This window comes from Lygodium microphyllum, chromosome 2 (assembly GCF_053477565.2).
Source record: "Lygodium microphyllum isolate KBCC chromosome 2, Lygodium_microphyllum_v1.1.10, whole genome shotgun sequence".
In the NCBI taxonomy this organism is placed as follows: Eukaryota; Viridiplantae; Streptophyta; class Polypodiopsida; order Schizaeales; family Lygodiaceae; genus Lygodium; species Lygodium microphyllum.
In genome coordinates this window covers 163,840,218-163,912,306 of record NC_141136.1, presented here as the reverse complement: position 1 = coordinate 163,912,306, position 72,089 = coordinate 163,840,218, and positions in this window count along the sequence as shown.

Genomic DNA, 72,089 nt, shown 5'->3' with positions numbered 1-72,089 from the left:
TCCTCATCTCCCAAAGAGTGGTTAATTGCAAACCGTATGGTTGGAAACTCAATTTCAAGGGGTAACACACACTCTTCCCCATAAACTAATTTAAATGGAGTATGGCCGGTAGCTCACTTGAACGTTGTATTATACGCCCATATTGCCACATACAACTTCCTGTCCCAGTCTCGTTTCTTCTCAGAGACTATTTTAGACAAGATCCCCACAAGCTGCTTATTAGTACTTTCGACTTGCCCATTTTCTTGTGGATTATAAGGGGTCATTTTATTGTGCTTGATTTGCCAAGCTTCAGTCAAGATTTTGATAACTTTATTCAAAAAATGGGTTCCACGGTCCGACACTAATTCTTTCGGTGGACCGAAACGGCAGATAATCTGCTCTAAAAGAAAACTTGCAATCTCTTTTGCATTGTCCTGCTTCTTCACCCGCGCTTTTGACCATTTTGTAAAATAATCAGTTGCTACTATAATGTATCTCTTTTGGGTAGTAGACAACAGGGTGATAGGACCCACAAAATCAATGCCCCACTTCTCAAATGGAAGGATAGCCATGATAGGCGTAAGTGGACGTTTCCTATTCTCTCTACTATCATGTCTTTGACAAGTATCACATTTCTTCGCATACTCAAAAGAATCTTGGAAGATGGATGGCCACCAACATCCAGCTCTTAAAGCTTTCTGTGCCGTCAATCATCCCGCGAAGTGCCCTCCACATGCAGAGTCATGACACTCTTCCAAGATAAAAGGGACCTCGTTAGGCATCACACATCGACAGTAGATATCATCAACACCCTGCCGATATAGTGTTCCTGTGATCAAGGAAAACTTCAAAGCCAGGTGTTTGATTTTCCTCTTTTCAGACTTTGATAAACTAGCTCCAGTCTCTCCTGTTGATAGATAGTGCGTAATAGCAGCATACCAAGATGGAATGGAAGCTGTATCAATTTTAAACATTTCTTCAATATCACTTCCTTCAGCCAAAATCTCTTTCGGCTCCCCCAAATCCACAAGGCATTCCACAATACCCTGCAACCTCGGTGGCTTGCTCTTAATCTTATAATCAAACTCTTGCAAAGTGATTAACCACTTTGCCAAACGATTAGGCGGTTAGCGTGTTCATAAGCAATCTAAGCCCTGCTGCCTTCATATAAAAAACTACCTTCTCATAGAGGATGTAGTGCCTGAATTTCTTAGTCCCAAAGACCATCGCAAGACATAACTTCTCCATGTAGGTGTAGTTAATTTTTTATATGCCCAATTTTCGACTAGCAAAAGCTATCGGATGATACCACTTTTCCTCCCAAATTTGGGCTAAATAGTAGCTGATACTATGCATGGTGGCGCTGAAAATATATAGAATACTTCACCTCTTTTAGGTGCTTTTAAAACGGGTGCTTTTACTAGCTCCTATTTCACATCCTCGAAAGCTACCTTACAAGGGTCGCTCCATACAAATGAACAGCTAAAGGATAATAAATGCGTTAATGGCAACGTCCTTTTTGCTAAGGCATTTATAAACCTCTGATAATACCCTATCGATGACAGAAAGCTATGTACCTCTTTCGGAGTGCGTGGTGGACTCATAGTGACTATAACCTTGATCTTTTCAGGGTCAGTTGCGATCCCTACTGAACTGACCTCATGGCCTAGCAATGCCCATAAGGCACTCCAAAGACACACTTCCGTGGGTTAAGAGCGATACAAAATTGTTTGCGGCGCTCAAAGCACTTTCTTAAAATAATCAACATCCTTTCCCTTACAGTGGCTGCCCCTAGGTCATCGATAAACACTTTCAACTCATTTGGGGAGATGTCACCAAAGGTCTTGTATGCTGTTCGTTGCCATGATCCAGGTGCATTGCACAAACCAAAGGCCATCACATGGTATGCAAAAGTACCAAAGACAGTAATAAAAGTTATTTTCAACTTGTCCTCTTCTGCAATTGCCATCTGGTTGTATCCCATAAAGCAATCCATAAACGAATATATTTCCCTACCCGCTAATTGATCCAAAATCTGGTCAATAAATGGCAGCGGGTAGTAATCCTTGACCGTCTGCTTATTCAGCTCTCTAAAATCTACACATAATCAGATCTGGTTGTTTTTCTTCTTCCTGATGACAACTGGTGAATAGCATTCTGTGTGGTGGACAAGGAAGATTAAACCAACTTTCCGTAACTTTTGTAACTCCTCAAACAACCCGTCCCTCAATTCAAAAGGCATATGCCTTACCTTCTGACGCACATGATGACTGCCTTCTTTTACAAGAATAGTATGAACTGTTGAGATATCGAGCTCCACTCATGATACGCCAGGGTGACCGTTGTGTATTTATGTCACCGACTTGTCAGTTGCAGACGCGGTTGGTACACCGCCCATGAATAATAGCTACATGATAGCTATCCTTATCTACTCTAGTTCGTGGCTCAGTTAGTATGCCACCTTAGTTAGTTGAGTTTGGTTTGAGACCCATATAGAGGGTTCTTCTATTTCTTTGTACAAGAGTTATTTTGGCTTCCACAACTAAGAAGAGGAAAACTGTTTTCAGCCTCCACCCTTGTGTGTCTTCCCCCATTGTGCAAGCAAGAAAGCTTCAAGCGAGACTCCTTCCTTCTCTCCCACAATCTTGACATGGTATCAGAGCCTTGTTCGTGGTAAGGAGCTCAAGAAAGCAAGCCAAGCTTGCGGTGTTCTGGTAAGAGGAGCAGTGTTGCTTTCATTTTCTATTTTGGGAGCAGATCTCTGCAGGTAGCACAGCCGGAAAGTGTAGGAGTGCATTGTCTCAGGTTGAGACGCCCTTCGCGGTGAAGCAAGAGGGCAATATATGCTGCGGGTGAGGGCTTTAGCCCCTGACGACCTTGTTTTTTTGATCTGAGGCCATTTCGGGGCCTGTTTTGGAGGCGAAAGTTTTCTGCACGCACTCAGGAAAAGGCCCAGTTTTATGCTGCGCAGCCACTGTTCTACAGGTCGGTGAATAGTTACTGTAAAAATTGCATTGTATGCTTGTGCGCAGAGACATTGGGAGTTACAGAATCATCCCTGTTGCCTGTTGATGCAAAATTGTCACTAGGAAGTGACTGTGTGGTCAAATACCACTTTCGTCAATTTTGCAGATTTTCCCTTGTGAGGGTGAAGCTGTGGTTTTTGCAGTGACAGAATTTTTTGCAGTCTTCTGTAATGGCATCTGATTCTCTTTCACAGATTGTCACTGAAAAGCTTGACAAGAACAACTTCCAAGCATGGAAGTTTAGAATGACGAATTTCCTTATGGGAAAAGGATATTGGGAATTTGTTGCAGGAAATGAAGAAGAACCAGTTCTTCCTGATGTTCCCAATCAACAGCAAATGCAGGCATTTAAAGCATGGCATGAGAGAGCCAGGAAAGTTATGTATTGGCTGTCTATCAGCATTTCAGACTCTATGATTGTGCATATTCAGGATGCAAGTATGCCAAAGGAGGCATGGGATACTTTGTCAAAAATGTATAGCACAAATACGCAAGCCAGGAAAATGCAGCTCAAGCAAGAGTTGCAAAATGTTCAAAGAGAAAATATGAGCATCAACGACTACCACATGAAGGTGAAGAAGATTGCAGATGCACTTGCTTCCATTGGGTCGCCAGTGGAAGATGATGATTTAGTTTCTGTGACCTTGAATGGTCTAGGAAAGGATTATGCACAGTTCCGAACATCCATTTCCGTTCGTGAAAGATTTCCTGATTTTGAGGAGTTGATTGCTCTTCTAATTTCTGAGGAGCAGAGAAATGGTGGTGCATCTTCTTCAGGAGGAACTTCAAAAGAAGCTGTCTTCTACTCAAATGCTGGAAGAGGTAGAGGCAGAGGTAGAGGAGGCCGATTTGGAGGCCGTGGCAGAAATCAGAATATGCAGCAAACTCAAGAAAACCAGTCCTATGGAGGAGGACGTGGTAACTGTAGAGGCAGGGGGAGCCAAAGAGGTCGTGGTGGATGGCAAAGAGGTCAAAATGCAAACAGTAATGTTGAATGCTACTACTGTGGTAAAATGGGTCATATGGCTAAAGACTGCTATAAAAAGCAGAATGACATCATGAATGGAAAACTGCAACAAGGGAATTATGCATCTTCTAGCAGACAGGGTGATGACAGAAATGAGCATTTGTTCATGGTGCAGCACATGAACAATTCTGTGACAAGTGCAGAAGAAAGCAATGATGTATGGTATGTTGACTCAGGTGCATCAAACCACATGACAGGTCATGCAGAATGGATGGAGGATGCAAGGAAAATGAAAAAACCAGGATTTGTGGAGACTGGTGATGATACTGCACATCCTATTGTGCAGATTGGAAAAATTCCCTTGTCTATGCAGGATGGGAAAAAGAAATACATGTCCGATGTATTTCATGTCCCGAATATCACCAAGAATCTGGTTTCTATCGGTCAAATGGTTGAGCAGGGCTTGCAGGTCAGATTTAATCCTCATGGATGCTTTGTTGAGGATATGAAAAATAAAGGTCGCTTGATAGCAAAAGGAAAGAAGAAGGGCAGAATGTTTACGTTGGATGCAGACATGCCTGAATTGAGTGCAGCAATGTTTGCACATGGGACCAGTGTAGTTGCAGATATTGATATCTAGCATAAACGCATTGGTCATGTTAATGTACAGCGACTTAAATCAATGTAGGCCCAAAATATTGTTGCAGGTTTGCCGAAATTCAAGGTTGCAGAAATGCATAAGGTATGTGAAGCCTGTCAATTTGGAAAACAGGCAAGGAAACCATTTCCTAGACATGTTCAAGAGAGTAAGAAGCCATTGGAATTAATCCACTCTGATGTGTGGACAACTAAAGCTGCATCTCTTGGAGGCTGTCATTATTTTGTCAGTTTTACTGATGACTATAGCAGAAAAGTTTGGGTGTATTTTATGAAAAAGAAAAGTGAAGTTTTTGGGCATTTCAAAACTCTTAAAGCGATGGTTGAAAAACAAACAGGCCTGCAGATAAAATGCCTAAGGTCAGATGGAGGGGGAGAGTACCTCTCAAATGAGTTTGCAAGGTTCCTGCAGGAGCATGGCATAAAGCAGCAATATTCATGTAGTCATACCCCACAACAAAATGGAATTGCAGAAAGGAAAAACAGGCATATTGGAGAGGTATCTCGTGCCATGCTCAATGAAAAAGACTTGCTAGATTTTTATTGGGCTGAAGCAGTTGCTACAGCAGTCTACATAATGAACAGGACTCCCACTACAGCAATAGATGGAATGACTCCAGAGGAGAGGTATACTGGTAGGAAACCAGATATTTCTCATTTGAAAATTTTTGGTTGCATTGCCTATGTACATGTGCCAGATGAATTGAGATCCAAGTTGGATCCAAAAGCTGAGAAGTGCATCTTTATTGGTTACTCTCTGCAGCAAAAAGGGTATAGATGCTATAACCCTTCTACTCGTAAGTTTACAGTGAGCAGAGATGTTGTTTTTGATGAGATGAGTAGCTGGTATAAACCAGTAAATGTGATTGATGATGTAGATGCACAAAATGGTAATGCTGCACAGAATTCACAGCAGCAATCACAAAATATTAGTGGACCTGGAGCGTCCTCTAGCAGTGGTTCACATTCTTCGCCATGGACAGGCAGATTGAGATCAGGAGAATCTTCTCAAAGTAATGCAGATAGGTATGCATGTATCACGAAAAGGAAAAGAGAAGGTTGATCAGCCCATGTTTGATGTGAATGTAGGTCACTCTTATGTGGATGGTGAATCCAGTGGCTCAGAACAGAGCATTGATGATGAGTTGGGTATTCCTTCTATTGTTACACCTGGAGTAAGGAAGACCAAGGATGTTTTGAGAGCACCTGGGAGTGAACCTACTTTGCGCAGGTCTACGAGAGCTAGGTATCCTGTGGATAGGCTGAAATATGATGGATTTACAGCCATTCACTATGCATATATGGTCAAAGTGATACAGGAACCAGAACCCACTTCTTTTGAGGAAGCCATGGGAAAAGAAAAATGGGAGAAAGCCATGGATGAAGAAATGGATGCCTTGGAAGCTAATGCTACATGGGAATTGGTACCTTTGCCTAAAGGTAAAAATGCAATTGGCTGTAAGTGGGTTTATAAGGTGAAGCACAATGTAGATGGTTCAGTGAACAGATACAAGGCAAGATTAGTAGTCAAGGGGTATGCACAAACATATGGTATTGACTATGAAGAAACATTCAGTCCGGTTGCAAGGATGGCAACCGTAAGAGCGGTCATTGCTATGGCTGCATCAAAGGGATGGTCTTTACATCAGATGGATGTAAAGAATGCCTTCTTGCATGGTGATTTGCAAGAAGAGGTCTATATGGAGCAGCCACCAGGTTATGTGCATGTTGTTCATCCTGAGTTTGTTTGCAGGTTGAAGAAAGCCTTGTATGGCTTGAAGCAAGCACCTAGAGCATGGTCTGACAAGATAGGACAGTATCTTGTCACTATTGGCTTTCAGATTTCCAAGGCAGATTTCTCACTTTATGTGAGAAAAACAGAGAAAGGTATTATGCTACTTGTCATTTATGTTGATGATTTGATTATGACAGGTGACAGTGATGAAGATATCCTTCATGTGAAAATGCTATTGAAGTAGAAGTTTGAGATGAAGGATTTGGGAGAGCTGCGTTATTTCTTGGGCATTGAGGTGATTAGATCACCAAGTGGGATACAGCTCTTGTAGAGGCAGTATGGATTTGACATGCTGTCCAAATATGGGATGACAGGCTGTAAGCCTATTTCAGTTCCTTTGGAGCAGAATGTGAAGCTGAGCACAGATGCAAGTGAGCTTCTAGAAGACCCTACTATGTACAGACGCATAGTAGGACGTTTGATTTATATGACTATTACCAGGCCAGATTTGAGCTATGCTGTTGGATTGGTAAGTCAGTTTATGCAGGCTCCAAGGAAACCACATTTGGATGCGGCTAGACGCATACTCAGGTATGTGAAGTCCACATTGCAGTATGGACTATTTTATGAGACTGGGGTTCAGATACAGTTGCATGGATACACTGATGCTGATTGGGCTGGTAGTATTTCTGATAGACGATCTACCAGTGGATATGTGTTCTCTTTTGGGAGTGCTGCAGTCACTTGGAGCAGCAAGAAACAGCCTACAGTTGCCTTGTCGAGCACAGAGGCTGAGTACAGGGGTGCAGCAATGGCTGCATGTGAGGTAGCTTGGTTGCATAAGCTACTTTATGATATGCATTAGTCTACAGATGGACCAGTTGTCATTTATTGTGACAACATGAGTAGTATATACTTGGCAAATAACCCAGTCTCTCATACTAGAACAAAGCACATTGAGGTGCATTATCACTATGTGCGAGAGAGGGTTTTACTAGGTCTTATTGATCTAGTTTATGTCAGCACAGAGGATCAGGTAGCTGACATATTCACGAAGGCATTGGGCGCAGAGAAACTGTGCAAGTTCAGAGACCTGCTTGGTGTGCAGGAATTGGGATTGAGCTCGAGGGGGAGTGTTGAGATATCGAGCTCCACTCGTGATACGCCAGGGTGACTGTTATGTATTTATGTCACCGACTTGTCAGTTGCAGACGCGGTTGGTACACCGCCCATGAATAATAGCTACATGATAGCTATCCTTATCTACTCTAGTTCATGGCTCAATTAGTATGCCACCTTAGTTAGTTGAGTTTGGTTTGAGATCCATATAGAGGGTTCTTCTATTTCTTTGTACAAGAGTTCTTTTGGCTTTCACAACTAAGAAGAGGAAAACTGTTTTCAGCCTCCACCCTTGTGTGTCTTCCCCCATTGTGCAAGCAAGAAAGCTTCAAGCGAGACTTCTTCCTTCTCTCCCACAATCTTGACATGAACAGCTAGGCTGGGAGGAATGCCTCTCAGCTCATCATAACTCCAAGCAAAGATGTCGCGGAATTCTTGAATCAAGGATACATAGTCCTCCCTTTTTGTTGAACTGAGCATGGAACCTAATTTAATTGGCCATGAATCATTCGGCGTGCCAAGGTCTAACTCAATCACATCCGCATCTCTTATCCTATCTTGAGGCTCTATCGGCTCATTTAGAGTTATTTGATAAATATCCTCTGTAGTGGACCCTTCTTTAGATTCATCACTGGATGATGTCTCACTACCAAATGGATCATCTGGTATCTCTAATTCAGTAGAGGATAAAGGAGCTCTCTCACTCTGAGGAGACTCAGGGTAAGCATCAACTATTACCGATTAGCACCTCTACCTAGAACCACTCGATCGGCGGGTATATCGACTTGACAGTCTGTTCGTAAGATCCAAGGCCTACCTAGCAAGACTCGATAGCTAGGACGTCCTGCAAATCTGATCACCCTAAAGTCCAAGAAGCATTCTACACTTGCAATTGTAACATGGACTTTAGTAACGCAACTCTCTAGTTGTCTCAGACTATCATCAGCCATTCTAAGAAGGGTGAAGCTATCTTTTTGGATGCCTAGACCCAATCTCTCCATCAACTCTGAACTCATGATATTAACGGAGGATCCCCTGTCTACAATAGCATGCTCCACCAATATTCCATCCACATAAGCTGGAACCCTCGGACAATTCTTTTCAGCATGATCAAACCAATCTTCCCCTACCCGTGCTATGCCCAAAGGTTCTACAATATACCCGATATGCAGGATCTTCTTGAATTCCTTGCGTACTCCTGGAGATAATTTAATCAATTGCAAGAGGTTCACATCTTGTTTGACTTCGCAAAGAGAACTTGCTAAATCAAAGTCATGATAAGTAGCCAAAGCTCTCTTTTCTCGCCAAACCATTATTTCTTTTGGTCTTTGGACTGGTTTTGGTGCTTCTTTCTTAGCTCTTTCCTTCTTTCTTGGCACTTCCTCATCCTTCTTAGGATCGACTTTCTTGTCAATGGGCCTTAGAGGTCCACCTTCCATGCTAGGATTCTGGACTTGCATCCCCTTATCCCCTTGCTTAGGGTTTCCCTCAACCAGTTTTCCCTTATCTTTGTCAACCTCTTTAGCCTTTTGGCCTCTTGTCACAGCTCTTAGGTTAGAGGTTTCAGCATCATTGACTCGTACAGCCTCAATAAGGCTGACTCCATTGCCTTGTGGCAACTCTTCCATAGTGGTCTTTCCCCTTTGCAATATTTGTCTTGGTACATCATTTTGCTGCAAGTTATTTCCTTACGCTCTATGATTAACACGGCCTGGCTATTTACTCCCTTGTTGGAGGGAACTAATCTTACTCCAACAGGTACCAGCTAAGTGGCCCGACTTCCCACAAATATCACATTTAACATTTGGACAGTTTCTAGGTAAATGTTGTCCACCACACCACTTACAGCTGAATCTTGAGGGTCCACCCTCTTCAGGGCGTCGACTCCCTATCAGATTCTGCTGCTTCTTCAAGAAATTGACGTCAACAGCTATTTGTCGATATTGTTCAGAAATCATGTCAGTGTAGTGCTTCATCATATCCTTAACTTCGCCAAGGACATTAGATGCACTCGACTCATAGCCTCGATCATCTACCCGTCGTTCCATTGGCCTAACAATTTGATTGGGCATTGGTTGTTGACTCACAGGGACAACATTATAATTCGAAACTTGGGCTCCAACATTTGGTGGAGCCAACTGACTTGCCATAGGCATAGTCACACTGAGAGGAGCTGGCAGCAAAGGTACATTCTGAACCATGCTTCCTCTCCCATTAGGGTTAGTCATAGGCATCCCTTGGCTTCCATTCGTCAATGGTAGATTGCCTCCAGGTACTAAACCCGCATTAACATTTATTCGAGAGGAGTAGGCCATTTGTAATCGTGCTTCTACTCCCTTTGCCCGTGTAATAGCAGTGTCTATATCAGCCAAAGCCACACTGCTCAATTGCACTTGAATATTGAAATCCAATCCATGCAAGAAGTATTGCAATTGGGCAGCTGGCGGAATAGGAATGTAAGTTTGTAACTTACGAAACACTTCCTTAAGCATCTTGGCATATACTTTCACATTCTCATGGGGGTCTTGGCGTGCTACATTCAAGACACACAACCAATATTAGCCACCTCTTTTAGGGGAATATTCTCCTCGAAAAGCTGTATAAAATTGATCAATTGCGGTTATGTTTCCAGACTCTATGCTGTGATACCATACCACAGCCCTTCCTTTTAACGTTATATTAAAGAACATCATGAGATGTCCCTCGTCTTGGATGCGGTAATTGAACATTAATCTTTGGAATTCACAAATGTGAAATTCCGCATCCTCTTCAGCTAACCCATGAAAAATTAGCAAAGGAACTCCTAATGCTGGCAAATTCGGCGTCCCTGCAGGAATTGCAATGGGTTGTGCCATGGTGACAATTGGATTAGCAATGGGAGTTTGAATTGACGGAATCACACCCCCACTTCAAGTGGGTAGACTTGGTGGAAGAGAGGAAGAACATGCGCTTCCTCCTGCACCTGACGGACTATGTGGAGCAGTTGGGTTACTAAAACCATTGCCTCTTATGTGTATCGGGCTACTCCTTTGAGGAGAATAATGACTTACGATCTCTAACCGCCGTCTAGCCCTCTCAGCACGTTCTGCTTTTTGTATTTCGGTTTGACGGTCCTTGTCAGAGGACATAAACCAACTTTCTTTTGGTCCCTAGAAACCCTAGATTTGAGAACCACCACTTATAGGCAGCTCCCGACAGACGCACCACTGATGGGACCTAAAATGGGTCGGCACTGACTATGGCACTAGCCGGACCTCATGCTCATGACACACAAACACCCTCACGGCCTCGCAGACCAGGAGCATCAATCTAATGCTAAATGACAAACTACCCTAAAGCTTAATTCATGTGTTTATAGTTTATAGTCCAACATTTCCCTTAAACTCCTCAAAGGGAGAACCCATACTTATTGGCAGTGCCACGATCACACACATATGGAGGCAACCTCTCGATAGAAACACTGCAGCCCCACTGTAGCTCTCCTACATTGCAGGGATTGGCCCTTTGATGCGCTGCTCAACATATAACACAAACGAACACAAACTCCTCTCTTTTATATTTCTCGTGTTTCCAGGAGATATACCATGTGTCCTCACTTAACAGTCCCTTAGGAAACCGACCCTCTACCCTACGGCAAGGGATAACCTCACACTCTCAATCGTGGGTCAAATTCCTAAGAAAACAATTGCTATGCAGTCCAGGAGCTTTTCCTTTGATACCATGAATCATGCATAGTGCATAATGTGAATGGTTTAGTGCACAAACAAAAGAAAATCAGCATTGTGCATCGTGCAAAACCAATCTTTTCATGATTTCCATACTAGCGTTTATGTAATGAGGAGAGACACTGAGTCTTACGCTCATGCTGCCTTTTTCTTTATTTTAAAACAACGTCCTATAGGCATGATGTAACACATAAATCAGATTTAAGATTATACTCTGACGCTCAGACTCCCCTCTCACCCTACCATTTAATGTTTTGCATTCATTGATAGGTGAAAGAGTTATTTTATGTGTATTTCTTTATAAAGAAAGCAATAAACACGGACAGAAACATAGAAACGAGGGTAAACCGAGGCCAACCTCGTGCTCTACCTTCATTATACATTGCACAAACACACATGTAATTTTTTGAAATTTTTCATTTATCGTTTCCTAATTTTCTCCCTTTTAAAACCCATTTTTCACCATTTTTTGGTATTTTCCCTCTATTTTCTTCAATTAAAAATGACTAAAAATGAAGATTGATTGCGGGTTGTGGCCCTTAGGTTCCTTGACAGCAAAATTTTAGGTTTTGTAGATGCTATGTCTCATATTTTTCCTTTATTTTGTAAAAATTCCCATTTTACCCCTTAAACGCGTGTTTTACAGGTTTTATACCATTAATTTCAGCCATATCACTTATGATTTTCTAATTTTCAGAGCATAAACTGATAAAACTCATAGAAAACAACATCATAATGCATAATCAGCCTGTGGAAACAATATTTCATCAACCAAATAGCATAAAAACTAATTTTTTCTTCATAAAAATTGAATTACCGCTTAGACTTTGTGTCTTGGGATCTCGGTTTTGGTACGGGACCGTAGGTCAGCCCTCATTCAATATCCAGCATCTTAAAAATCAGCAATCTTCATGTCTACACCGATCCGGAAGCAATCCGGTCTCATCCGGACAAGCTTTCCTTCACCATTCTTCATTTTCCTCTTGCACACAAGAACAACCCCTTAAGGGAGAGAGAGGGAGGAGAGAGAAAGACTAGAATCAGAATTCTCCATCCAGGCCACCATTGGACGGGCAAAGGGCGGTGATAAGATCAGTAGACAGAGGGAAATCAAGGGCCAATGTCAATTGCAGTGGTTGCTTTGAGGCTGACATCATGATCTCCACCCATGTTGGCGCAATTTTTGGCGCCTGTCTGGCCATGCTCCCTCCATGCTTCTCTCTCCACGATTTCTCCCAAAGTTTCATGTTACATCAAATTTTTATGGCTCCCAAAGGTCACTAGCCACTTGGTCCAAATTTTGTCCACCTCTTCGCATCTTGACTGGTTTCTTGGCCATTTCCCCGTCCGGGCTCTGATTTGAGTGCTGTAAATTTCCGCACGTCCAGCTTGACATCCCGCATTGGCTGGCAACTCCTGACAACCCACATGGTAGTCTGAAAAATTATCAAAAATCAACAAGTGTCACTCGGGCGCCTTTTAAAAGTCGTATTTCACTTGGTGCTTAAAATCGTCCTAGCTGGAGCCACCGCCTTCGATGTTGAATATTTTTCCCCTAAATTTTGGATTTTTTGGCAAATTTTAGGCACATCCCGAGCTCAAAACTCCGCTCTCACCCATTGCCAATTTTTAAGGGATAGTACAACGAAGACCTTGATCTTCATGTAGGAGAGTTTATGGTAGCATGTGTGGCTAACAATGCCAGAACCCCTCAGCATTGGTTAGCGATATTCCCCGCCACTTTCAAAGGCACGGCGTTTCAGTGGTATGAGAGACAAGTAGCATGAACTTTTGGTAGTTGGGATAGTCTGAAGTTGGTCTTTCTCACTAAATTCAGGCGTGAAGGTTTTGAAGAGCGGATGTAAGAGGAGTTCATGAACCTAAGTCAGTCCTCAAGAGAAAGAGTAGAAGCTTATGTTTTGCGAATGGAATCCATCCTAAAGAGATGGACTAACCATCATTTGGACGAAGGTATCCACAAAGGAGTGTTTCTTAGAGGCCTACAAACAGAAGTTCGCAAGTTTGTGGAATTGAGAAGACCAGTAAATCTGCAAGCTGCAATGGAAGGTGCAAGATTGTATGACGAAGTTAAAGCAAGGTTGTCAATGACTCCAGGAAGAGGAGTCTTACCTCCTCCCATGCCAGGAATGGTACGCCCACCAAATGCAGTCCAAGGGACAGTTCCCTACCCTATTCCCAGATGCAAATAGTGCTGCAATATAATGCATCTAATCCACTGTGGTCACCACAGACGACAGTGCCTCAAATGATGGTTCAACCACAACAACATTGGCCTCAAACATTTCCTCCAATGGCGACTCAACAACAGTGGAACCCTACCAATTGGAATCAACAACCCCAAGTCTCAGCAGGAGCTCTGAATCAGAACCAGAACAGAGGACCCTCTAGATCGACCCAACCAGTGTATGTAGTAATTACAGAAGCTTCACAAAACCCTACTACAAGCACTTCAGGAGGTGAAATTCTGAAGGACTACTTATCCAACTCAGTTTTGCAAGTATCAAGAAAGAGCTTATGGATGTGATTACAGAGCAGCTACAGACGCTGAAGGTGAATACTGCCAATATATCCACCCCTATGGGAGCTGGAAGAGATGTGATGCACTCTAATACATGGTGCGGAAAGCGTCATCAAGCGGGACATTTAGCCACTGAATGTACTCGAAAACCAACCATTCTTGGAGCCTTCAATTCCTACTGTTTGCGGAAGAACCATACAGAGGATATTTTCTCTTTAAAAGAGATGCATGAACAAAGACAGAAGGATGAAAATGCAAGATTCAACTTGCTGGAATCCAAAATGACGACACAAGATATTGGACCAAAGCCTAGGGAATTTGGTCCTAATTTTGGTCCAAGGAGATTTCCCTCTCAAAGTTACAGGGGACACAGTCTGGCGGTGGTCAAAGATCAGAGGTGGAATGTTATAGGTGTGGAAAAAAGGGTCATATCTCCCCGAATTGTCCAAATCCTAGACGATCTGTGGATTACAAGCCCTTATGCAGCCAATGCAAAGGAGAAGGCCACACTGCAAAGGACTCTCCAAGTCCAGCCCCTGTCAAGGCCAATGGCACTGATAGCCAACAGAAGGTACAAGAGCCTGCCTCCAATTTGGTAGAGTTGGAAGTTGCTGCTGTCACGCGCGCCAAGAAGAAGGAACCAGTTGTTCAGAACGAAAACAACTCTCCTGCCAAGACTATGAAGTTCAACCTACTAACAGAGGGGCAGAGCAGTACAGAACAGAACAGTGCAGTACAGAGCACTGTAGTGCCACAGAGTGTCACAGAGATACTCCTAGAAACAAGACCAGAGGTCCAGGAGATAGATGATATAGAAGCACCTCCAGAAACAGAGGAAGTGCCGATGCTGAAATTGCTAGAAGAAAAAGGAAAGATAAAAATGGGTGTAGCTCCATTCCCCATCCGGTTGGAGAAGCCTGTGGATCATATTACAGATTATGACTTGGTAAAAAACCTAGATACTTTTAAACCAAACTTAACATTCCGACAGTATCTGATGCTGTCTCCCAGCTACCAAAAGAAATTCAAAAGCATCTTGACAAGAAGACGTGGACTAAGGATAGCTCCTTCAACAACGAGTGACCAAGTCCAATAAGGCCCCAAAGCCTGTAAAGGAAGTAGATGTGGCTAATGCCTTCCTAGATCTTGGAACCCCAAAGATTAGTGTATGGATTGAAGAATGCTTTATTTCAGATGCATTGATTGATGGAGGTTCATCAGTAAACATAATGACAGATGTGACAATGAAGGACTTAGGGTTGCAAGGAATTCAACCTACACAATGGCTTATCAGATTGGTAGATCAATGCGGAATTAAACCGTTGGGCATCCTCCCATACGTAAAAACAACCCTTGCAAGAAGAGACTATTGGCTGACATATCTAGTAGTCAAACCAAATTCTTATGGGACCTCATACCCTCTGCTATGTTGGGAAGACCTTGGCTTTTTGAAGCGAGGGCCAAGATGGACTGGTTCAAAGGAACCCTAACCCTAGGCAGAGGACCCAACAAAGTGGTGTTGAAGTTATATGGATCGCAAAAAGGCAATGGATCCACATCCATCGAAGTCATAACTGACTCCTCCAATGAGGTAATAGATGGTACATTAGGAGATGAACATGCTGTTAAACAAATCTTTCCCAAGAAAATAGAGGCACACTAACAGTGGGCACTGTAAGCCAACTACCAAGGGAAGCAAAGTCCTTGTCCATGGGAGAATACCTCTTGCCTCAACTAGAATTAACTTCTGACATTACCTCTGACATCAAGATAGAAGCATGGATACATTGTTCTCCCTGTTACATGACAGTTGCAAAGACAAAACAGATACAGAGCAAAGACAGAGCCAGAGACAGTCACAAAAGTAGTAATAGAGGCAAAAGTAGAGACAGAGGCAGTAACAGAGACAGAAGCAAAAGCAGAAGCAGAAGCAGATGTAGAGACAAAAGATCTGTTCTTCTCCAGAGCCTCTACAGAAGTAGAGACAGAGCCTCCAGAGGAAGAGGATGAAAATGATGAGGAAAAAAATGAAGCAGGTTATGAAAGTGCAGATGAAGAATTTTCTCTGATAGTGGATGATCTTGTTGATGTCTCTACAAATACCTCAGAGACCAAAGATCTCAGGGTGTTGGATGGAATGACCATGGTTCCATTTGGGTTGGCCAATGGACCACAAAGTATGCAGAATCTACGTAAGAAATGGATTAAAGGCATAAAAATTAAGTTCACCAATGGCTCCTGTCGCCCTGACCGTTCAGTCCAGAGAAAAGTTGATGATGATGTCCCTTGTCAAACAGAAGCCAGAGCTATCAGAGCCACGGCTTCTAGAAGATCCGTGCTATGTGACATTCCTGGACACATCCTCTGAAGATGAATCCCTAAGTCTAGAAGAAATCACCACTCACATAAAGCAAACAAAGCTCTGATACCCTTCCAGCAACCTCAATAGACAAACGAGTCATCCGTCCAGAAGGAGGACACTGGTTCTAGTGGAATATCAGATGATGACACTACTCCCTTGAAAGAGTTAGACCTCTATCCAGAAGCAATCCGTGGGACATGTATCCGCGAAGTGGAAGGTGAAAGGAAAGTGATGTTCCTGGATATTGACGGTACTGAACGTCACCTAAAAGTGGATCTCAATCTTCCCGAGGAAGAACTAGTGGTCCTGCGAGACTTACTAAACGAGAACTTAGATGTGTTTGCTTCGTCATACAAAGATTTAAAGGGGATTGATCCCATAGTATGCCAATATCACATTGACCTGGAGCCTGATGCCAAACCTATAAGGCAAAGACAAAGCCATATGAATCCTAATTATTCTACTCTGGTGAAGGCTGAATTATTGAAACTTCTTGAAGCCGAGTTCATTTATCCCGTGGCTAACAGTGAATGGGTTTCACCCATTGTGGTAGTACCCAAGAAGAACGGGAAACTTCGAATATGTGTTGACTTTCAAAAGCTCAATTCAAAGACAAAGAAGGATCATTTCTCTATCCCTTTTACAGACCAACTATTGGACACAATGGCAGGTCATGAGCTGTATTTCCTCTTGGATGGATTCAGCGGATATAACCAAGTCCAAATCGTAGAAGAGGACCAATCCAAAACAACCTTCACCACAGAATGGGGGACTTATGTCTATAGAGTGATGCCATTTGGGCTCTATAATGCTCCTGCCACCTTCCAATGAGTAATGATGGGAGCCTTCCAAAATCATTTGCATGATTTCATTAAGGTGTATCTTGATGACTTTTGTGTTTATAGCTTAATCCACGAGCATTGGGGATACCTAGAGCAATGTTTTGACAGATGCCGAGAGTATGAGATTTCTCTCAACCCTGACAAATGTGTCTTTTGCGTCTCCTCGGGAGTTCTTTTGGGCCATATTGTCTCTGCACAAGGGATTACAACAGACCCTATGAAGATTGAGAAGATTGCCGCCTTAACAGCACCAACAAACCTCAAGCAATTGAGAGGATTTCTTGGCCATATGGGCTACTACACAAGATTTATTGCACATTTTGCAACCAAGGCGGGCCTACTGCACAAGCTCCTAAGGAAAAACTGATGACTGTGAAGAAGCCTTTAATACCCTAAAACAGTGCCTTATCAAAGCACCTATCTTGTAGCCTCCTAACTGGATGAAGGAGTTCCATGTTCACACATATGCATCAGTCGAAGGACTAGATGCTGTCCTATGTCAAAAGGGCCCCTCTAAATTAGATCAACCAATATATTATGCAAGCCAAAAGGTCACGGATAGGGAACGGAACTACACAGTGACAGAGCTTGAGTGTTTGGCAATGGTGTTTGCGCTAGAGAAGTTTCGACACTATCTATTGTCAATGCATTTCAAGTTCTACGTCGATCATGAAGCCCTATCCTTCCTGATGAGCAAAGCGGATGTTAAAGGACGACTGATGAGATGGTTGCTCCTATTCCAGGAGTTCAATTTTGAAGTGATCACTAAGCCTGGCCGTTCCCAAGTCCTAGCCGATCATCTATCACGGATCCCTCAAACTGTAGAAGAGGAACAGGATGATCCAAACCTTCCTGATGCTTCCTTGTTTCTAGTTGAAACAGTTACTCCCTAGTATGCAGACATAGCCAACCTCCTCGCAATTGAACAATATCCTCCAGGCATCTCAAGCCATGAGAAGAAGAATCTTCTGTTAGAATCAGCCCCCTACACCTTGCTAGGTGGTGCACTGTACAAGAGAGGCAAAGATGAAGTGCTACAAAGATGTGTTGCAGGGGATGAAATTGGCATAGTATTGAATGCATGCCATGACGAACCATGTGGTGGACACTTCGCAGGAGAAGTGACAGCCAGGAAGGCTCTACTAGCAGGATACTGGTGGCCGACCCTCCACAAGGATGCACATGACTACTGTAAGAGATGTAATGCTTGTCAGCGAATGGGGAAGCCCACCAAAACAAGTGCTATGCCACTGCAACCCATTCTTCCCCTAAAGCCGTTCGAGAAGTGGGGGATTGATTTTGTGGGTCCCATTGATCCACCCATCAGACGAAAGTAGAACAGATACATCTCAAACCGACCTTGTTCTCTTCTCATCTGATCTAATAACGATGGCGAGGTTGGTCCTGACACATGGTATTTCTACCATTCTCCTTCTTAACGGAAAAAAAAAACAAAAAAAACTGTTATGGGAGAAAAGGAAGAAATTCCCTGTCATAACAAGCCTCGTTCCAAGAAAATGTGGAAATACCCTTGGGTGGGAAGCTGACTGTGGAAAAGGTGATAACACCCGTAGTTCAGGATAGCTGATTCATCAGTAGAACCTTTCCAGCAAGTACTTTGAAGCTACCTCCCTTGGTGCACTGTCTTTGCAATTTCAGTCCGTCTACCCTTTTTAATAGACGACTTTTCTTACAAATCACTAAAGTATGAGATTTCTAGGCTACCTCCCTAGGTACGCCTCGTCTTCAAGATCCTGATGACAACAACAACCGACATAATTTTCATCACTAACCCCTTGAGTGATATGAGCTTTCATCCTAATAGGATGGGGACGTGAGTATGGGCTGCCCTCTATATCTTTCAACAGAGCATGAGACAGAGGGTGGATTGAGTGACCAGTTTTTCCCTTCAAATCAAATGAGAGGTGATATGTGTGAATGGAGTGTTGCATGCACGGGATGGGCCTTTCAATTCACAATGCACGATCTGTTCCTGTGCACTACACCATAAGGCTCCTTGGCCTTCCTTCTTGCACTGTATGCCGGCACAGGGCAGGATGCACAGTTGCACCATCAATTGCGCACAAGGCATACAAGCTCTGCACAAGTGACAGTGAGGATTACATCAATGGGTTTCAGGAATGGGCTACCTTCTGTATCTTTCAACAGAGTGTGAGACAGAGGATGGGCTGAGTGTGACTGGTGTTTCTTCAATCAGTTATCGTGAGGTGAGGATTGAGGGACGTTACAACCATTGGAGTCAGGTACGTTTCTGTTTTCCTATGCACCCATGGGATGAGTCTCTTCCATCAACACAGGACATGTCACTCTGTTCGGTACACTGCACCATGAGGCTCCCTAGCCTTCCTGCTTGCACGTATGCCAGACGAGGTTGGACGCACTAATGCACCATCAATTGTGCACCCTAGCATACTCCCTCTGCACCATCCCCTTGTTGATTCCTAAACTGGGTGTGAGATCTAGGTTACCATCATTATTACCTCGAGTGTTGTTAGTAATGGAGTGAGTGACTGTTTTTTCATTCCATTTGAGTGATTGTGATTTGAGTGCAATATCCCTCGTCATCGACAAATTTCCTGCAATTCCTTCAATCAGCCACCTCCCTGGGTGCTGCCGCATGGTCCCTGCCACAAAGGACGTGTGCTGTGAAGACACCTTGGTACCTCATGCAGCCGACAACGACACAAGACGCAACCTTGATAGTCGACATTACTCCTCGGCAATATGGGTCAAGTTTTCTAACCCTACACCTTTTGTTTCTCAATGACGGTCATGTCTTAAGTGTGGGGACGTTCGTGATTGTTCTGATGTGTGGTACTTGGTCCTTGTTGTTCGGTTTACCCTTCCTGTTAAGGTTTTAAGTGTGGGGACGCGTCCCTACATGTCTATGTCGCATACCCCCATGCATATACCCTGCTATGATCATGCATCTATGCCATGACTTCATTTTACCCTGATGGGGTCCCTTTCCCACTCCTCTGTTCTATTTCACTCTGTCCTTGAAGCTGCTCCTTGATTGTTTGCCCTTATTCCTTGTTTTGAGGTTTTTCCATGTGAACGTATCCTACGTTCACTGAGACTCACATCCAGCCTTACAACCATGTTCGTCCCTTTGAACTATCCATTTTTCCTTTTAACCAACCCTTGTTCCGACAGACAATTCTAAAGTTATTAATTCTTCAAGCAATTCCCGTAAATTGGACGGTTTTCCATGTGAACGTGGCTTTATTGCTTTGGAACATTGATCTGATGTACCAGCCCTACCTTACCAATTCTTTCTGACATTTTTTCTTTTTACTCCCTATCATTCCGATGCACTGTTCATCCGTTATTAATTTTTGCGGATTTTCGAGCCCTTTCCGTGCCTCTTTTTCACATTTTTTCATGTGAACATGCCCTATTTTCATCAAAATTCTAGTTTCATTTGACCGCCGTGTCTCACCAACCTTTCCCCAACTTTTCTCTTTTTCCTCCCTCCTCTTCCAACTGCTAGATTTTTAGTTATTAATTTGTCCGAGTATTTTCGGGTGTATTTTTGTGTTTTTTCCATATGAACCCCTCCTCATTCCCCCAAAACTGAGTTTTGATGCACCAGCCTGTGAATCCCTTTCCTGGTGACATTTTTCCTATCCATTTCACTTCGTTCGGACAATTGATTCTTTCCATATTAATTTATGAGTCCATTTTCGAGTCCGTTTTTGGGGTTTTTCCCATGTGAACGCATTCTATCTCCATCGGAACTATGTTTTGCTATGATAGAGTTGTTGCACACATTCTTTTGCACATTTTTTCTTCTTTTAGCACTTTGTTCTGATGAGTGGATTTTTCGATATTAATACACGTATGTGTTTTCGGGTCTGTTTTTTGCAGTTTTTCCATGTGAACACCTTGATTTTGCCTCGAAACCCATGTCTCATTTTTTTATCATTTTCCCTCGTCTCTCGGCACATTTTTTCCTTTTATGGTTTTTTGATTCGACGTGCATTTTGGGTTTTATTAATTTTTCTTCCTTTTTGCCATGTGGTCGCATTTCTCGTGTCACGCATAAACGCGTATGTTTTTGGTTTTACATGCCTCGGGATGCCCCCGTGGCGTCTATGGCTCGGGTGTCACCGTCCTTGCCTTGTCTGATCTCGCCAATGCAAATTTTCTTACTCTCGCCCCGCACATGCGCGTGGGACAGGGGTGCGCTCATTTTTCCCAACCATAACAATTTTAAAAAAAACCACAAAACAACACAAAAGAAAATAAATAAATAACTAAATAAAATAAAAACACTAAGGTGCTTTATTTTTTCCAGTCAATGGTGTTTGCTTTTTTGACTGGATTCCTTGCATTTGGGACTACTCAGTGCACCCTCAGTCTCTTGCATATGCACCCCTACCAGGTATCTATTTTTTTAGCTTTATTTATTTTGGTCCTCCCTTAACCACAGTTAATTGTTAAAATAAACTTTATTCACTCACTTTTCTACGCGTGCTCATGCTAAATACACATTTTTCTAATAACTTAAAAATCAACCCGCCATTCACTTTACACGTGCTACGTGTGCTTTAGAGGCACTTTAATTTTTATTAAAAAATGAACCAGCCGTCACAAAAAAACACGTGCTAGCAAAAAAGCGCTCCATATCACCATTAATTTCCAATTAATGAATTTGCATTTAGAGACCCGAGTCTAGGTATCGTAGTCCGGGTTTCGTTTAAGCACCATTTCACCCTAATAAATTGTAATTAAAAATTTAAGAAGAAACCGTCGTTTTCTTATTAAGGTTTATAACCTAATAAAATTTCAACCATTGTTAATAATTTCTTAAAATGAACCCTTCATTAAAACCATTTCCCCTCACTGCAGTTTTTTTATCCTTTTTAATAAATACGCTTCGTGGGATGGGCACCTATAGTCCTTTAAGTTGACATTGTTGGTCAAAGTTATGGTTAGGTCCTGATTAGGTTTTTAAGGTATAATGTTTGCATGTGTGATACAATTACGGGTGTGGTTTGTAGTTTTTCTTCTTTTTTGCCTGATACAGGGTCTTGGGTGCTTGTTTGTTGTATTACATGAAGTTTTCGGTCGCATATGTGTAGAGGTCATGCCGAATTTTTTCTAGGATGTGGGTTGTTTGGGGTGGTCAATTGGTTAGTTACGTCTGTGTGTGTGCTTCTTTTTATAGCTATTTGGTTGTTTTGTAGGCATTCTTTGTGATTGTCTGTGTTTGTGGTGTGTATGTATTCCATCTGAATGGCGCCTCACGCTCCTCCTCCTGTCTAGTATGTCCTGTTGATCAGTAGGGATTATTCTTCCCTACTGGCTTTTGAGCCTATAGCGAAAGCAGGCCTTGCAACTTTTGTGGATGCTTCACTCCCTTTGATTCCAGACGGTCCATTCCTGTGTGATGAGTTTCTTGCATCATACAGTAAGAAATCGGGCTTGGTTCGTGGTGCTTCCATGGTATTGACACCTAGAGGGTTAGGAAAGGCTTTGTCTCTTCCCTACAAAGGAGATCCCTTTGTTACAGCCAGACAATTATTCTCCAATGATGAGATTCTCAAGCTGTTACAGAAGCAGACCAAAGAGGTTCTGGATGTCAAGAAGTGATTAACACTTCAGGAGTGTCTTTTTCCATGATCACTGATCCTCTTTGGAAGTTAGTCTACCAATTTCTCCAAGACAGGTTTATGCCTGCCAAAACACCATCCCACTATTTATCCAAAGAGCTACTCACAGCTTCCAGGATGGTGTTAAAAGGGGTGGCAATTGATTGGAGTACTTACCTGCGTACAAAGATGGACCAACATTTTGTCAAAGTGACCAGAGGGAATGTCACAAATGTCACTTATGGTTCTTATTTATATGCTTTCTTGATATATTCTGGCCTTAAGAAGGATGTGCTTTCCCCTCCTCCATCTGATCCGATTCCTCCCCCTCCACCTTCAGAGGATTCAAAACCTATTGACATAGAGGATCTTGATTCCCCTCCTCCGTTGGTCATTCAACGGAAGCGCTTGAAGCGTGTGGTAGATAAAACTCCCTCAGTCATTCCTTCAGTCACAATTCCTACTACTTTTGGCAGTGACCTCCTTGCCTACCTCACATGCAACAATTTATTCAGGGCACATCGAGAGGGTTCTTTGGACATATCAGTTCCTTCACTGAATAGTTTAGTGTCAGGAGATACCACTCCTTTCCTTTGTAATGGCATCCAGAGTTCTATTGAACTCTCAGTGACAACTTGTGTTCAACATGTATATGCTTCTTTCTATGAAGAATTGATGCAATCCAAAGACCAGTTGCATAAGGCAGCCTCAGAGTTAGCCTCTGTTAAAGACACTCTTGCCGATCTGTTTAAGCAGATGGAGCAGCAGACACAAATGATTGAGACCCAGAGAGAAGAAATATCTTCTTTGAAGATTCAGTTAACAAAGCTCAGTCAGAGGTCACTAGAGTCTCAGAAGAGAAAGAGAAAATGTCCAAAGAAACTCAAGAGTTTAAGACTCTTTTAGATACGAACCTGTCAGCTTTGCAGACTGCTCATAATACATTGGAATCACAAGCTTTCCAGATTAAGCAATTGCAGGACTAACTAGCACAATCGCGGTCCATTCCTCCAAGCCCCAATGTTCCTATGATTCCTTCTATATCTCAGCAGGACTTGGCAGTTCTCCAGAGACAGACCACATTTTGTCCGTTGTTTCAAGATAAAGTGGAAAGATTGCAGTCGAGGATGGATTTGTTATGGTCTACATTTGAGCACTTTCAGGAGTATGTTCCTCCGGACCATTCCTTTTTTGTCCACTATAAGTTGCACAAGTTGGCCTTCTATATGAAGCTTTCAATGATGGATCTCCCTCTTCTAGAGGATGGTTGGAGTGGGGCTTGGTCTTTTGATTTGCTGACAAAAGTTGTGCCTATGGTCTTTGAAGATTCTATAATGACAAATACTATGTTGCTGTCTTACATGTATCTACGAGTTGATTTGTTGATTTCAAATGATGTAGATCCAGCTTGGTATGTGGGGGATGTGGTTTTGCAAGCTACCTTATATGTCAACTATTTGGAGTTGAGGATAGATGACATATTCTAGTGTTATTCTTCTAAAGTGGCTACTTGTTCGGACACTTCATGGCATTCAATGATTGATCTGTGGTCCTGAACCAACGTCAGAATACAACTTCTAATTATGTGCAGAGCACTACCCAACTAAGGGTGAATCTCCTAGCTTATCTTTCCAAGAACCATCCATTTGATTTATCCTTCTTTGATGCCTACCATAGATGATTTGTTTTAGGTCCCTATGTTCCTAGCCTATTGTACTACCAACAAATGGCCCATCGCTATGATACTTATTTTTCCCTTTATCAATCCAACTCAAGAGCTATCTTACCTCTCCTTTTCCAACCTTAGGGTTTTCCTCAAATTCCTATATTTATCTATTGTTCTTCGATGAGTCCTTCTCCATGGATCATTTTCGAAATCACCAAGCCTTCAAAAGGTATCACCTTCATTGATGCCTTTGCAATGTATTTTGGATGATTCTTAATGATATATATATCTCTCTTTTTGGAGGTGCCATTCAGATGGTTGTGTTTGTGTGTGTGTTGTAATAATCTTATGTGATGAGTTCGTGCTGGTTGAATAATTTGTTCGAGAGCTCTTTTCAACTATTGATGGTGATGGTGGATGGCAAGCCTATGATGGAAATTTGAAGAACCTCTTATATCCTTTACGACTTTGTTATGACTTTCAATTGTTTATCAAATGTGTTAATGAATAACGAAGTTTTCCTTTAGTAGTATTTTTTCTAGAGATATAGGTGATAAGTTGGGGCCGTGGTTTGGTGAGATTATTGAAGATATTGAAGAAGATCAAAATTGAGCTATTTAGTGAACTTATATTATTCTTTTCCTTAGGTCGTGAGGACTTCCTTTCTAAGTGTGAGGATATGTTGAGAGTGGAAAAAGACTGAATTTTTGACTGATTTTTGTTGTTTTTTAGGTTTGAATAATTGATTTTTGATGGATTTAGAGTGATGTATGGTTGTTAATGGAAGTTTTTGAGAGTGTTTTGGATTATATTAATTATTTTTTGAAAGGTAATGATGATTCTTAGTGAAAATATGAGGCTCTGTGATGTTTTGATAGGTTTTGTTGAGGTTCTGATTAGTTCTAATACCTTCTGTATAGCTTCTGTTTTGTTCTGATTTTCTTCTGTATGAAGCATGGATTGATGATTGATGAAGGTTGAAATCTTTTGAAAGCTTATTGAATAGTTTTTGATAGTTTGGAATGGTTTTAGTATGAGTTATGAGGATTTGTTATTCTTTGATGACCTTCTGTAACCCTCTGTAAACCTTCTATAGAGCCTCTGTAATTGTTCTGTATCTGCTCTATTCCTATTCTGTACTGTTCTGTAGATCTTCTGTAAGTGTTTTGTAGAATGTATGTGTGACTTTGGGAAAGTTTTCTAACTTTTGGAAAGTATGAATCTAAGTTTAAAAGAGCTAAAACAAATGGAAGAAGCAGCTGCTGAAGACTGAAGAGAAGACTGGAGTGATAGTGACAGTAGTGAGCAATGAAGAGACACTGTAGTAGCTCTGGTGCCTCTTCACATCAGACATACCTCTTGGGAGGTGCATCCACGACCTAAGAAGGATTATTGAGATTCGTTATAGAGTATTGTAGTGAGGAGATGATGTACTATTGAGAGAGAGAGCCAGAGATAGCCAATTTCTATCAAAACAGTGTAACTGTATATGAGAGATTTAGAGAAAAAACTATGAAGACATTGAAGATGAATACTATGCGATTGATTTCCATTCAAAAATTGTATATTCTTTTATGTTCATTGTTCTATTGATGGATTCTATGAAGATGTTGAAGATTATGGTTGATTCTATCAAATCCGTGGGATATATCTACTATGATGCTGCGTGAAGATTTACTGTTTTCTTTGTTTTGGTCATCAAAAGAATCAAATAAAAGCTTGTTGATGTTACAAGATAGATTTTCTTGCAGTAGAATCCCCTTTTCCTTGGTGTTTTTCTTGGGGCTCCACAAAGAGGTAGCAACTTACTGATACTACTTCTCTATGAGAATAGGGTTTGCAACTCTTAGCAAACATCTAGTTTTCTTGACAAGCTTTTCATTAACACTATAGTATGCCTTGCCTCACTTGGTTCTAAACTTAGAGTCAGACAGTCGTGTCCATTTCTGTTCAATTGACTATACCGCCATATCACACTCATCTTGCACTTGGTAATTAAGGACAATCTTATTACATTGGAAAAAAATGCATTAGGAAAAACATTGTTAAGTTAGCTTAAAGAACTATCTTCCTTCTACATGATGTGGACAAGTGCAATCAATGGTGCTTTGTAGCATGTGGGTTTGTGTGCACTTGCACCCATGCCTTTGCCTCATCAATTAACTTGTCAAAAATAGTTTCATGGTCAACCTGCCCTAGCATCCTTGCTTTGCAAACAAGGTCTAGATACGAGGTATGGACAACCCCTTTTTGTGCCAGTGTGTATACATTCTATATTAGGGTCTCATGCATATTTCATTATTCACGTTACCTTTAGCACATAAAGGTAATCCAAGCATATTAGAAAATGGTCCAGTGTATACATGTTTGTACAAGATATAGATGAAAAAATCTCCCCACACTTGTCACTTTCACCACAAGGCGACAATCAACACACATATGTTGCATCACGTTATCTGGAAAGGCTATTACAAACAATCAATTATGTTAACGATGATGTAAGCAACAAACACATTGCAAAATGTTAAGGTCCTATGGTTTAGGGCCACTCACATGTGTGTATCTCATTCATTCATGTTGTGAGCTGATGGTTACTATCCTAAACATAAAACATGAAATTTGACAAAAAGGCCCAATTGGTGTTGCTGATTTTTGCCTCAAAGTCCTTGTGCTTCTTTAGCCAATGGGGGTCCCACTCATTTCTTATTGCATGATCAACCCTCTTGCACTAGTGTCTTGGAGTCTCTAATAATACTATGAATATACCCATCCCTCTAATGTACCCATTGCTCAAAAATGTCTCTGAGAGTTGCTTGTACCTTGATGTGACTTTTCTTATTGTAGGCATGGAAACCAAACAACATAATAGGATGGGTGGCAAAGGGGTGGATGTCCGTATCTATATGAAATTATGAAGTTATATCCACATCAACATAAAGATATAAAAGCCATAATCAAAATCATGTCACCATCTCTTATAAGCACTCACCATCAACTTTTCTACTTGGTCTTCGATGCATGCTTGCACAATACATTTATCGCAAGTGACTGTGGGAGCGGTCTCGCTAGCGGCCTCTATCATGCACTCCTTTTCAGTTCTTTGCATTCGCGTCTTCTTGCTTTGTGTGCGGCCACACCGCTACTATGCACCAAAGGACTCGATGCTTTGATAGTCATCGATTTCCTAGTTAGTATCACTCTCCGATACTACAAGCTTTACTTGTTCTTCCTCGTCTGCGTAATTGAAGTGTATCTACCTTCTCTTAATGTCACTCCTTCCCCACATGCAAGTGCAATGGCTGTCTCAATGATCATGTTTGTGTTGCTCTCCCCCTCGGTCTTGGAGGGCAACTCTCCCTTTGCAATTTCATTTTGCAGGTGACAAGAACCTATCCTACTCTAGGTCGTGGAGGCAAGTCAAAGTCCTTGGGAGTTTCGTCCGATCGTCACTCTCTTTCTTGCAAACAATGATCCAAAGTAGGGTAAGAGGGGGAGATAAAGCGGCCATAACAAAATTAAGAGAGGGGTTTCTTACCCTTTGTTCCATTGGCTATTGCACAATTGCATTTTCCTCAATGTCAATCTCAGTATTGCCTTTGCCATGGGTCTTCATACCTCTCCAATGCATGACAATAACAAGAACTCCCACTCACCCAGGAGGCAAGCTCGGCGAGGGGAATGTTTGTCAAATTGAACCTTTTGCTATGCTTTCATCACCCTTGAAAAGGGTGACATGATATTGTCTTTTGAAATCGGATCTAGCCATGATGGAGAGGTTTAGGATTACTTCTTGCAAATATATTGCTTCCTTGATTTCTTGCCATCAAATACCATTGAAATATATGTAAACACAATAGCCAGATAGGAACAAATCCAGGTATAGATTCTCCTATATATATATATATATATATATATATATATATATATATATATATATATATATATATATATATATATATATATATATATATATATATATATATATATATATATATAGAGAGAGAGAGAGAGAGAGAGAGAGAGAGAATTGTGCCGAGGTAAGGGAAAGAAAACACAAACTTGAATTGCAAGGGGAGGGGGATCCTTTTATAGAGAAAGGAGAGAGAAAAGGGGAGAGAGTGAGGGAGAGATAGATAGATAGAGAGAGAGAGAGAGCCACATACTGAGAGTCATGGGAATGATTCGCAATGTGAAAGGGGGAGAGGAGAGAGAATATGGGGGAGAGAGAAAGAGCGATGAGAGAGGGGGAGGGAAAGACAAAGGGCATGCGATATGTGTAATTTTTTCTCACTAGGAAGGGATCGTCAATAGCCCCTTATTAGATGAAAATTAATGTTATAAGTCTTAGGCCCCCAATAAGGGGCTCTCGGCAACCCATTCCTAGCGAGAGTAAATTTTTTGCCCGACTATTCCTTTCTCGAGTGGAGAAACAAGTCACAAGTCCACTTTCTAGAGAGAGAGAGAGAGAGAGAGAGAGAGAGAGAGAGACATACAATATATACTTTTTTCCTTTCTCTCTCTCCTCCCCTCCTTTTTTCACCCAAGAATAGCTTCCTTATTTTGCCCAAGAAGGTCGATGATGCCTTACATATTGCATTCTCTCTCTCTCTCTCTCTCTCTCTCTCTCTCTCTCTCTCCCCCCATGCTCTCTATTCTTGAACCTATGGTTTTTTTAAAACCAAGACCAAGAAGGGGTTGCCCGACATGCCTTCTTGGGTTTTTAAAAAAACCCACAAATCCCCTTCATCCCCTCTTGAGCAAATTATTAACATTAGTATTAATTATATTACATCTCTATTAATTACATTAGTATTAACTAATTGGTAATTATTGATATAAATTAATCATTTAATATTAATATTAATATATAAATTATTAGTAATTAATATTATTATTTTAATTTAATTATTAGTGTTATGTATTACTTATTAATATATTAACAACTAATAAATCAATTGTGTTATATAATAAGAATCAAACTAATTGACTCATTGATAACTTATTAATTAACCAGTTATGAATAACTATTGATTAACCATTAACTAACTACTAACTTCTTATTAATGAATCACTAAATTAAAAACTAATAAATTTATTAATAATGATCTAATCATCAATTAACTAAATAACTAAGTAACAATACTAAACTAACCAAATAACTAATCAATTAATTAACTAATAATTAATAAATAATCAACTAGTAAACGAGTTATTAGCTATCTATCTACCTGTGAACAACTAATTAACTCATGATTACTTAATTAACTTCATGGGGGGTCAAATTTTTAATCATTAACTAATTATTCATAACTAGTTAAATCATTAAATAATTAGTAACTAATTTTTAATTACTAACTAGTTTTTATAACTAATTATTAATTAACTCACTAATAATGATTAATTATTAAGTAAGTAACTAAGTATTAGTTCTTAACTAATTTTAAAATAATAATCCATTTCTATTCACTAACTAATTAACATATCATTATTAGTAAATTATTACTTATTAACTAATGAATTGACTTATTATTAGTTATTAATTAACTATTGATTATTTAAGTAACTCATCAATTAAATAATAATATATTAAAATTTTAATAGTTAACTAATTAACTAATAATTAATAACCAATTAATTACGTAAGTAACTATTATTATTAACTCATTTTTAATTATTAAATTGTATGTATGTATGTATGAAGTATTGGGTTTTTTTTAAAGTAATTAATAATTAATTTATAATCAATTTATTTAAATAATAAATTATTACTTAAGTAATATTGAAATTAATTTAACTTAGTTACTTTAACTAGTTAATTTAATTAGTCTAGGATTTACTAGTAATATGTAATATTAAATAATTTGCTATATTAATTAACTAATCAATTAATTAGTAATATAAATTTTTAAAATAATTAACTAATCAACTAATAATTAGTAACCAATTAAATATATATTACTATTTAACTAATTAGTTACTTTTGATAGATAATTAGTCATTTAGTAATTAATATTAATAATGATCAATTGATTAATAGTAATCTATTAATACCTCAAGGAGGAGGTGTACGCGGCTCAGCCACCAGGGTTTGAGGCCCCCCATTTTGAGAGAAAAGTGTGTAACTGAAGAAGGCATTGTATGGGCTGAAAGAAGCCCCTAGAGCATGGTACCAGCGGATAGATAAGTTCTTTTTTAAACCTAAACTTCAAAAGATGTGCCTCATATGCTAACTTATATGTTTACAGGGATGGTAAAAAGTCCGTAGTGATTGTCCTATATGTGGATGACCTTCTTATTACAGGTGACTATGAAGATATGATCAACCAAACTCGAAAGGCTTTGAGTTCTGAGTTTGAAATGACAGACTTGGGCTTGCTACACTATTGTTTGGGGATTGAAGTTTGGCAAGAGCTAGGAAAGATCTTCATCTCTCAGAAGAAGTATGCATGGGAGATCTTGAAGGCATTTGGCATGATCGAGTGCAAGGAGATAGCTACACCTATGGAGATGAATGCAAAGTTATCCGTCGAGGATACATCAGCACTAGCAGACATTGGGAGGTTCTCAAACAAACCTCATGAGAGTCATTGGAAGACTGGGATCCAGGTGCTCAGATACTTGAAGGAAACTTTTGACTATGGTATCACATACAGTTTCGGAACTTCTCTTGTGGGGAACTGTGACTCAGATCGGGCAAGAGACAGTGATTCCAGGAAGTCAATTTCTGGTTATTGTTTCTCTTTGGGTTCAGGAATTTTCTCTTGGATTAGTAAGAAGCAGCCAACAGTGGCATTGTCTTCTATTGAAGCAGAGTACAAGGTAGCTTGTTTTGCTGCATGTGAAGCAGTATGGTTGAGAAGGATTCTATGGCATATGGGAGTGCAGGATGAAGAACCAATTGTGCTGAGATGCGACAATCAGAGTTGCATTGCCATTGCCAAAAATCCAGTGTTTCATGCATGCACCAAATATATAGAGATCCAGTATCACTATGTGCGTGATTTGATGGAGGATGGGATAGTGGAACTGGTCTACTGTCCAATAGAGGAGAATGGAGCATATATCTTCACCAAAGCACTTACGAAGGATCTTCTTCAAGTTCATCTTCAGAGACTCGGCATTGGGCTGAGGAGATAGTTCACCTATGGGTGGACATTGAGGGGGGTGTTAGATATGATCAATGCCCCACCCTCATTAGGTGCCACCAATGATCCATGGTGCTCAAAGTTGTAAGGCCCCCATTATGAGGAGAAGCCAAATGTGAGTCCGGACATTGGTTGAGTCCTGACTTGTATATTAGATGAGGTCTATGTGATCGGATGGCAAAAAGGTGACCATTGTGGGTCTAATCTTTGGGTTAGACAGAGTGGTTATGCTGGTAGCAACTCGAGGCGCATTGCATCGAGTTGCGGGGTAAGGGAGTTAAAAGGGGTCCCGATGATAAAGGGAATATTCCTTGGAATATTCCCTGGCCGACTAGTGGAGGCTCGTATGGTAGGTCGGTCAAGCCGACCTAATGGCCTTCGTGGGCTATAAAAGCTAAACCCCTTCACATCCATCTATTATTAATCTTTCACCCAGTCAGAGTTGTTGATCTAGCTAGCCTTAAGCTCTTCATTTATCTTCTGTCTAGATCGCCATCTAAGCTTCACACAGTGGAAGCGCACGGGTGGACAGAGCCATCTTTGTATCAGTTGTTTGGAGCTAAAGAATTTACTGATTCTCCTCTTATCTGTTGTGTACTCTCTATCTCTTTCTCAGATTCTGTTCATTGCGCCATGTAATTTTTACATCACTTACCTTCAATTGATAGTATTTTGTTTAGTTAATCAATTAGTATGAAGTGATCCCTTGGTATATTAATATTAATTAACTTGTATATTACTTTATATGTTAGTATTAATCATTTTATATATATCACCATGTTAGTATAGTAATATTAATTAACTGGTTAATATAATAGTACATTAATATGTTAGTTGTATGGGGATTTTTTTGGAGGGGATGAAGAGAGAGTGTAAGTGCATGTGGATTAGGATCGTTTTGCTGCTAAGAAAGGAGTCGCCAATGCCTGCATCTTGTTAGTTATTTGGGTGCATCGCATTAATGATTGGGCCACCATGGCAACATATGTGTATGACCCAAGGTAGTTTCTCTTACACAATTCTACCATCACAACACGAACTTAATGAACATAGTTCTCCTTACTCTTCCATTCATGTCTTGTGATTCAATACAAGAGTCGATGATTGGAAAATTTGTGAGATGAAGGAAGAGGATACATATGCACAAGATCTTTTTTAGAAAAAGATGAATGAAGTGATAGAGAAGTGTGACTACCCAAGTGCTCATTTTCGAGGATTCATGGTAGATGAGGTAGCCGCCATCCGCACAATATTCAATGGTGGTCTAGACAACATAATGCAAGGAAGGGAGAGATCTTTCTTATTTCATTGGGAACAAAGTCTCCAAATACACACATCATAGTATGTGCACAAGAGTTTCCAAGATGAGCATAAGTGCTTGTGCTGCATGTGGAGGTATGCAGCCATGGAAGATGATGCAACAATGCAATATCAACTCATTCAGGCTTGGTGGGCCTCAAGGAAAGTTGCGGATTGCAATATGCCGGCAATTGATTGTTGGCTTAGTTGGTGGCATATCAAATATCCACATTGGAGGTGACACTTTGCCGAGGTAAGACTAATTCGTAATAGTAGGATGTGATGTGTGGTGCATTTGTTTTCTTATGCTCCATATCCTCTAGTATTGTATTCTTGTCTAGGTGGTGAAGGACATTGCTCATATGACAACTATGAACCTAGCAGAGCCAATTTGTGCAAGTTGGTTGGGAAGGAAAAAGGGATAAAGGATCTATCAACTTGTACGATGCATGCGTCAGTGATTTAGCCAATGCTCTTCGACAGAGCACAAAACGGTATGCATTCATTGATGGAAAGTTCCATGGTGCGAGACCCAGTGCAAAGAAGTTTTTGAGTTGACTATAATAAGGAATTAGCCCCACACCTTGAGCAACAACAAGGATGGTTGAGAAGGTTGCAGGAGGAACTAAATTGTATCAATGTCTTGATTTTCAAGGAGACAATGTGACTATAGCGAGAAAACGTAAGGTTGATGGGAAAGTGGGGTTAGAGGAAGCCAACGTCTCTCATAGGTTTGAGTATGTGACCAAAAACATACTAGAAGAAAGGGCACAAGAAAACTGAACTTTGAGGACCCTTTGTCTTCCAACCAATCAAGGGCAGTATCACCAAATTCTTCAGAGGAAATGCTTGTGGAGACAGTCCTTCATGACACTGTTTGGGCTATAAAAAGAATTTTAGCTCACAGTTGTATGCAATGTCAAGGATGGTTGGGAGCTAGAGAGAGAAAATGCAAAAAACCAATCAAAAACACAACGCATGAGGTGCCTGCACCCTCATTTTGGTGCATTATGGAGTGGTTCACCTCAAGAGGAGAAGCTAGCAATCAACATGGAATGCGGCGCCAGTTCATGTGGTTCTGTAATGATAGTATGGACCATACATGGAACATTTGTTCTTCCATTCATCACACACCACCCAAGGTTCTACAAGTATGGCTAGTGGCACGATACACAAATTTGACAATAGTAGAAATCCACATGTTAGAGAGTGGTGGGTTTGTTTCACAAAAGGCAGCACAAGAGGTGGATGCTAACGGGGGCTCATGTAGATATCAAAGAGGTGTTTCACACATTGCAAGAAAAAGGGTAAACTTGGCATTGGCTCTAGATGCAACCGTGAAGGGCCACACAATGGTGAAGCCCTTGAAACATGAGCTTTTCAAACTAGAGATACCTAAATCAAGTGTCTTATAGGAGTGTTATGATGTGTACATTGCAAAGAATCCAACATATAATTGTTGGGATTTCATGGACCATGTCATATAAGGAAAAGCATATTTGGCATGCAAGCATCTATACTATGTGTACCTCTGAGTGTTTGGAATGGATGCAAATGCCAACATGTTTACACACCAACCCATACTCACTGAAGAAAACTTGCACATGGTATTTGGAAGCAAAAGAACTTTTCTAATACCACCTACATTATTACCAGCAATGCAATGCCAACACTACCTCTTAGCACAATTGCATTTTATTTTGTCGAGAAAGTACTCTCCTAACAATTTAGTTGGATAGCTTCTGTCAAAATTTTGACAAGCCTTTGGTGACCTTGTCTCTCTTAATTTGTCAAGCAAAAGCACTATTTCTAGAGTTAACACAATGTAAATGTACATTTGGATTACTTGTATGAATTTTCTTGTATCAAATTCATTGAGGGGAGGAAGGGAGGGAGAGATGGGGGGAGGGGAGGAAGCTATCAATCCATTGCAATTAAAGTTCTTTTGAATATATATATATATATATATATATATAGGATTTAAGAGAAGTACTTGTTACAACACATACCGTAATCCAATGTGAGGCATTATTATATAATGTGGATTGATCTCATGCATGTGAGAGAGAGAGAGAGAGAGAGAGAGAGAGAGAGAGAGAGAGAGAGAGAAACACGGAGAGTGAGTGAGTGATTGAGATCTGCATACATACATACATACATACATTATATGTATATGTATATGTATATGTATACATATACATATAATGTATGTATGTATGTATAGGTGAGAGAGAGAGAGAGGTGTGGGTCGTGCTGTACCATTCTGGGGTGATCGCATGAATGTACCCATGTTACGTGCTAGAGAGAGAGAATTGTTTACACAAGATAGAGTGTTATTTGAGTGAGCGTGTTGGAAAGAGAAAAAGGGAATATACACATAGAGAGAGAAACTAAGAAACTGAGAATGAGAGACGAGAAAGAGAGAGAAAGAGAGGTACATAGAGTGAAGGTAGTGGTGGCGTGGAGGTGCTGAGGATAGTGGTAGTGGTGGTGGAGGTGGCAGCGGCAGTGGTGGCAGAGATGGTGGTAGTGATGGTGGAGGTAGCCATGGTGGCGTGGCGACAATGGTGTGGCAAGGACAATGGTGGTGGTGGTGGTAGTGGAGAAAGCCATGGTGATAGTATGGGTGGAGGTGAAAATATCTAGGGGTGGAATAAGTGAACTATGTGGAATAAGTAATGGAGATTGCCTAGAAAAGCTCACTCAAAAAGCTCACTTTTTGCCCTTCCTCCTCGTACTTGCCATACATGCGTCTTCGAATAGTTGAAATTAGTATTATTAAGCTTTTCAATGTCACCGACATATCAGGATCTAGCTCTAGCTACCACGAGAATGACCAGCTTGATTTGGGAGATTTTCCAGTCAATATTCAACAGATGGTTGATAAATATGACTTACAAAACCAGGATGGAGCACCATGGTAGGCCCGATTGAGGACATCATAGTGGACCTCAAGGAGGATAGGAGATTAGCATGGCAAGCACTACAACGCATAGTAGTATACAACTAGGAGCAGCATGCTAGGAAGTTGCAGCAAGACATAGAGACGTGGGAAGTCCAACATGTGCTAGCTCTAGCGAATAGGAATCGGATAGGACCTAATGTAGAAAGGGAGAGAGTGCTAGAAACAGACTTGACGCTAAGAGAGCTTCTCACGAAGTAGCTCATAGACAATACGGTCTCAGAGTAGAATGCGACAGCCCTAGCAACCTTGTTGCTCACAAGGTTAGGAATTAATCATGGCTCCAAGAGCCAGTCGAAGATCCCCACAATCGCAAAGCAAAAATGCCAGTTGGGTAATGATCTGTACAGCTTTGTAGACTAGTTCAAGCAAGTCTACAAGGCCAAGGGCCTCACAGATCTTGTCCAATACTCACAAGCCCTCGGCCTTTGCCTAGGCGACAAGGGTAGGACATGGTACACCAGCTTAGACATGGTGGAATGGAATAACTTCAATGACCTCAAGGATCTCTTCATCAAGCGGTTCTCCGAGGCTGGATATTTTGACAACCTCATAGTACGACAGTTAAGAAAAAGGACAAGGAGAATATTAGGGATCATGTTATCTATATTCAGAGTCTCGTTATGGGATTCAGCTCTTGTAGGAAGCAGCTCGAGCTTGTAGAGAGACGCACTAGCTAGGGTCTTTGAAGAGGCCATATACGAGTGGACAACTAGCTCAAGGAGAGAAGTTCCAAAAGCTCAAACCGAGATAATGCCAATTCTAGACCCTCAGAGAAGGCTAGGACACCTAGCAAAACGGTCAATTCCAAGCGCCCAAGACAAAGGGAAAATAGTGTAAAAACATGGATCTAGAACATGGCTTGAGGTGGAAGCTATGGAGGTTGGAAGAGAAAGAGTGAGTTCATGAAGACACATACATGACTAACTGTTACACATGTGAATTAGGTTCCAAGATGGAAGTTTGGACTCATAAACACAATCTTGTGTATAGACTGGTTGTTTGTGTGACTTGAAGTTTGGGATGACTTGACTGATTAGAACTTGTGTGATTAAGCTTGGTAGCTTAATGCTACTGTCAACGGCGAAATTCGGGGGGGGGGGGGGGGGGGGCGGCCATTTTGCAGCCGGCACAAAAATTGGAGGTCCCCTCTGCTACCACGTGATGAGAATTGGAAATTTTTAAGCTTTTTTAAAGCTTCCCAAGCTTTAATTTGTAAAGCTTGAAGACATGAAAATGGTGACTTATCTCTGTGTAACCATGACTTGATGAAGAAGATGTAGGAGTGGTCCTCCGCCTCTGCAGACCGGTCCTTCACAATCCGATGATGGAAACAGGGGTTCTTGATCGCCAGAAATCTGCCTGTATCGATGGTTCGCGATGAGATTGACTATAGAGCCCGATCATTCCAGGAGCTCCGCCTTCGCACGAGATGGGTAGCGATTGGAAGCTCTTGATCTCAGCTTCGCTCTGATACCACTGGTGTGCAGATCGGATGCTGTACGCTCGCATAGTGAATGCCAGAAGGTCCCCAATAACAATAGAACTCTACTTTTTGCACAAATTACAAGGTAAAAAGCATGAATGACAAGAGCAAGAGACCAATTGGGTGCAATCTCCCCCCATGCCTTGTGTGAGCACTCCACAAAGCATGTATTTTTTTTGTATAATTCATCTTCAAGCTCAAATAATAGCCCAAATTACAAAATAGCAAGCTTTTAGCTTTTGAGTTTGCTTTAACACAAAAATAGGAATAAAGCTAATGGACGGTGCCCAAAGAGTCTGGCACGCCCAATACAATGTCCAAATAGAAATAACATAATCGTGCGCCCATGCGCATACAAAATAATAATAAATATCCGACGCCTTAATAAATAGGCGTGACAAAATATAGGCGTCATGCCTAAGGTATGCACCCATCAAAATATAATCCATAAATCGAATACTCGCTATCCTCCAATGCTTTCCTCCACCACTGCTGCTATCTCTACACATCAACTGAAGCATTCACAATCGTTAGTAAAATAATACAATTAAACCGACAAAAGTGAATACCTAGCAGTCTTCAGCTACATAAATAAATCAACTGGTTAGAAATAAATCCTAACCTTAATTTATTACGAGTGCGCACTCTAAACTCATAAACGTTTATTAATTTAATATGCATTTTGCGGAATCACCCGCTATGGAATCACCCATGTACACACTAAATTAATGAAATGCCCGAAAAGGATAGGCATCCCCATCAACTTCTCGCACAAAGAATCCACTTTGTGTATGAGCCCCAGTCATCAAAGTTTACGGAATCCACCGTAAAACCTCACGGAATCCACCGTGGCACGGAATCCATCGTGAAATATGCCTCCTGGCATCAAAGACTTTGCAAGGCTATACTAAATACCAAGGTATTTGGTGATCTTTCAATTTGAACTCATATCAAATCCAACTCTACTAACCTTTAACCTGAACTCGCCTGGTTTGAATCCACCTGGTTTGAACAACTTGCCTAAAAGATAGGCCACATAACCATTGTAAGCTTACATGTTATGATAATTTATTTATTTTATTGTTACAAAAATAAGATATTATTTATGTATTTAGTTTGTAAATTTTCATTTTTTAATTCAACACATAGCAGTAACTTGTTGCACATCAAATCACTCTTATGTGACATAGCAATAAAACAAGTAAACAATTATAACAAAGATGGATCCCCTACCTAATGGATCATGTCTACTTGTTTTATTGTTTGCGAGCCAAAGGAGGTACAAATTGTATTCTCCTCTTATTACCATAATTTTAGCTTATAGCCATTATCACACATAATGCCTCTATTTACCCCATCAGTCATGCCCAACTCTTTGCGTGTTTGATATGACTTTATATTTTTTAAAATCAATATAGAAAAAAACCATTATTGCTCATCAAATACTAGCATTCAACAAACATGAAGTTATTTATGTCTATCTACATAACTAGAAAACATGTTGCTAAGATATTCCTCATTACACATAAATACTAAAAAAATTTCTAGTATATTCACATATAACATGTATAGCTTATATATGCATAATAGACATTATGGAGTCCAAGGTAAGGGGAAAAAATGAACCAATTTCATTCACCTTGAACATGAATTTTGTATTTTCGCTTGCAAAAGCAATTGAACATAATGATATTAAAATAGAATAAATGCACTCTTTGGATTTCTACAATGTTATCTACCATGTATATACTCTATAATATTAATACTAAAGTGCATGGTCCATGTCTCTATCAATCTAACATTCTACATAGGGAATGAGTGGATGCCAAATCTATCAAACTCAAGCCTCCATTGAGTCTAAAGTAGTTGCTAGAGATAAAGGCACTTGTGCCTACACTGCCCTATATTTACTTCACACATTGTGACTGCACATCTGTACATTGTAGGTGGTGGGCTCCCATTATTGCGACTTTATTCTTTATTATTTCAGTAACTATTGAATAAAGGAAGACCAGTCATAGATTGTGATTGTTGGAGTTCCCACATCTTGAGTCTCTCTCTCTCTCTCTCTCTCTCTTACTCTCTTGTTCCATCCTCCATAGCTCACATCTCTCTTGCTTCCACTTGCTCGTACTTCCGCTTAGGATTCTCCCTTCAACTGGTGTCAAAGCCAACCATTCAAGGAGCTTCTCCATCATTCACTCCAGTCCCTGACAAAGCTTCAACTCATGGTTTCATGGCAACCATGCCTTCTACACCCCAAGGTATGCATTGAGTTCTATCATCTCCTGACTTGCTTCCACTTGTTCTGGCATTGTTCCAAGCCTTCCCCCATACCATTTGAGCTCCCAGAAGAGAGCCTCCTACTCAATTCATGCAAGGGGAGCCCCAGGACAGCAATCCACAATTTTTCGGTGCATTTATAAGGGTTGCCCTACTGCTCCCCTTCCTACCTATTGCTCTAGCCCTCTTTCCCAATGCTTTGGCTATTGTTTGGGGGTCCTTTTGGCATCCTTCGACTTCATCCTTAGCATCAATTAAAGAGTTTTGGGTGAGCCATTGCTCTACTATTTGATATAGACCTACTATATACCCTATGGACAACAAGTAATGAATTCCATACTATATGTTTGATGCTTTGGGGATGCTATTTTGGTGCCCGAATGGTATGGCTATGCTTTTAGGATGCTACTTGAATTGTTTAAAGCTTAATAAGATCAGTTTTGCATAGGCTTATTATTGTCATAATAGTTTTGGATGGCAAACTTTTCAACTAGGAAGGTTATGCCTATTGAGGCCTGGTGATATTCAGGTATGCCACTTGCATGTATTGATACTTGAGCCCAGATATGGTCATTAATGTCTAGCATTAATACTTGAGCCCAAATATGGTCATGGAATGCTTTGGGACTCGAATTTGAGTCACATTTGATGTCTTAGAGCTTTGGCTACTTGCTTCAAGTTCTTCAATGATTATCATTTAACATGTTTGAAGACTCATTGGGTTTTATGCTCCTAGATGTATTGGCTAATGTCTATGGGCACCCGGATGTTATGTACTCTAGATATGCTTCAATGATTGCACATTTGAGCTATTTTCATTTACTTGGATACATTGCATTAGAGCTTTGGGTTTTCTATGCAGTTGAGATTGGTTTACAAAGATTCATGGGACTCTTGCCTTATGTGCATGCTCCCTTGGATATTCTTAGATGTAGTTACACCTTCTAGTGGACTAATTTGACTTACATGCTTTGGGCATTAGCACTTGCCTCTATCAGTAGGATTTAGTGACATATACATGCTCCTTGGTTATGTATTGCACTTTGTTACTCTCTACTCAATTAGTTGTGTATTTGACAAATCTCAGCGCTTGATCTTGAGATCTCTTACATACACAATATCTATGCCTATGGGACGTATTGGGTATGGACTCCCTTGAGTTTATGATAGACTTCAATACCATTTGCATGCTTACTCGCTACTTGTTGCTCTTATATCTCCCAGTTGCCACCTCGATATTCATGGCAGTGTGAGCTTGGTATTTTATGATTATTTGTTGTTAACCCCAGTTCAAGAAAGGCAAAAAATGAAAAGAAGGAAGTATAATAAAATTTTAAAATACAAGGCGACAAAGCGAAAAAAGACAGCCTGAGGGCAAAAATAAGAGGGAAAAGGGCCAAAAGCACAAAGACACCTTAAAAACCCAAGGCGGGTGCAAAAATGGAAGTGGTGCATATTAATATGCAAAGGTGTCCCTAAATCTTTGTAAAAGAGCACCATGCTCCCTCTTGTGCAATTTATAAAGAGTAGATGGGCATGGGTGAAGCTACAATGTAAATAGAAGGAAATAGGAAAAGAGGACCTAGGCTAAAATGGCCGGTCATGTAAAAAAGGGGTGGGTGCCCAAAAGGGATTAGGACATGTATAAAAGCCAAACAGTGAATAGAGAAGCCCATTCTTGTGTGTGGCCAAAAGTAGCTCTCTTCTTCTTCTTCTTCTTGCTCTTGCTTGCTTGTGCTTGTGCTTGAGAGAGGGAGTGTGAGAGTATGAGGGAGTGAGTGTGTGAGGATGAGGGATTGTGATGGAGAAACTCTCCATCTTCTCCTCTCTTCTTCTCTTCTCTTGTTTTGCACATGGAGCAATGGAGCACGGAGCACGGAGCATGGAGCTTGAGGATTGAGCTCACTTGAAGCTTGCACTTGGATCGTGGAGCTATCAGAGGGCTTGAAGGAGGAGGTAACTCGGTCGGGCATGGAGGTAAGCTCACTGCACTTGTAGGTGCAAGAGCGCATATGGCTATGTGAGAGGTAGCCATTACACTTGGTTTGAAACGCTTGAAACAATAAAGCAGTCTGTGGGTCTTGGCGGTCGAAGCTCACACATTTTGGTTTCATTTCCAGGTCCAATGGATTCAACCTTTGAGTGCTTGTGCACTCCGAATCAAGCATTGAAGTAGAGTTTTCCTCGATTTGGTGCTTGAGGTAGATAGGTAGGAAGCAAGGGAGTTTGAAGAGGTATTTGATCTCCTTAGCAAGTAAGTTTTCTAACTTTTTGAATCTAGATGAGTAGGTTGGATTAGTGTAGGAATTTGCTTGTGATTTGAATGCATTTGCAGGTGATTAGTGTAGGCATTTGCTTGTGATTTGAATACATTAGAATTAAGAAAAAAAGATAAGAAAAAGAAGGTTATGCAAAGTAGGGTTTTTTGCTATTGTGAACAGGTGAAACATGAAAAAAGGGAGAGAAAATAGGCCTGGAATAGGTGGGAGCACTCATTTTCTTAGTTGAGAGAGAGAGAGAGAGAGAGAGGGAGAGGGAGAGAGAGAGAGAGAGAGAGAGAGCTACAGACAAGAGAAGAGATTGTGTGCTTTGATCTTCATTGCAGTGCACTTCAGCCCTCTAGGTATGTTTTGGACGTCGCTTGGTGCTCACTGATCAGTCAGCCCTAAGTGCCATTGTACTCAACCTTTCTACTCGATAAAGCATATGTAGGTTGCCTTTTGTTACTCCACTTAACTATTGTAGTACACTGAGTGCACTTAAAATTGAGAACTAGCTGAAATAACAAGGAATTCACATGCAAGATAAGCAAGACTGAATGAACCCACTAATAGGAGAAGACCCTAAGATCTTGAATGCACGACCAAGGATACTAAGCCTTAGAGCAAGCCTCTTGGAGAGCAAAAGGAGCTGACACAATTAGGGACTCAACCTTACTTGAGTTGATCAGCTTGATCGACACCCTAATCGTCCAAGAGACTGATAAAATGTTAGGATCCAACACCAATCCCGAAAACGATGAGCTTAACTTAGGGGACTTCCCAGTTGACATACCAGCATGTGATAAATCGATATGACTTGTAGAACAAAATGGAGCACCATGGAAGACCAGTCGAGGAAATCATAGCGAACCTCGAGTAAGAATGGAGACTCACAAGGGAAGTGATTCAAAGCATAACCGCCTATAATTAGGAGCAGTGAACTCAGAGGCTGAGGCAGGAGATAGAAATGTGAGAGGTCCAACGAGTTTTAGCACTTGCCAATAGAAACATGACAGGACCTAACACTGAGAGGGAAAGAGTGCTTGAAGCCTGTCTTACGTTAAGTGAGCTTCTCATGAAGTGACTCATAGATAACACGGCTTTGCAAAGCAGAGTGGAGCATCCCTAGCAACTTCATTGCTAACATGACTAGGTATCACTCCAAACTCCAAAAGCCAAACGAGGATACATGTACTTGCTTAAGCAACTCAACAAGTATTAGCTTGACAACAATCCATATAGTTTTGTAGAGTAGTTTGAGCAGGTATGTGAAGCGAATGGCCTAATTAACCTTGCTCAACATGCACAAAATTTTGGTCTTTGCCTTGGGGATAAAGGATGGATGTGGTACACTAGTTTAGACAATGCCAAACGGAATAATTTCAACAACCTCAAGAGTCTCTTCATCAAGAGGTTCTCTGAGGCAGGGTACTTTGATAACCTTATTGTTCAACTGATGAACATTAGTCAAAAGGACAAGGAGGACATTTGAGACTACGTTACCCATGTGTGGAGTCTCTTCCAAGAGAATCCCAACCACAGAGCAACCCAACGGATGAGCGGTCTCCACTGTATTCATAAAGTGGAATCCAAAGAGCTTTACAAGGCCTTGGTGGGCAATTCGAACCTACAAAGGGATGTACTAGCTAGGGTCTTTAAAGAAGCCATATGAGTGGATGATCTACTCAAAGAAAGAAGCTCAAGGACCACAAGCAAAAATAACACAACCTCTTAGAACCTCAAAGGAAACCATGATCGCTAGTGAGAGATCGAACCAAAGTGCTCAAGAGAAAGGAAAGAATGTCAATTAGAGCCAGGAGTTGGCAGACATGAAGCTAGATTGGCTAAGATTCAAGAGATGATAAGAAGGCCTGCAAGACCTCACATGCAATGCATGCATTGTGGAGGAAACCACCTTCGAGCTGAGTACATGGATCCTAGATCTAGACATTGGGCCAATTGTGGTAGATTTGGCCATGATGCAGTGCATTGCTGATTGCTGAGGTGGTTGCCATACCCATAGTCATACAATCAGCCTTACTACGTAGGAAATAGACTCCCACCTTATGGAACAGGAGCTCCATTAGCTCTTCCAGCACCTAATGATTCAAGGCCAGCAATCCCTAGGATGGACATCAACCCTACGGGCATACCTAGTCCACATAGACCACCTCAATCCTTTGAGACCCGCCCATCGAGCGATGCTCCAGTGCATTATGTCGAGGAGCCAAATGAGTAAGAGACATACGTAAACCCTTACATCTCTTATGACAAAGAGGATAATCCCATTCTAATGGATTTTAGACTAGTACTGGTGATGGCATTAGGTCGGGGAAGGGGTAGAGACCTAGGAGGTCAAAACTAAAAACCTATCGCATGTTGGGCCAACCAGGTCAGATCTCCTCTCGTTGCCATGAACGAGAGCAAGCTAATCCAGAAAAGGCCAACTTGAGATGCCCTGAGTGTGGAATCACTCATTTGTATGCTAAGTGCCCTATATGGAAAGCATCCACTAGTTTAGCTATCGTACCATCTGTGCCTTTGGGACTATTTGGAGTCGAGATGCTAAATGGCGAGGCCACTCCCATCTCATTGAATGTCATGAGCAGGGTGCAGACAAGGCAAGTTGGTATCTCATTACCCTGACCTAGCAACCTTGAGATAGCCTCCATAGGAAAGAGGAGTCATAGGAGGAGAAGAAAGAGAGCCAAGACAAAATTTGCACTCAAAATTGACAGTGCCACTACACTATTGAACGATAAGCAAGTCACCAATGTTGAAGCAGAGACATTGGCTCCTAAGACAGCGGAGAAGGGGAGTGCCAAGGTTGGGGAGTATCCTAATCTAAGGCACCAAATCAAAAGTGGTTGAAAGGTCAAGGAGTGGGTGAGAGAGGCCCAAGAGCACTTAAAGGATACCGAGCCTATCCTAGAAGATGAGATCGACGAGCTCTCTAGTGTTAGTATGCTTGTCTCGCCTACTTGCATAGAATCTAGAGAAGCATCAGCACCCCATGTAGCACCACGAAGACAAAGCCTAGGCGCCACAGGTAGGCAAACTGTTAAAGAGTAGTGGCAAAAGAGTGTAGGGCATAGTGAAAGGCAAGTAGGTAGTAGCCTGCTTACAACATTGATATCAGGCTTGGTGACTATGCCAATAGGGGATCTGCTTAGGCAAAGTTCCTCATTATGGCTAGAGTTAAAGCAGTGGGTGGAGGGATCTAATGAACCAAGAGCAGTCAATTTGCATGACCTCGATGTAGCCACACAGATACTGAGGCTAGCATTGAATTCAGTGCATATGTCCTTGCATGTAAATGCTTTTTGGGAGTTCACAAAGATGCATGCAGTTCTACAAGTGATAGCATTAGGAGATGTCATAAGAAAGGGGATCGTGGACATAGGAGTGGGAGTCAATGTGCTTAGCCATACAGTCCTATCGGCATAGGATAACCGGCCAGTGGAAACCACAAGGTTCAACGTCACACTAGCTAATGGCATGAAAGTTAGGCCATTCGGAGTACTGAAGGACTGGCCCTTGAAAATAGTAGGTTTCTAGTTCTCACTGAACTTCATAGTTATGAAGGGAGTAGACTATGAAATTTTGTTAGGCCGACCCTAGATGTAGAACGCATGAGTAATTGAAGACTGGGGTAACGATCTTATATTCCTAGGTAAGAGGATGGAGGCAGCCAGAGTCTAGATGGACACATGGAAGACCATGCCAGTCAACTTGGATGCCATCTCCTCTATCTTGGAGACTCACATGCAACGAATTTATATTGGCCATTAATGAAGTACATCCCCTGTCCTCCTGAAGATGAGTGGGATTAGATGCATATGCTAGCCACCATCGACTTGGTGTTTTCAGACGAAGAAACTAATTATAAGCAAGCAACAAGGACAACATGTGAGTCCTATGAAGCCACTGCATCCCAGCTACCGAAGGGTGAGACCCCACCTTCAGTGCCACTTTGCATGTGATGGACAATGAGCAAGTAGGGCTAGTCTAGCCAAGTGTCATGCCTCTCCTTAGAACAAAGTCAGCCTCAGAGTTGCGATTGCTAGGGAGACTCCTTCCTCTAGCGAGGGTTGCGAGTTTAACTCAAAATCGGAAGTAAGCTCCGAGAGCAATCTAGAGGTACCCCGACCACCTAAAACCAAATGCACCAAGGGGGACTTGCTGGGCCATCGGAGGCGTAGACAGTTGAACAAGGAAAGGAGAGGACAACCAAAGGAGTTGGAGGCCAAACAACAAATTAAGCCCCATGACCTACCAAAGTGCTTCACTAAATTCAAGAAGGGAGATGGGGTAGTGATCTTGTTGGGGGCGAAGAAGAGGTAGGGACAGGCAAGCGAACCAATGGAACGGCTTGCCAAGGTCAAGAAAGTCAACTTGGCCGGGGAAGGGGGGAAGTCTTGACATGTGTTTATAGCCGACGCAAGTGATAGAAGGGCTTGCCAAGATCAACAAAGTCAACTTGGCCAGGGAAAAGCCTTGACATGTGTTTATAGTCGATGACTTGACCAAGCAATCCGACTTCTTCGAGATCCCGTCACTCCCAGGCTTCCCGAGCACCTTCCTGGCATTGTTGGGCACCTTTAGGACATTACATCAGAGGTATTTGATCATTTTCTTCAAGGTTTACTTCAGCTCTTAGGTCTCACAGGCTGTAAATAAGATTGGGGCAGCCACCATTGAAGCTCCCTTGCTTCATATCTCACTTGCCTTTGAACAATACTTGTTGAAGCTTATTTGAGGCCTTCCTTGGCTTTAACCAGACCCCTCCGAAGCTTGGACACCATTTTTTTGCAGCCCCAGGACTAGCATTTACAGTTAGTGGAATCACGCAACCCTCCTATATGTGTCTTCAGCATTGACAGTCACAACAACAGCTCTCCCCCTCCATTGGCACTTGGAAAGGCTCCATTTCGGGCATATGAACATGCTTTGATGCTTGGTTTTGATGGTTGATGTGTTGGCATAGCATTTGGACTGATTTAACACTGTTTTGGGACTGTCATAACAGTCCACAGGCAATTTATGACAGTGTTACACTGACATTTGATGCTACAGCTTGTTTGGCATTGCCATTTGATGCCCGATTGGTCCCATTTGATGCCCGGGTGTTAGGGGAATGTATGCCTATTGTTTGGAAACCATTTGGAGCTGATTTTGGTGCTGAAATTCTCAGTTTTGAATAGTAAATCACTGTTGTACATAGTTGGACTGAAGTCATTTTACTCATGTATACTTATGCCTATGCTTTTCGGGCTATATTTCGGACATATATGGTGATGCATTGACACTTGGGGCTCGACATAGAGCTTGGTTTTGATTCGGGATCGTTGGTTGAGCTTGCACTCACTTTGCAAAGCATTTGGATGCTCCATCTTGGATGTACTTATGGCATATATGTTGCTTATGTCGTCTGACTGGTCTTGACATGCTTAGCCTATGCCATTACTACATGCTAGTTACATTGTTTGGAGCCTGTTGCTACTGGAGCTCAGTCTTGGCTTGACCTTGGATTCCCAGAGCTTACTTGAGCTATTTATTGGCTTGCTAGAGTTGTATCTTGGGATGTACTTGATGTCTTACATGCTTATGGATGCTACATACAGATGCTCTACCGCCTACATGTTCGGGATGTACTATTGATGTATTGTCTTGGACTTATGTCATTGGAACTATGCCTTGCCTTGGCTTGAGCTCTTGAGCTCATACATATGGCTTTTGTGCCAGTGGGAGCATTCTTGAATGCTTATCAGATATTGAGCAGGTGGTACTTTTATGCATTGAGCTGTTACATGCAATTGAGCAGTTACAGACACTTGAGACTTTGGGACTTCTTACCTTTTGGGATGATACATCATATGTCTTGGTTCACTGTATGCTTATGAGCTAAGTCTCAGTTTTGAATCCATATCTTTGTGAACTGACACCTACTTGTGTCAAGTTTTGGTAGTGGCAGGAACACTTTGCTCCGTTGCCTGGGGCGTGCGCCTACTCACTGGAAGATGTTTGTATGACATACTTGGGTGTTGGATTCATGCTTATCGACTATCATATGCTTATGCTATGCCCGCATGAAGCCGGCTTTGGTCTTGGCAGTATTTGATTGCCTTGGGATCCGATTTTGGTACTGTTAGCTCTCTTTTACTGAAATCTGAAATTTATTACAACAGGCATATATGTATGGACTGACATGGATTTTTCATGGTGAAACACTCTAAAATGATGTACTTTCACTAGTACTTGGTGGGCAGCAACTTTGCTTCCACTTTCTTCGCCATTTTTCCTCGATTTTGGTGATTTTTGGTCATTTTCTATAGTAAACAACAAGCAGTTTTAAACTATCTACAGTCTTCCAGCCTGCATTATGGCGAGTTCGTCCACTGATCATGCTATTTTCAACATCACTAAGCTTGATGGTACGAATTACTCTTATTGGAAGAGCTAGATTTGGCAGGTGTTGGTGCAGAAATCGCAGATCAAACCTTTGAGATTAAGCGGGCATCGCATGCAACTATGCCAGATGAGGAATGGCTTGAGCTTGATGAGTTATGCAAGTCCACTATTGTATTGTCTCTCACAGAACAGGCTTACTATAATGTCTTTGAGGAAGAACAGAGTGCATGGCAGTTGTGGGAAAAGATCAAAAATCTCTATGACAAGAAAAGTCCAGCGAGTCAGATGTATTGGCTGAAGCAACTTATGGATTTGCGCATGAAAGAGAATGTGACTATGTCTGCTCACTTGAGCCAGTTCCATGCTATACTCAAGAACTTGACTTCGCAGGACATCACTTTTGCAGAGGATGTCACTCCTCTTTTCTTGCTTGGTACTCTTAATGAGTCATGGGATGTATTCCGCACTGCATTATGTGCCCCTACTGCTACCTTGAAATTATTTGATGTTGAGAGTGCTCTTCTGCAGGAAGAGGTTAACCGTAAGAATTTGGATGCCTCTCGTGTCTCTCATACTATGATAGTTAGAGGCAGGAATGATGGATATGGAAAGCATGGCAGTGGTAGTGCCCGTGGACGAGATTCTCAGAAATCTCAGTCCAAGTCTCGTGGGAAGTCATGTAGCAAATCCTGTGGCAGGAATGCAGATGTTACTTGTCACCATTGTGGAAAAAAGGGCCGTATTAGGCCACAATGCCATGAATTGTGAAATGAAAGGCACAAAGATAAGGGGAAAGACAAAGTGCAGGATAAGTCTTCTGATTGCAGCATAGTACCTACAAAGTCTAGTGTTAAAATTGAAGAGATCAATGTTATGCAACCTGAGAATGTTGATGATGATGATTATATCCTAACAGCTTCTTCTAGTGCTTCACAGATGACGGAGATACACTCTATGTATGCACAGTGTTGGCTCTTGGACTTAGGTGCGTCCTTTCATGTGACACCTTGCCGAAAGTGGTTTCATTCATACCGTACTGTTTCGGGTTCTGTGCGCTTGGGTGATGATAGCTCTCTTGATATTTTGGGCATTGGTGATGTTAGGCTGCAGTTTCCTTCTGGCAGTAGTTTTGTTATGCAGGATGTATGTCATGTACTTGCTTTGACACGTAGTCTCATGTCAACTGGACACCTTGATGATACAGGATATCATGTATGTTTTGGAGACTCTGCATGGAAGATCACTTGTGGCAAACTTGTGATTGCGAGAGGTGCCAAGGCTGGCAGTCTCTCTACCCCTTGATTGTATCAGCTTCTTCCCTTGATCATGTTTTGTATGTGGGTTCTATCCCACATGTATCTCTTTGGCATGCCCGTTTGGGCCACATGTCTTTAAAGGGAATGAAAATGCTTTCTGGTTTGCAGTACTTATCGCCCCTTGATTATGCATGTTTTGATTCATGAGAGCATTGTCTTTATGGCAGGCAGACTAGGTCTACGCATAAGAAGTATGGTAGGCCACGCATGAGTGAGCCATTGGCATTGGTACATTCGAATGCCTGTGGGCCCATGCCTTGTTAGTCTATGGGTGGTGCAACGTATTTTGTTACGTTCATAGATGATTTTTCACTGAAAGTTTGGGCTTATCCCATTAAGCTGGAATCCGATGTCTTGGCTGTGTTTCAGAGATGGCTTGCATTGATTGAGAACCAGTCTGGGTATAGACTTAAATGCCTAAGGATAGATAATGGGGGTGAATATGTCTCACGTTCTTTTGAGCAATTATGTGATGAGAGGGGTTTTAAGCGTCAGTTGACTGCCCCCTATACCTCCTAGAATGGTTTGGCTGAGCGGATGAATAGAACCATCCAGGAGCGTGTACGAAGTATGCTTAGCCATGCAGGCCTACCACAGAGCTTTTGGGCTGAGGCAGTTAGTACAGCTGTGCATGTCATAAATAGATCACCCTCTAGTGGTTTGGATTTATAGGTTGCAAAGGAGGTATGGACTAGAAAACCTCCCTCTTATGCGCATCTCTGTGTCTTTGGATGTGAGGCATTTTGCCATGTACCCAGGGACAAGAGAAGTAAGCTGGATCCCAAGAGTGTCAAATGGATTTTCCTTGGTTATGGGGATGCAAGCAAGATGGGTTACCGTCTCTGGGATCCGCAGTGCACAGAAAGTCATCCGCAGTCATGATGTAGTCTTCCATGAAGACAAAATGCATAGGCAGCCTGAGAGAGTTGTTGAGATCCGCAGGGTCATATTTCAGGAGGAGCCAAGAGCTCCCACACAGCCAATTGGACAGCTTACAACTACAGTAGATGCTCATGGTTAGGGTGTTGGATAGGCCGCTGGGCAGGCAGCAGAACCTGTCGTGAGAGGGTCTACTAGAGACAGGCGTCCACCTGATAGATTTCAGCCCTTGATGCATTATGTCTTGGTTACAGATGCAGGAGAGCCTTTCACCTATGATGAGGCTATGCACAGGGGTGACAGTCACTCCTGGGAGAGGGCTATGCAGTCTGAGATAGACTCTCTACATAAGAATGACACTTGGGATTTGTTTTCCTTGCCTATGGGCAAGAAGGCTTTGCCATGCAAGTGGGTGTACAAGCTAAAAAGTACCCCTAGACACCCCAAGCTGGCATACAAGGCTAGATTGTAGCAAAAGGCTTTAAGCAGGAGCATGGTGTGGACTTTGACGAGGTCTTTTCTCTTATGGTTAAGATGACCACCCTGCGCTTAGTTTTGGCTTTGGTTGCTCAACTTGACTTGGATTTATACCAGATGGATGTCAAGACGGCTTTCTTACATGGGGACTTGCATGATGAGATCTATATGGAGCAGCCTAAGGGCTTTGCAGAACCTGGCAGGCAGCACCTAGTGTGCAAATTGAAGAAAAGTATTTATGGCTTGAAACAGGCACCTAGGGAGTGGTATCATAAGTTTGATGCCTTTATGCAGTCACAGGGATACAGCCGGAGTGCTATGGATCCGTGCCTTTACATGAAGAAAGCCCGTGATGGTTTTTTATTGATTTTGGTACTCTATGTGGATAATATGCTGATAGCAGGGAAAGATCATGATGAGCTAGATGCTCTTAAGGCTCAGCTCAAGAAAAGCTTTGAGATGAAAGATCTGGAACAAGCCGCTCACATACTTGGTATGCGCATTACACGCGATAGGCATCAGGGACTCCTCTACTTGTCACAGAGGGAGTACATTCATAAAGTCCTTGAGCGCTTCCACATGCAGGACATAAAGCCTATTGGCTGTCTATTGCCTTCTTATGTTAAGGTATCACAGGCTGATTGTCCATAGACAGATGAGTAGAGGGCCGAGATGGCCAAGATTCCCTATGCATCCCCAGTGGACAGTCTTATGTATGCCATGATAGCCACTCGTCCAGATATTGCCTTTGCAGTTGGTGTTGTGGCACACTATATGGCTACACCTAGCAATAAGCATTGGGATGTCGTGAAGGGTATCATGTGGTACCTGAAGGGCACTGCAGATATGTGCATATGCTATGGCAGCAAGGATACAGGAGTCATGGGGTACACTGACTTTGATTATGCAGGACATGCAGATAGTAGGAAGTCCACTTTCGGCTATATATTCACCTATGCTGGAGGTGCTGTTTCTTGGATGTCCAGGGTGCAGAAATGCACGGCCCTTTCTACTACAGAGGCCGAGTATGTTGCAGTCACTAAGGCTTGCAAGGAGGCCATTTGGTTGGGTCGTTTAGTTGCTGACCTTGGTATTGATACTATCTCTACACTGCATTCGGATTCTATGAGTGCTATTCAGTTAGCCAAGAATCCGGTCTTCCATGGAAGACAAAACACATTGAGGTGAGGTATCACTTCATACGTGGGGTCATTGAGGACAAGTCTATTGATCTTGTCAAGATCTCGACTGACCAAAATCCTGTAGATTTTCTCACGAAAAGCCTCTCTACAGAGCGCTTTGCCTTCCTCAGGAGGTTGATGGGCATGGGATGAGATGACGCCTTTCCTCATCCTGTTGTATATGTGTACATGTTGTACTGTCTTTTTTCTTTTCACTCCTCACTGGGGCAGATTCTCCTTTAAGAGGGAGGTTGTTGGGGGTAAAGGTGCATCTGCCTAGCTGCCCATGTATTACTACACTAGCAGTCACCACCACTGGGGCAGATTCTCCTTTAAGTGGGAGGTTGTTGGGGGTAAAGGCGCATCTGCCTAGCTGCCCATGTATTACTACACTAGCAGTCACCACCACTGCACACTGCAGGTGACGGGCACCCGTCACCGTCACTTTATTCTTTATTCTTTTAGTGACAGTTTGAATAAAGGAAGGCCCAGTCACACATTGTGACTGTTGGAGTTCCCATTTCTAGTCTCTCCCTTTCTTGCTCTTGCTCTCCCGCCATAGCTCTCGAGTCCAACCTTCGATCCGTTGCTCGCTTTCATAAAGCGGTGACCTTACCTGATGAATCCGAAGCATACTCATGCCATCAAGCAAGAGATCAATAAACTATTGAATTTATCTATGAGATTGAGCACACAGATTGGGTATCAACCATTGTAATTGTCTTGAAAAAGAACAAAAAAATTGGAGTGTGCGTAAACTACAAAAAAGTCAATGCTGCAACTAGGAGAGACAATCATCCATTGCCCTACACGAAGCACATTCTCAAGAGAGTGTTGGGGATAAAGGCGCCCCCACCTAGCCACCCGTGTATTACTAAACTGACAGTACCCGCCATTGCATACTATAGGTGGTAGGCGCCCATCACAGTCACTTATTCTTTATTCTTTTAGTGACAATTTGAATAAAGGAAGGCATGGCCACACATTGTGGTTGTTGGAGTTTCCATTTTGAGTTTCACTCTCTCTCTTGATCTTGCTCTCCATATGCCATAGCTCTCACCGCCAAGCTTCTTCCTCCTAGGCTCTACTTCCCTTTCAATTGGTATCAGATCAAAGGCATTGAAGCTTGCCTGGCATTCTCTTCAGCCCGAATTTAAAGAGCTTCAACTCAAGCTTCAATGGCAGCCATGGCACCTTCATTTGTAGGTATATTTTGATCTCCTGCCTCCTCCCCGATCTTCCAGCCTTCATTCAGCACCTTACAGGGCTACCTTGGAACCCCCTAATCATTGCCAAGTGCTCAGTAGCACTGCTGAAGACTCAGGGGGCCGGACTGATCCACTCCTGGCATTTCCAGCTCCTTCCTCTGCTTCCTGGCATTGTTTGCAACCTTCCCGATCATCTTTGAACTCTCCAGCATTGGTTCTTGGCTCCTAACGATCGATACGAGTGCTTCCACCTTTAGCAATTGCTGTATACACTAGTACAGTCCCAGGATTGTCAAAATCAGGGTATCACTAGACATTTGATGTTTGATGCTTCTTGGCATTGCCCGTTTGATGCCTATTGATGCTCGGTGATGCGCGGATGTTATGTGATTTTTTCTCTCCTCAACCTGTCGCAACAGATTTTTTCTCTCACTGCCTACGTTTGCGGATTTTCTCTCTCCACTTTGTGAATAAAAGTCCCATGGATTGTTTCTGGATAGAGGTCTGATTCCTTCAAGGGAGTAGTGTCATCGTCCGATGTTCCACTAGAACCAATGTCCTCCTTCTGAACAAATGACTCATTTGTATATTGGAATTGCTAGAAGGGTATCAGAGCTTTGTTTGTTTCTATATGAGTGGTGATTTCTTCTGGACTTAGGTATTCATCTTTAGAGGATGCGTCCAGAATGTCACATAGCATGGACCTTCTATAAGTCGTGGCTGTGATAGCTCTAGCTTCTGTTGACAAGGGGCATCGTCATCATCTTTTCTCCAGAATGAATGGTCAGGGCGACAGGAGCTATTGGTAAACTTAATTTTTATACCTTTGATCCATTGCTTATGCAAATTCTGTATGCTTTGTGATCCATTGGTCAACCCAAATGGAATCATGGTCATTCCATCCAACACCCCAAGATCCTCGGCCGCTGCGCTGAGGTCTCTGTAGGGACATCAACAAGATCGTCCACTATCAGAGAAACTTCTTCAACTGCACTTTCATAACTTACTTCTTTTTCTTCCTCATCATTTTCATCCTCTTCCTCTAGAGGCTCTGTCTCTGCTTCTATACAGGCTGTGTAGGAGAATAACAGGTCCTCCATCTCAGTGTCTACTTCTACTTTTGCCTTTGTCTTTGCTTCTGTCTCTACTTTTGACTCAGTCTCTGACTCTGCGACTGCCATGTAACAGGGAGAATAGTACATCCATGCTTCTATTTTGCTATCAGAGGTGATTTTAGAAGTCAATTCGGGTTGAGATAGGAGGTGTTCTCCCATGGACCAAAGACTTGGCTTCCTTTGGTAGTTTGCGTACAGTGCTCACTGTTAGGGATTGTGCCTCTCTTTTCTTGGGAAAGATCTGTTTGACAACCTCTTCGTCTCCTGATGTACCATCTGTTACATCATTGGAGGAGTCTATTATGACTTCGATGGACGTAGATCCATTGCCTTTTTGCGATCCATACAATTTCAACACCACTTTGGGTCCTCTACCTAGGGTTAGGGTTCTAGGATCTAGGAAGGCGTTAGCCACATCCACTTCCTTCACAAGTTTTCAGGACTTTGTTGTTGTTGGGGGAGCAATCCTTAGGCCGCGTCTTCTTGTCAAGATGCTTCTGAATCTTTTTTGGCAACTGGGAGATAGCATCAATAACTCTCAAAATGTTAGGTTTGGTTCAAAGGTGTCTAGGTCTTTAACTAAATCATACTCTTTAATAGAATCCATAGGCTTTTCCAATCGATTGGGAAATGGAGCCACACCCACTTTTATCTTTCCTTTTTCTTCCAGGAGTGGCAATATTTGCGCTTCTTCTTCATGAGGAGGTACTTTCGCATCCTCTAGTTCCTGGACCTCTGGTCATGTCTCTGCAACTGTCTCTATAGCTCTTTATGGCTCTGTAGTGCTATGTACTTCCTTATTCTGGATTGCATTGTTCTGCTTTTCCCGAGGAAGGTTGAACTTCACAGTCTTGGCAAAAGGAACGTTCTCTTTTGGAAGTATGGGTTCTCCCTTCTTTGCTCGTGTTATTGCGACCACTTCCAATTCCACCAAATTCAAAGCAGGTTCTTGGGTCTTCTATTGGGTATTAGAAGTAGATTTCACAAGGGCTGGACTTGGACAATCTTTTGCAATATGGCCTTCTCCTTTGCATCAGTTGCATAAGGGCTTGTAATCCACAGATCTTCTAGGGTTTGGACAAATCAATGAGATATGACCCTTTTCTCCACATCTGTAACATTCCACCTCTGATCTCTAACCATCCCCAGTAGACTGTCGTCCTTTGTAACTTTGAGAGGGAAACCTCCTTGGACCGAAATTAAGGCCAAACTCCCTCGGCTTTGGTCCAATGTCCTGCGTTGTCATTTTGGATTCTAGCAACTTGAATCTTGCATTTTCATCTTTCTATTTTTGTTCGTGCATCTCTTTCAGAGAGCAGATATCCTCTGTATGGTTCTTCCTCAAATAGTATGAACAAAAGGCTCCAAGAATGGTTGGTTTTTGGGTATATTCAATGGCTAAATGTCCCGCTTAATGGCACTTTCCGCACCATGTATTAGAACGCATCACATCTCTCCCACCTCTCGAAGGAGTGGATATATTAGCAGTATTCACCTTCAATGTCTATAGTTGTTCTATAACCACATCCATAAGCTCTTTCTTGATACTTGCCACTAAATTGGACAGGTAGTCCTTCAGATTTTCACCTCCTGAAGTATTGGTAGTAAGGTTTTGGGAAGCTTCTTTAATTACAGCATATACAAGTTGGGTTGATCTAGGAGGTCCTCTATTCTAGTTCTGATTCAGAGCTCCTATTGAGACTTGGGGTTGTTGATTCCAGTGGGCAAGATTCCATTGTTGTTGAGTCACCATTGGAGGAACCGTTGGAGACTACTGCTATTGTAGTTGAACCATCATTTGAGGGATTGTCATTTGCGGTCACTGTGGATTAGGTGTATTGTACTATGACATTGTTTGCATCTAGGGGTAGGGGTAGGAAACTGTCCCTGGAACTGCATTTGGTGGGTATACCATTCCTAGCACACGAGGAGGTAAGAATCCTCTTCCTGAGGTCATTGACAGCCTTGCTTCAACTTCGTCATACAATCTTACACCTTCCACTGCAGCTTGCAGATTGACTGGTCTTCTCAATTCCACGAACTTGTGAACTTCTGGTTGTAGGCCTCTGAGGAGCACTCCTTTTTGGATGCCTTCATCCAAATGATGATTGGTCCATCTCTTTAGGATGGATTCCATTCATGAGACATAAGCTTCTACTCTTTCTCTAGAGGATTGACTTAGGTTCATGAACTCCTTTCGCATCCACTCTTCAAAATCTTCACGCCTGAATTTAGTGAGGAAGGCCAACTTCAGGTCATCCCATGTGCCAAAAGTTCCTGCTACTTGCCTCTCATACCATTGAAATGCGGCGCCCTTGAAAGTGGCGGGGAAGATTGCTAACCAATGCTCACGTGTTTTGGCATTGTTAGCTACATATGCTACCATAAACTCTGCTACACATGAAGATTAGGGTCTTCATTGTACTCTCCCTTAAAAATTGGCAATGGGACTACATTTTCTGGCATGTCATCAATATTTCCAGGACGAATCTAACTAGGAAAGGGACCTTGAGTCGCCATGGGGACTTCTGTAAAGAGTGCTTTTAAGGCGTCAAAGGAGGCTTCTGCTACAAGCTCATTCTCAGCCTTGATTCTTTCCTTCTCTCTTCTCATGGACCTCTGGACTCGTTCTAGTGCTTACGTCTTGATTGTGTCATTCATCAAGAGGTTGGCTCCAACTAGTTGGTCTGTACTCAATAGAATAGAATCAAAGGGGGGCTTCAGTCTCCGAAGGATTCTTTTGCCAACATCTCTTCTACTTCCTTCTTTTCAACATCTCTAAATTCAGCTTTCAAACCACTACAGAGGGGGAGATATTCTATTTTGAAAGTATCAAGACTCATTCTTCTAAGGATCATTGTTGTGCCATCATCATAATAATACAAGCTTATGATGGTCTCAACACTGTATGTTGTAAAGAACACTTTGTCTGCCAGCTTCTGGTGGGTTGCCAGTTGGATAAACAGAAGATTGTCAGAACACCAAGCATCCCACGTGTCTTGCTGATGAGCGTCCATGAACAAATTCCAACTCTTTTCTTTCTTGTTTTCGTAAACCTCCACTAACCACGACTCTTGAAGCTTCTTCACGATCTCCCATTTGGTGATTCCTATTAAAATAGAAGCCAATACCACAAGAATAGCACCTCTATCACTGCTCTATTTTGACATTAATATAGGGATAGATAGCTGTTGAAGTGGGAGCTCATGTTGACCGCCAAGACCCACTAACTACTTATTGCTTTAAGCGTTTCAAGCAAGCAACTAATGGCCATCTCTCACCTAGCTGTGCGCACTCTCAATCCTATGAATGTAGCGACCTTACCTTGATGCTTGATAGAATAGCCTCCTCCCTCAAGCACCTTGGTAGCTCCACGATTTGAGATGCAAGCTCAAGAAAGCTCAGCCCTCTACCTTCAAGCTCCATCCTTTGTAGCCGTGCACACAAGAAAAGAGAAGAGAAGAAAATAAAAGAAAAGAGGAGAAAATGGAGAGCTTCTCCACCACGGTTCCTCACCCTCACACTCTCACATACTCTCTCTCCAACACAAGCACAAGCACAAGCACAAGAAAAGAGAAGAGAAGAAGATGAGAAGAGAGCCACTTTAGCCACACACCAAGAATGAGCTTCTCTATTCACTTTTTGACTTTTATATACCCTCATCCCTTTGGGCATCCATCCCCTTTCCAGCCATCTTAGCCAAGGTCTTCTTTCCTCATGTCTTTCCTCTTTTCATCATGGTTCTTTTGCTCTTACACTTCTACGTTTACAATTTTCATAGGAGGGAGTATGGTGCTCTTTTATAAAATCAATTGCATTGCACGCTATGCTTTCCTTGCAAGAATATTTGGTGCTCTCTTTACTAGAATATTTGGTGCACCTTGCTAGAATATTCGGTGCACTCCTATGCTTTTTCTAAGCCTGCCTTTTTTTTTCGCTTTTCTCACTTGGGCAGAATGAGCTTCTCTATTCACTTTTTGACTTGGGATTCCTTGGTCTTCCTTTGCTTCTTTTTGGTCTATGTGGTCTCTAATATGTCTATAACATTACCCCTCTCCTAGTCAAGGACCAATCCCATGGCACTTGTGGGTAAGGACTTGAGTGGCTAAAGGTTTACCTTGTGGGTTGGTGATGGGGATTTTGTGGGGCTTAGACATGGGAGAGAAGCATATTGAAATGGTTGAGGTTGTGGAAGCTGAGGGTACTTTGAGTGGGTAACAAGGGCCTCTGTTGCAGTGGTTGGTCACATCCACATTTACCTGAAAAGGAAAAGAAAAGTGCATTGCCTAGGGGGTATGTCTACCTCACCATGTGGTGCATTGTGTTTGTGCCAGTGAAACTAGGAGCTGGGTCAACTACAGGAAGCCTAGGGTGTTGTCCCACACTTAAGGACCCAGTTTGTAAATGGGAAAAGTGCAGTGAGTATAGCTTAGAGAGACATGTCTAACCATAGGTGGGTGTGACCTCTCTAGGTCTAACCATGGAAAAAGTGCGGTGAGTGTAGCTTAGGGAGACAGGTCTAAACCATAGGTGGGTGTGACCTCTTTAGGTGTGTCCTGCCCTTGATGTGCCGCCCTAAGCATGAAGTGGGGGCGAAGGGGCTAGGGGGTTAGGAATGGAGTAGCCGGCCCCCAACCTTAGCCATCGAATGTGCTTAGCTTGAGGACCCCTAGGTGTAGTGATTGTGGCACTCATCAAGTGAGGGGTGTTTTCTCGCTTCCAATTGAATCTTCTTTTCCTTGCTCTTGTCCTTGTACTTTTTCTTATCCTTTCTTTTCTTTTGCTTTCTTTGCTCCTCTTTTTCTCTCTTTTTTTATGAAATGTGTGAGAGGAGCTAATCCTCAAATTTCGGGTCATGAGAGGGGGAGGCAAAGGGGGGGGCTTAAGCGATTTACTAAGGAAGTTTCTACTTTGCATATAGTCATTTTGGTTCATTTGTACATTCAAAGGAGTTGTGGATAAAAATGGATGACTACACTTGGTGAAATGGTTGTCATTCATGTCCTCTAGTAAGGCCATGCAAAAGGATGGGAAAAGGGTGGCTTGCATCATTAACCTAGCCATGGCCTAGCTATCTATGCCAACATTTAGATCAAAAAATAGGGGCAAAAGGTAGTATTCGTGAGTGTAAATGCTAAGAAAGTGGGTGATTGAGGGTCCTAAGTTAGTTTGGAGAATACGAGAGTTGCCTTCGACATAGTAGCATTTACGTTGTAGATCTTCGGGAAGTCATAGCAACCATGGATGTCGGGATTAAAGTCCACCCCTACCCTTCTTGGATATGGCATGTGCACTGGGTTGTTTCTTTTGTGGGGTAGGGTGCTGCAAAATGACATCCATGCATCTATGTTCCCATCCCAGATTCTCCTCCTCCATTTCGGCTATGATTCATACCCTTTGACGGTCTTGGGCACCTCCATGACCTTGTCTTCCTAGTAATCATGTGCCTCTGCTCCCCATAGTGATGGATGTGTTTCTCTTTCTATGCTCCACCACTCCCCAAGCCTTCGGCCCATGCTGATCACTTCCTCCACCACTTTAGGGGACAACACCCTACTTAGTGTGGGTGGGTAACAAAAGGTGAACTTGAAGGGCTTGCTCTTATTCTCCCATTGCTCCCACACTGTGAGTTCTAGGTTCTAGTTGATTGGAAAGCATTCTTCTCTCTATGGAATGGGGGCTTCTGGGGTTGCTAGGGGTCATGCCCTTTGTCTTCGTCATGCTTGCTCTAGGATGGTATTGAGGAAGGCGCATTGTTGGGCTTCCAATCTTGTGCTAGTAGCCTTTGCCCTACTTTCTGCTAATATTCTGTCACCTTCTCCATGGGCTAGACGGTTTGCTAGGTCTTTTTACTCTTCTTGTGCTTTGGGTCACCCATGCTTTGGCCTTTTGCTTCATCTCCTCTAGGCTCTCACTTTGCCTTTGGGCTAAGGTTGTTATCATTGGCTCTTGGTCTCTCCATTTTTGGGTAACCCTTTCCTTCTCCTCCAAGTGCTCAATCTCTCTTTCCAGTCTTCCTTTCTTCTCTATCTCCCTTAATAGTCTGCACCTCATTTTCTCCACCTCTTTTTTATGCTCTTTTCCTACTTGAGCTCTTTTTGCTTCTCCTGCAACGAGTTGATCCATGGCTTCTTGAACTCTGCTCATTTGCCCTGCTAGGTCCTCATGTTGCATGATGAGTAGCTTGTATTGTCTTTGTATTCCAATTAGCTCTCGTTCTTCTTCTACAAGCATTTTTTTCCACCTATCTTTGTCTCTCTCTTTGGTTGCTTTCTACTCTCTTATCTCTTTTTGATATTCGGCCACTTGGAGAGTCCTTTCCAATTGAAAGGCTACCAATGTCTCTCTTTTTGCTTTGAAATCGGCCACTATTGTTTTCATTTCTTTCTTAGCCTTCTTTAGTTGAGAGAGGAGCTCCTTAGCGTATTCATCATAGCCCATTGATGGTGGTACTACTGTAGGAATGGAGGTCGTAGATGCTTCTACTTTTAGCTTCTTCAAGTTTTGTCTTATCTCGGATTCTGCATAGCTGCTGGTGGTCTTTTTGTTTGAATTGTCGGGGCCCTTGGGTGGATGTGGCAGTTGGGGTAGTAGGCACGAGAACAATTGGGATTGGGTATAATGGGCTCTTGCCCTTGGCTTCTGTTGTGCTGGCGGTGCTACGGTTTCTGGCACTTGGGCACTCATGCTTGGGCCTTCTTCTCTTCTAGGCAGCCAACTCTTCCTACCTAGAGGGTTGCTCTACCGACATGCGTATTGCTAGGCCATGTATTCCTCCTCCTTCACTCCCATTTCCTCCTAGATGAGGGCCGTTAGTACTCCACCAAACCCTATGAGAGAATACTACTTCTTCTTTGGATGAGTGTCCTCTCGGTTGTCTTTTTTACTTCTTCTTTGCCTACCTTCACTCCCATTTCCTCCTGGATGAGGACCGTTAGTACTCCACCAAACCCTATGAATGATGCTTTAAAGGTGGGTTTCTTTCTTTCTATTCCAGCTTTTGATGCTAGTGATTCTATGCCAATTGGCCTGCTCCACAAGTCTAGTGCTCTAGTAGATTGGTCAATTGTCTTTCACACATAGCCATTCTAGTCGATTTCATCAGATGAATGGGTTGCCATGCTCTCCAACATAGGCACTCCAATCTTGTGCATGGGTGAGTTGTACCTCTGGCTTGAAAAAAATGTGTGGATGACCTTGTCCTAGAGTCTCACTTCAAGATTGGGGATATCTTGATGTTGATGCCATCATTTGTTAGGACTTAGTCCTTGTTCATATTGATCATGGAATAGACATCCCTTTTTGGTCTCCTCTCCACCTTCTGTGCTAGCCACGGTGCCTTCTCCACCAAGGCCTTGCTCAGCTCTACCTACACATGTTTGGCCTCTTCGCCTTTGCCCACAGTCATGGTGCCACATGCTCTATCATCAGAGTTGTAGGTTCTCAAGAACTCTATACACCGATCTTCCTACCCAATGGCCTCCTGCCCAAACTTCTCAACATACTTTGCAAGGTTGCATTGTTCTACGATCCTTCTAGCTGCTTCCTCCTCGGCCACTACCTTGTCAATCTTATGAATGGTCCTGAACTTCAACTGATTATAGGCCTGGTTCTTGAGGAGGGCGATGCCATATTGTCTTCTCTCTTCTTTCATGAATGGAAGTCAATGAGCACAGTCTTGTTGTCCTACCATTTCCAGCTCTGGTTGTAGCACAACAAGTTTTCATTAGTTCATTTGCAAGATCATTTTCTCTATAAGAAGACAAAGGGATTGCAACACAATTTTCACATCAAGGAATTCATTTATTCTAAGCAAGCATTTCCTCCTTGTTCTTTTTAAAGTAAAAAACCACTTTTTAGTTTTAAGGTTCTCGTATTTTTTCGTTTTCTTTTCATACTTGCTTTGTTTGTCTTTTGGTGTTTTGATTTTCAATTGATTTCCACCTTATCCCTTCCCCCCCAAGAATTATGTGAATCCTTACGAGGACTATAGGTTGAAGGGTTGAGGGCATTCAGTGCATGCTCAAGGTGCTTTATTTCCACATGAGCCAAGCATAGAAGTGTGGGTTATACTCCAAGGTAGCATAGTGGTCCTCCATGTCGAAAGGGCGGATGTCTACTTGAGTGATGTAGGTGAGAACATCCATTAGGAAATCACCGGAGTGGATTTTGCTGGCAATGTGTAGCTCTTCCTCAGTGAGGATGCAATCTAAATAGGGGTGGGTCATGACATGCTCTCCTAGAGGACAGTTGTGAGTAATGGCCAATACCCTATAAGAGGTGGGAGCTACATAAGTTGGGTTGTACTCAGAGGTTTTGACTATGCATCTCTACTCAACATTGGTCATAATTTGGCATCCCTCTTACTCCCATTGGAGCCGAAGGGCATATCATTTTTGCAAGAAAGAGGAGTTGTTTTCAGCTAGGTTTTTCAACTCTTCAATTTCTTGGTTTGTGGCAGAGACTGTGCTCTTGTCATAAGATGTGATGAGTCATTGTTTGCGCACTTGCTCATGAGAAATTTTGTTGGGAATTAATGCTACAAAATGTTTGGATGCTATATTTACCATGCTTGCTAAAAGCTATGAGTGATTAATGCTTCAATTGCCATGGAGGCCTTAATGAACACAAATTCTAATTCCTCCCACATGCAAGGTAGTGTGCGCACTTGCTAAAGGCTCTTCTAAAAGACATAAGTCTAATCACTCATAGCTTTTAGCAAGCATGGTAAATGTAGCATCCAAATGTCAAATACAAGAGGCGAAGTCATCCCCGTATTTTCAACTAAGTTAGAGGCCAAGGTAAGCATGGATCACTACTCATAAAAGGGTTTAAGGCCCACAGTAAGTTGGGGCTAGATAGCTCAACGACTAGTGTCTGTGACTTTAGGTGATCTTGAGGGTGCAGTTTAGCCACTTCTGTGATAGGCGTGGTTTGTGGTGCTGATGTTGTGATGTCAGATGCTTGGCATGCCTTTCGGATATGGGTAGCACTAGGTTGAGGTAGCTTGGAAACAGCAAGCTATAGTCTTTGTCGCTAGACATGTTGAGGCTTTCCATGTTTAGCAATTTTGGGCTCGATAGGCTTAGCAGCTTGAGTCTTTAGTGATTTGGGTTCCTTAACTATTGTCGATCTTGTGTAAACAAGTTCAAGGGTGGTGCTTGAGTGGTGGCACCCTTGGCTTTAGGTACCCCTATCTAGGTATTTCCCTCATATAATAGCCTTGCGCTTGCAACAACATTTTGGGGATCCATAGTGGCTTGACCGTTCGTTTATGCCTATAATGTCTTCTTTACCTCCTAGGTCTCAAGTAGTATGAGTTTCTAGTAGTGAGAGGTCGTGCTTGCTTATTTCTAGGTGGCAATCCTTTGTGCTAAAGCACCCATTTGAACTTGGATTCATTGGCCTTGGTCATGCTCTCGAAGGTTTGCGGGCATTGAGGCTTGGCGGGTTGTGACAAGTCATGATCCCCCTCCTTAGATAGGGTTTTTGATCGATCTATTGGTGGCTTAGCAGGCTTTGATGGAGCCTCACTGCCCTTGTTGAAAGCTGTCACGATGCATACGTTGTCAAAGGGTTTGCAGTTCATGGTATAAAACATGGAATTCTTATGAATGCAGATGAACTTCATTAGGACACACATGAGACACTTTCATACATCATTCAGTTATTATACCCCTACATTAGTCTTAGATGTCATTTAAGTTCATAAGTTCCTTTGTAACTTGGCATGTAATTTTCAGTTTGTATCATGAAAATTGATAAAAATAAAGTCTATGAGGCCCTTCAACTTGGACTACAGGTTTTCTTTGATAGTTTACAGGTTATGTCACATTGGTTTATGAAGTTCATTAGCTTGGAAGATCCAACTTTTGTCAAGAGCACTCCAAAGCTGACTAGGTCCACAAGTGATACAAAGTAATAGTTGCAAAGGACTTATATGACTTGTATATGATCAATATGAACTCTTTTTTGTGTGGAAGAAGGAGAGGAGTTCAGCCCGTGTTTTGTGGTGCATTTTTTGGGCCTGCACACCTGTGGAAGATGGAGGGAGAGTTGAAGACTATGGTGAATGCTCCAAAGCATGCAAACACAAAGCAAACTGAAGATAAAGAGGAGAAACAAACAAAGAAGGTAAGAGTCCTTTTTTCCCCATCCATTTGGTATCACGAAAATGAGTTGCATGATAGTCCATGAAAGGGAAGAACAGAGATAAAGTATTCAGCCTGCTCTTATGAGTGTCTTCTTCCATTCTGTTACCATATTCATAAACCATTGAAGCCCTTCTTGTGCCCAAGTACTTGAGTGACTTTGGGACAAGTCAAGAGGTGATTTTCGCCAATGTTTGGGCTGAATAGGCTCTCCCAAAACTGTCATAAATAGGGCAGCTATTAAAACTCATTCATTTGAAGGAGTTTCTTGAAATCTAATCACTTCCTTGTGTAGACAATGCTCCCAAAACAATAGGGCATTGGTTGAGATTGTAATGAGAGACTTTCCCATGAGTTTGTATACATTTATGAGTCAAGTTTGAGGGCTGGAAATTATTGCTTTAATGCAGGGCTGAAGTACTTTTGTGGTTCTATTGATGCATTTTTATCATCCTTTGGACTCTATGTCAGTTGTAATGAGTTTTATCTCTCTATACCTTGTATCTTGAAGTCTCAATACATGTATCTTCATGAAATGGAGGGAATTAGAGCTTGAATTTGTTGTAGGAAATGGAACAAAATCTAATATAGATCTATGCATAAACCTCATGGTTATTGATGTAATCGGATCCAAGTTTATTATGGTAAACTTGTTTGACACGGCTATGTAAGATATTGGTTACTCTCTATCTCATCTACTCTCTCCATAACCCGAGAATCCATCAAACCCCAATCTTTTTTCTCTCTCCCCTTTGAATCTCTCACTCCTCTTCTATTCTAAACCCCGGTGGTAGACCTTCGACCCCCAACATGATGACAACGTTGCCGTTGGCAAGTGGATGTGTTGCAACTCGTAATTGACATTGCAAATGTGCATGCTTTTTAAATACGTGTTCCAACAGCGATTCCTTACTAGCATCCTTCGTGTTTGGCAACACATAAAAAACCATGGGTATGCTCTCAAACTCGATAGAGACTGCAACTTTGCACTTTCCTAAAAGTGCATATGAGTGACCCCCAAAACAGGCTAAGTTCAGCATTTGTGGGTTATAGCTGTGATCAACCAACGAGAGTCCAATGATCATGAGGAAAGGTATTAAAGTTAGCTCCGTCATTGATCAATGTGTTGAAAGTATGCGATTATTGGGCAGTGATCATTATGCATAGGTAGCCGGGTGCTATTGCTTCTTCATCTTTGTCCTCCATCTCTGTAATTGTGGCAACTTGTATGCTTACAGGGGACTCTAGGGTTGAAGGCTCATGCACAGTGGATGCATGGGAGGATGGTATTTCTTTACACAGCTACTATTGAAGAAGCCTATGCCCTCTCCATTTAGGGTCTCAAGCTCCACATCGCTAGTTTGACTGATGGTACAGACTCTAAATGACCTCAATCTCCTAAACTTAATCTTTTGTTTATAGCCTTTCACAAAGTATAACAATACGAGGTCACCTTGGTTGAAGTCTTGTTGCTTGACATGCTTGTCAAACCGGCTCTTACGTTATGCCTTTTCACAAATTAGCATGGGTAGCTAGAAGTCAAGTCTTTGATATGTGTTCTAGCTTAGCTAGGCCTTCCGTCCATGCCTCCTTTCCATCCCATCTCTCTTGGATGGCTAGGGACAAAGAATTCTACTAGTAGAATGGCTTCGGTGCTATAGATCAACTTGAAGGGAGTCTACCCCACAACCATTTTATAGGCTATTCGATAGGCCCATAAGGATGCCATTAGTTTGTTGTCCCAGTCTCACTGCCCGAAGCATAGACTACCTTGGTTAGGACGTTCATTAAGATCTTATTTGTGGATTCAACATGGTTGTTTTCTTGAGGGTAGTAGGATGAAGATTTCCTATGGATGATCAAGAAGATAGACAAAAGGTGGGCAATCACTTCATTGATGAAGTGCATAACTTGGTCACTAACTAGTTCAATTAGGTAGTTGAATTGTAAGATCACCTACTCCAAAGGAACTTGGTCGTGGTCCTAGCATCATTTTTCCTAGTGGCTCGTGCTTTTGCCCACTTTGTGAGGTACTCTAGGGTGACTGTGATCTACTTGGCCTACGAGTATTGTGCTGCAGGACTAATTGGCCCAATGAAGTCAATCCCCTACTTTTCGAATGGTTGCCTTGCGATGATTGGGGTTAGCTCCATCCTATCCTTGCAAACTGGTACCTTGGTCCATTGGCACTCATCACAGTTCATCACAAATCGTGTTGCATCATGGAAAAGTGTGGGTCACAACAGTTGTGACTGCAGCACCTTGCATGCCATTGTGTCTCCCCGCCGCTAAAGTATCCTTCAGCAATTTCATCATGTACCTCTGCAAGCATACATCTCACGTTCACACACACGTCATCGTAGTAAGCCATCTTGCCCTAATCTATAGAGTTGTATCTTGAGGGTAAGTCACCTAAGCCAGGTCTTTTGGATAGTCCGTGCTCTAATACTTGGACTATGTTGTCTGCCCAGTACATCATCAAGTCGGCTCTAAATAAATCCTTCTCGCTAGATAGCTTAAAAAGATGTGTGTCTGGTAAGTTGTGCATGATACCCTATCTACCACAGTAGCTTCTCCTGTGGGTATGCGAGACATGTGATTGGCCATGTAGTGTTGCTTCCCTTTGTGTACAACCACGAAGAAGTCAAATTTTAGCAAAAGTAGTGGCCACCTAGCTATGCATCCGCCAATAGCGCAAGGTTTCTTTACAAGATACAATAGAGCCTAATGGTCTATGAAGAAATTGAAAGGCATAGCTAAAAGATAATGCCAGAATTTCTTCAGAGCAAACACCATGGCCAAACCTTCTCTCTGAGTTATGTAATAGTTCATCTCGGTATACTTGAGTTGTCTACTAAGAAAGCTCACTGGGTAGTCTAGGTTGTGTTCACTTGATTTTCATAAAATATCTCCCATGATAAACTTCGAGGCATCAATATGTACGTGGAAGGTTACAGTCCAGTCTAGGGCTCTTAGGATTGGTGTGGTTGTCAAAGCTTTCTTCAACTCTTCGTATGCGCATTGGAATTCCTCGGTCCATTCGAATACTACCAGTAGTTTGTAGAGTGGTCTAGCGATTAGAGCATAGTTCAACATGAATTGCCGATAGTACCCTACGTGTCCTAGGAAGCATTGAACTCCCTTGTAGTTGGTTGGTAGTGGAAGGTTGACAATAACCTTGACTTTCGAGAAGTTTGTGGCAATGCCATTCTTGGACACCACGTGCCCTAGGATGCATCCATGCTTCACCCATAATTGGCACTTAAGGGGGTTCAATGAGAGACGATACAATCTGCATCGTTCAAAGATTGCATAGAGTTTGTCTAGGTGTTCCCTCCAACTTGAGTGAATACACAAATTGTCAATGAATACTTCTAGCTTGCGCCTAAGCATGTCCTTGAAGATGGCATATATGAGCCGTTGGAACATGGCTGATACGTTTGTTAGCCCAAGGGGCATGACTATGTAGGCAAAGACACCCCACTTTGGTAGTGAATGCAATCTTATGCATGTCAATAGGATGCACTTGCACCTGTTGTAACCTGGAAAGCCATCCAGGAAATTGTAGGCTTCTTTGCCAAAACATAGTGGATAGTTGTCTCTCTTCATAGTAGCGTTGACTTTCTTATAATTGACGCATACTCTAATTTTTCCATTCTTCTTCAAGGATGATTACGAGGGCAAAAACCAATCCATGTACTCAATTTTATAGATGAATCCAGCTATTAATATCTTGTGTATCTCCTCCTTGATTGCATGAGCATGCTTGGGATTCATTGGATATGGTCGTTGCCTACTTGACCGGCATTGCATCTGGTGTCATGGAGATATTATGAGTCACCACACTCGAATCCACTCAGGAGTGCAATGAGATTCGCTTCTTCCTGCTTGGTCAAGTTGTCAACTATGAAGACAAGTCAGGGCTTCTCCCCTTTCCTAGCCATGTCAACCTCCTTGACTTTGGCAAGCCCTTCTATGGGTTCGTTAGCTTGTCCTTGCCTCTTTGCACCCAACAAGATCATTGCTTTATCACCCTTCTTGAACTTCGTAAATTGCTTTGATATATCTTTTTTTTTTTCTACTCCTTAGCCTTTGACTCCCTAGGTTGTCTCTTTCTCTCCTCCCTCAACCGTCTAGGCCTTAGGTGGATTGGTAGGTCCCCCTTGGTGCATTTGGTCTCACATGGTCGGGGTATTTCAAGATCGCTATCTGAGCTTACTTCCAACTCTCAAAATTGAACTCTCTATCTTTGCTAAAAGAGGGAGTCTCTCCTGGTGGTCGTAGCTCTGAAGGTGATTCTGTTCTAAATAATGGTGCATCACTCGGTTGGGTAAGCCCTACTCATTCTTAATCAATTGCCCTTAAGTGTTCCAACCATGTGCAATCTCACTCTATTTGCATGATTTCTCTCTTGACTTTAAAGGTATTCCCCTTCTGCGATTTGGAATCTCCTCGTATTTGCTCAATCACGTGTTCGCCAGTGTCATACTCTATTGTGTCAACCTCTTCTTCACTCTCTTCATTGAGGAAATAACAATCTTTGTACTCATCATCTGAATTGTCCTCATCCGAGTGCTCATCATCTCCTAGGTTTCTATGTATTTTTTATTTCTCACCTATGGCTAAGGCCCAATTATATGTTAGGTTTAGATCGTGTACCTTGGTCCACTTTCATGGGTTCATCCATGAGATCTTTCAGGGGTTTAAGGTTAGCAATTGGGTTGCTAGCTAGCTTGTTTGTCAAGTACTCTAAGATCTTGTGGAGCTCTAGCTTGTTGTTCAAGACGTGGGACATGGTAGGGGTGGGCCAGCTATAAGAGCTTTTGGCCATCATGCATAATGGTACATTGAGGACTTATTCATAGGCTCACTAACTATCTTACTAGCTTGCTCATATTCCTCCTCCTCATCTGAGAATGGCAGATCGATGGTGGCTAGCATGTGCATCCAATCTTGCTTATCCTTAGGGCTAGGGATATATTCCATTAGTGGCCCATAAGATTTCCTAACTTGAGTGTCACCCTTCAGCATAATGGAGATGATGTTCAGGTCGACTGGCGTTGTCTTCCAGGTGTCCATCTCTACTCTCATTGCTTCCATTTGGTTGCTCAAGAAGATCAGACAATTGCCCCAATCTTTTATAACTCTTGTGTTCTGCATCTGGGGTTGGCCCAACAGGATGTCATAGTTGACTCCCTTCATGTGACGATGAAGTCAACTAAGAATTGGACTCCTGTGATCTTCAACGACTAGTTCTTCAATATCCCAAATGGCCTAACTTTCATTCCATTGGCCAGTGTGACATTAAACCTAATGTTCTCGATAGGCAGGTTACCCCAAGCTTGGAGAACCGTGTGGCTAAGTACATTGACTCCAACTCCCATGTCCACGATCCCTTTCCTCGTGGTATCTCCTAGTGCTAAGACTGGCAAGATTCCATGCATCTCTGTGCCTTCCTAGAAAGCATTAATGTATAAGAACTTAGGCACTAAGTGTAGTGTCAAGCTAGGTATTTGAGTCAGTGCATCGTGGTCATGTAGGTCAGCTACCCCTTCCTCAATTGGTTCTTCCACCCACTACTTCAACTCTTGCCATAGTGTTAGGAGCTACCTAAGCAAGTCTTCTAAGCACAAAGTCACAAGGGTTGTCACTAGTGTTGCAAGAAGGTTGTTAGCCACTTCCTTCCCTCCTAACTCTATGCTTCTTGGCTAATGGCCCTAGTTTGTTCGCTTTGTCTATGCTTGAGGCACTTAAGCTTTGTTTATGCAGTACTACTCAAGGTACAAATGCGTCTCTTGACTTCAATTTCATAGGTGAAATCGGTGTGCTCACACCAGAGAGCTCATAGATTTCATCTTCTAGGATGGGATTAGCATCCTTCAAGTGCTCTTGGGCTTCTCTTACCACTCCTTGACCTTATCTATGGCTTCAAGCTGGCGCTTTGGGTTGGGGTACTTTCTGACCTTGGCACTCCCCTTTTCCATAGTCTTCAGAGTGAATATTTCTACCTCTGCGTCTATGATCTTTTTCCCCGTAGTTAGTATCATGGCACTCTTCATCTTAAGCATGATCTTCACTTCGGTTCTCTTCCTCCTTCACCTTACATCTTCTTTTTCCAATTGAGTTTGCATCTAGGTTACTAGGCCCTGCTTTGTCTATGCTCGGGTCATAACATGTAATGGGATAGGCGTAGCCTCTCCAACAAGTGTTTCAACTTTGAACAACCCCAATGCTACTGATGACATGATCACCGAACTAGAGGGTGGTTTTTGTCTAGGGCAATCCACTAAATAGGTGGGTGATTCTACACTCTGGGCGTCTAAGGTCAACCTTCTCTCAATTGACCTGCTCTCTCTCAAGGCAGTGCAAAAAAATATGCCTGGGTGACCACAAGTCCACCAACATGTAATTGGCTCTTGGGTCTACCCTCCTAGGCCTCTACCCCTACCTTTGCCTAATGCCATCATCGGTACTGGTCAATAGTCCATGAGAATAGGACTGCCCTCTTCATCATACAAGACATAAGGGTTCACATATGCTTCCTCATCATTCGGCTCCTCCACATAGTGGATTGGGGCATCTCTCAATGGGTGGGTTATGAAAGGTCTAGGTGGCCTAGGTATGCATGTGGGATTAATCTCCATTCTAGGGATGGTTGATTTCATACTGTTAGGTGTTGGAAGAGCCAATGCGGCTCCCCTTCCGATGAAGTTTAGTGGCATATTTCCTAAGTATGGTTGGTTGTATGGAAGTCTCCTTGGTAGTTTACAATGCATAGCATCATGGCCACAAACCTACCGCAATTGGCACAAGGTTGGGACCGAGGGTCTTGACATTCTATTGGAAGGTAGTTTTTGCCGCAATCCATGCATTGGACATTTGGGGTGTAGGTCTCCTCACCATCTCATGTAGCCTAGCTAGCTCCAACTTCATCTCTGCTAACTCTTGGCTCTGGTCAACACTTTGTTGAGATTTCTGCAATCACACCTACTTAGCCTCTTTGTATGGAGCAGTGTGGTCTCAGGACTAAAATCCCATAAGCATAGTAGGAGAAGTGCTACCATCCAGTTTCCTATAAAGCATTGTACTTGCTCTCTTTTCTAATGCAATGTCATAGTACATTTGTCCTCTAGTAAAGTCTTTGAGTCGTTCAGCAAGTTCTAACAAGTCAAAGTTCTACAAGTCCGACAAAGCAAGCAAGTTCTGCAAGTCAACAAACTCTGCAAGTCACATTAGTCTGGTACTCTGCAAGTCAGACAAGTCAACTGGAGTCAAAACTGACTTCTGTCTAAAACTCATAGAAGAGCTGTTCCTGCGCAGAAACTCCAAACTGCAAAGTTGTTCATTGGAACGTACTCTACCCATACACAGGTTTGCCGAAGCATTTTCAGCATAGGAAGAAGGATAAAACGTAGATTTTTTGAAGATTGTGAAAGCCACACCCAAAAACACATAAGCCTTGTATTCCCGAACTTGAGCTACGCTCATCCCGCTAACTTGATTTTGAGTGAGAAAGGTCTTTTGAGTTTTGCAGGATGACGGAACCACATATGGATGATCTTAAGGGGCTGAAGGCGACCTACCTGAACCTACGATGGAACAAAAGCTGGATTTAATCATGATGCAATTGGATGAAGAACGAAGGGCTAGGCAAGCATTGCAAGTTCAACTGGCAAA